The sequence below is a fragment of the Beta vulgaris genome, chromosome 3 (assembly GCF_026745355.1).
Source record: "Beta vulgaris subsp. vulgaris cultivar EL10 chromosome 3, EL10.2, whole genome shotgun sequence".
NCBI lineage: Eukaryota > Viridiplantae > Streptophyta > Magnoliopsida > Caryophyllales > Amaranthaceae > Beta > Beta vulgaris.
The window spans coordinates 17,935,821-18,002,840 of record NC_079204.1 but is presented as its reverse complement, the minus strand read 5'-3'; the positions used below and the strand labels follow the sequence as shown (position 1 = coordinate 18,002,840).

The 67,020-nt window shown below is 34.9% G+C and overlaps 2 protein-coding genes and 1 long non-coding RNA gene across 3 annotated transcripts; all 3 read left to right on the top strand.

Moving 5' to 3' along the window:
• The first annotated feature begins 10,120 nt into the window (after positions 1-10,120).
• Positions 10,121-12,472, top strand: LOC104889058 (hypothetical protein). The gene has a single exon (XM_010674197.4). It carries the CDS (start codon positions 10,206-10,208, stop codon positions 12,309-12,311), a length of 2,106 nt encoding a protein of 701 aa, XP_010672499.2. The 5' UTR covers positions 10,121-10,205; the 3' UTR covers positions 12,312-12,472.
• A 19,168-nt stretch (positions 12,473-31,640) lies between these two features.
• On the top strand, positions 31,641-35,614 carry LOC104889056 (polygalacturonase). The gene is made up of 4 exons (XM_010674196.4): positions 31,641-32,210; positions 33,479-33,768; positions 34,509-34,737; positions 35,131-35,614. Exons 1-4 carry the CDS (start codon positions 31,737-31,739, stop codon positions 35,347-35,349), a joined length of 1,212 nt encoding a protein of 403 aa, XP_010672498.2. The 5' UTR covers positions 31,641-31,736; the 3' UTR covers positions 35,350-35,614.
• A 19,478-nt stretch (positions 35,615-55,092) lies between these two features.
• LOC125495842 (uncharacterized) lies at positions 55,093-55,894 on the top strand. The gene is made up of 3 exons (XR_007272247.2): positions 55,093-55,229; positions 55,327-55,410; positions 55,804-55,894. It is a non-coding gene; the product is annotated as an uncharacterized LOC125495842 (long non-coding RNA).
• Positions 55,895-67,020: the final 11,126 nt, after the last annotated feature.

The following is a 67,020-nucleotide window of genomic DNA, read 5'->3' as shown; positions in this document are numbered from 1 at the left end:
TAATATGATTTGGCCTCTAGTCTAACACCTTTTGGTGTATGATGCATGGCAAGTGTTTGCTTTCTAGTCTTTGGTGTACCAATACAACTCATGTACATTAGATCTTTGCCATAGAAGTTGAATTTTGGGCAGTATCATACACAAACTTGAAATGTGGTTTATGCATTTCTAATTTATTCTTGTGATTCTTTCAATTAAATTGTTTATCGTGTCTTTCAATTAAAATTATTATGTTCCTTTTCCATATTATTTTCAGCATTTCTATTCTGATTTATCAATGTCTATTTTTTTGCCGGTCCTTGAATGTTACTTTCACTTGGTTTTCACATTGATTCTCCTGTTATATGGCATCATTATTGATCATTTGCTTGAATGTACATTACCGATGGCTTGAAAGTACATCACGGATGGCTTGAAAGTACATCACGATTGAAAGCATAACTACTAGGATGCATTGATCATTGTGGAATTAGTTTTACATGGATGCCTACTCTATGGGGTTGTAAAATGTTGTGACTTTTACTAAATTGAAATCGTTTATCAAAGATTTTTTATTAAGAGTTAAATGGGGTGGTTTCATCACTTAAAGAAAGAGCTTGAATCTGTAAAGGTTAGCACGCCGAATAGCTTCTTGAAGACCATGGGGTGCTGTTGCATCAGTCCTTGCTACTAAGAAAAAATCAGAATCGGCAATAGCGTCTCTTGCTATTGCGGTTTTAAGTGCATGTTCCTCTGCTGGTACAACCATTTTACCACGCATATGACCTAAGATAATAATTAAGACACACAAGATGTGAAAAATTCCTGCATTTGCAAATTTTAAATTGCTAAAATACTTACCACATTTCTTTGGCTGTACTTGATCCTGTAGAGAAGTTAATCCCAATTATTAGTATATAATTGTTAATTGTGTAATTTCTATAATTAAACCTCTTCCTTCTTATCCTTATTTTTTTCGTAAACAATATACATTTATGCCGAATTCACTTTATTAAGAATATAGTAACTTAAAAAAAGCTTTTTACCTCAAGAAAAACACCCTTGGCACCAGCTCCGGTGTCTGTCATAAATTAAGAAATTACTTTGTTAATAAACTGCTTCTTTGTATTCGAGTATATGGAAAAAGCAATTTCATATTGTGTATTACCTCCATCAACAATGACGCACAAACTTTGGAGCAGCAGCAATTATTCTACGAACAACATCTACAACTTCTGCAGTTCTGCATCATACAACCATCAAATATATTAGTTTTAGTTTTAATTTTTTATATTAGTTCATATATGTTACAACATAGTATAAGTGTCTCCGAAATATAATTTTGTAAAATTATTACTTTTAAAATAGTTAATAGTAGATACTACTTATAAAACATAGAGGATGTCTATAGATCAGTAGAGCTCAACGACTAACGAGTATGTAATATTTCTAACCTTATTAATTTTTTTTGTAAAAAAGTGACATACTGTTAGTTTACTTTTTGTTTTTGTTTTTGAGGGGTAATCAACTAGCCAAGTGGAAATCCAATGCCGTGTCCCAGGCAGGGAGAACAACCGAATGCAGAGCTTCACTTTGCCAACCTCCATCCTAGAAAACATTGACAAGATATGTAGAAACTTTTTCTGGAATATATCGTGATCCAACAACCTCTACCCCTAGTCTAATTGGATGTGATAGAATCTACAAGCCAAAAAATATCTAGGTGGTTTAGGACTCTGTAAAGCTGAAGTTAATAATAAAGCAATGCAAATGAAGTTATTTTGGAGAATTCTAATGAATTCTAATGATGTTTGACTATGTACCCTCTCAATCAAGTTCTTGGCAATGGAAGAACCTAATGAAATTAAGATCCATCTTTATCAAAGGGATTCAACGAAAGCTGGGAAACCGGAAAGCAATTCACAACTGGAAAGATAATTGGGTACTGCCATATCCTTTGTTAGACATTAGCCAAAATATCGGTAACTTCTATTGTATTTTCCTCAACTAAAAGCTAATCAGACTGACAGATCTCATAACAGAATTTGTGAAATTATCATGTGGGATCTTTTAATGGCACATAAATTTCGAAACAATTTTCCCTTCCCTGTTCCCGATCAAAAAAGCACTGAAGTGCACACATAATACATGATCATTTAAACACATTCGATGATACTTATGTATGATAAGAGGTTTTTAGTGTGTCGTTAGGGCACTAAGAACCGCATTTCAAACAATATTTATAATCCTAACAAGCAATTACTAAGAGAATAGTAAGGGCAAGTCAAGGGTCGATCCACAGGGAAAATGGGATTGATTAAAGTCTATCAAGTCCAGACTACCTAATTGAAAGGTATTTGGGGGTTTGAAAGATGTTTGGTAACAATTAAGACTAACTAACAACTAGAACAAGCAAATATACGAGTTTAAATATCAAATAAAAGACACTAGAGTTAAGGTTACTAGTATGAATAAGAACGGATGATGATGTTAATGCGATTGTGAAGCAACAAAGACGATTATGCAAGGTTTAGTTCTCCTCTAAAATACTCGAGTCCTCTCTCGAATGGTCCTCAAGAGTAATCACTTAATCAATCAACTAAATCCTCTCTCGAATGGTCTTTAGTTAATTGATTAAGAGATTCAATAAGTTTGGAAAACCCCTAATGAAGGATCCCCTTAATTTCCATCCAATATCTTGGTATAGAAATTAAGTTGATTCTTGGGGATGATAAAAGAGTTCAAAATCCGATTTAAGAACATTTGAAATCAAAATACCAAAGTATAATGTGATCAATATCTATCCTAAGGTCTCAAAACACCAAGATCAATGCATAACTTCTCCATACATCACAATCACATCAACATCATATTTAAAACCCTAATTCATACTTTCACCCTAACCCTAGATTATGAAACTACTCACTAATCATGGAGTTAAAGCAATTAAACAATGAATCTATGACTAATCTAAGGCTAAACATGATTAAATAATGATTAAACTAATGAAATCGCAATTATGGACTAAGAGAATAAAGATCTAGAATAATCAAAAGCAAGAACAAAGACGGAAAGAATGAAATAAAAACTAAAACTTTGAATTAAATTGAATAAAAGTACCTTGAATGTAATGAATCTCAAACTATGATCACAAATCTCCAATCTCAATGGAAAATAAAGTGTTTTCTCTCTAATACAAAACCCTAGAATATTTTGTGAAAACTAGAATAAAACGTAACTCTTCGAAATAAAACAAAAACTCGTTTAATGAAGCCACGAGCTCCATTTTCCGGAAACGACTGGTGCGGGCGCACCAAGATGAGGTGCGCGCGCACCAAACAGAGGTGCGGGCGCACCAAAATCAGGTACGGGTGCACCTCACCCTTCTGCCTCAAACGGGACAGTTCAACTTAAAACGAGCATAACTTCTTCGTTTTACATCCAAATCAAGCTTATGACCAGTCGTTGGAAAGATATCGAAACGAGATTTCACCTCCAACTGGAATTACCTTCATCCGATTTGTGGTTTGAAAGTTATGTCCATTTGAAGTTCTCTGTTGAAGATTTCATTGTGCAATGTGCTCCTTTGTGCGAGCGGACATGAGGAATGGTGCAAGTGCACCATTTATCAATGTGTGCTTTGTTTTCATTGCTACCTTTTCCAACTTTACAAATCGTAGCCATCTTAGTATTTTCACCTATATCAAGAACATGGCAAAAACAAGGTGAAAGCAAATGTACTAGAAATTCGGTCAAAAATGACTAAAAATCTAGCAAAATATCACTATGATCAAGTGAATGAAATAGAAGGGAAAAGAGAGAATAAAGAGGGAAGAAAGGGGAGAAAGAGGATCAAAATGAGCTAAAAGGAGTCCATAAAGTACGTTTGAAACACACTTATCAAACTCCCCCAAGCTTAGCGTTTTGCTTGTCCTCAAGTAAACCAAGAGTGAGAATGAAGGAAAGAAGAAGAAAAAGAGAATAAAAAGAAAAGGGAAACATGCAACAAACTAACCTATATGCTCTAAATGCAAGGTTACAAACATGACATGCAAGCTAAATGAGTTCATAGCAAGATTTAGGAGACCAACCAAACACAAGAGGGATGATGATTAGGAAGCACAAGAGTGACTCTAAGGCTCAATCCACCGATCAACCGAGTCTTTTTGAGAGAAGGCTTTCCAAGAGTGATTTCTCACTCTTCTCCACTTCCAAGATCCCAAGTTTGACTCCTCCCTAGGGATGCTCAACCATAATTGCTCGCCTCTACCACATTTTGATGACCCTTATCATGACTTGCACAAAATCTCGCCCGCCACTACTAAATCGACCAAGTCCAATCTAGAAGTCAAAAGGGACTTTGTTAAGGTTGTAACGGGGTAGGTTAAGGGTGTGGATGATAGTTTAGGAATGTGGTGCAAAAAGGGTAAGTGGAGTACAAACTAGGGGTAAATACTCCCCCAAGCTAGTCCTAACACCAATCTCAATTCAAGAACTCACACATAACCTTGATTTCCACTTTGACTCTTTCACCTTTTGAACTCTTTCACTTTTTGAATATTTTTCATTTTCTCATCAAATTGCTCTTTCTTTCTTTCTTTCAATAGAAATTCAAATGAAACACTAAGAGTTTCTTTCTTTCTTTTATTTCTTTTGAAATTTTTGTTAGCTTTTGCAAATACTTGCATATTAACTAACTTTCAACCAAGACTCAATATCAAAACAACTCAACTCAACACAAACTAGACATGCACTCCACTTTGGGGAAAGTTTGGCCATGACTTATTATGAGGGTTAAGCAAAAATAGGATAGAAAGGCTCAGATGGGTTGAGAAGCGGATAATTATGCCGGTATACAAGCTTTTGGCTTTGTAGCTCCTATTTCTAGCAAAAAGAAACGCCCTAAATCATTCTTCTAAAGGCTCGTCTTATGCAATCTTGGGGAGCTAAAATGCAAGTCACAAGTTAGGCGATCAATGGTGAGGGTTGGGAATGAGTCTTACGAGGTTCTTGGCCCTCCTTCGGGATTCGTCGCACAAGGGGAAAGGCAATCCATTCATCCAACTCGCCTAATTTCAAAGAGACTATACCAAAAATTATCGTTCTCAAGAGTCACTTAAAGTCACAACAGGGCTTCCAAAACCATCAAGTCTAATGTAGGGAAGGTCTTCCAATCAAGTTATGAACACTTTTAGCCACAAATCATGCATGCAACCAAGCTATCCTAAATGCAGGAAAAAAAAATATTTTTGTGTTTTTTTTTTATGCAAACCTAACATGCAAAAGCACTAAAAAGAACCTAAATGCAAAGGGAGAAAAAAATGTTGAGATGGAGAGAACACATGCTAACTAACTCCCCCAAGCTTAATACAAACTCCGTCCTCGGAGTGTACAAGCAAAGAGAAAGTAAGGGATGAGGTAAGGCAAAAAAAAAGCAAAAATCCTAACCAAGTAAGATAAGGAGAAGGGTCTCAACATACCTGGCAAAAAGAGCTCTTTTAGGATAATTAGCTAGACCTTATCACTAAATAATTTGACAAAGATCTCAATAGTTTGTCATAAGCATTAGCACACATTTCACAATGGATCAAATAGGTATGATATAGATAAAGAGCATGCACAAATTTCAATGCGTCTATATGCTTACCAAGTAATGAGTGCCGGAAATAATGAAATTTCCAAGAGAATCCTGGAAAGTATGAAGAACAAACATTAAGATTCAAATAAAAAGAAGAAAACAATGAGTTCTCCTTTTGATGATCCTTGCAAATTTTAAGCTCGGTCTATCCTCGATGACTTTCATTTGGGTCTTGTGAAGGTTTAAAGAGGTCAAAGGCTCTTCCAATGGTGAAACTTTGAGGCGAGGGAATAAGATGGGAAAGGAAGGAACTAAGTCGATTTTCCTTGAAAAAGGAATATGAAGAGAACGAGTAGAAACAAAAGTCTCATCAACTACTTTTTAACATCATTAGACTTTATAGTGTAAGCTTTCTCAACAAATGATTCCTCTACTCTGGGATTCTCATCCATATCCCACTCATCATCTTCATTAGTTATGGTCATACAAGAGTGATTTTGATTATTGATAATTTGACCCAATGTTTCAATTGATATTTTGCTAGATTCGACAATGTTGTCCATCATAGAATCACATCTCTTTAACAATGCCATATTTTCTTCAAGTGAATTAAGAATTTCAGAATAAACATGGCGTTCACAGCTAGAGACATCTTCTAAATTTGAGAAAGTGGTATTTCCATGGTCCCACTCATAAGTATCTCTAGACAACCACCCAAAGAAACTCCATGCTTCATCAAAGTGTTGGAATCGAAATTCACCATTAAACATAGACTCCACAATTTCTCTTGTATGCATATTCAAACCATCATATATCACCTCACACATCTCCCAAATCTCAAGTCTATACTTAGTTAGAAGAGTGTTCTCAAATCTCTGATAATAATTCCAAAATGGTTCATCCTCATATTGAGGAAAAAAGTTCGTCATTTTTTGGAATTCTCTTTAAAAAAAAAAAAAAAAAATTATGTACAAAACCCTAGACTCATATAAACAGCACTTACCACATAAAATAAAGACAAGAAAAAAAACCAAAAAGAAAAGTAAAAAAAAAAAAATCAATTAAGCAATTTCAAACTTAAGAAAACTTCAATCAATAGCATATTTCCCCGGCAACGGCGCCATTTTGATAAGAGGTTTTTAGTGTGTCGTTAAGGCACTAAGAACCGCTTTCCAAACAATATTTATAATCCTAACAAGCAATTACTAAGAGAATAGTAAGGGCAAGTCAAGGGTCGATCCACAGGGAAAATGGGATTGATTAAAGTCTATCAAGTCAGACTACCTAATTGAAAGGTATTTGGGGGTTTGAAAGATGTTTGGTAACAATTAAGACTAATTACAACTAGAACAAGCAATATAGAGTTTAAATATCAAATAAAAGACACTAGAGTTAAGGTTACTAGTATGAATAAGAACGGATGATGATGTTAATGCGATTGTGAAGCAAAAAGACATTATGCAAGGTTTAGTTCTCCTCTAAAATACTGAGTCCTCTCTCGAATGGTCCTCAAGAGTAATCACTTAATCAATCAACTAAATCCTCTCTCGAATGGTCTTTAGTTAATTGATTAAGAGATTCAATAAGTTTGGAAAACCCCTAATGAAGGATCCCCTTAATTTCCATCCAATATCTTGGTATAGAAATTAAGTTGATTCTTGGGGATGATAAAAGAGTTCAAAATCCGATTTAAGAACATTTGAAATCAAAATACCAAAGTATAAATGTGATCAATATCTATCCTAAGGTCTCAAAACACCAAGATCAATGCATAAACTTCTCATACATCACAATCACATCAACATCATATTTAAAACCCTAATTCATACTTTCACCCTAACCCTAGATTATGAAACTACTCACTAATCATGGAGTTAAAGCAATTAAACAATGAATCTATGACTAATCTAAGGCTAAACATGATTAAGTAATGATTAAACTAATGAAATCCAATTATGAAACTAAGAGAATGAAGATCTAAATAATCAAAACAAAACAAAACGAAAGAATGAAATAAAAACTAAACTTTGAATTAATTGAATAAAAGTACCTTGAATGTTGAATCACAAATATGATCAAATCTCAATTACAATGAAAATAAAGTGTTTTCTCTCTAATACAAAACCCTAAATATGTGTGAAAACTAGAATAAACGTAAGTCTTCGAAATAAAACAAAAACTCGTTTAATGAAGCCACGAGCTCCATTTTCCGGAAACGACTGGTGCGGGCGCACCAACAGAGGTGCGGGCGCACCTAACCCTTCTGCCTCAAACTGGACAGTTCAACTTAAAACGAGCATAACTTCTTCGTTTTATATCCAAATCAAGCTTATGACCAGTCGTTGGAAAGATATCGAAACGAGCTTTCACCTCCAACTGGAATTACCTTCATCCGATTTTTGGTTTGAAAGTTATGTCCATTTGAAGTTCTCTGTTCAAGATTTCATTGTGCAATTTGCTCCTTTGTGCGAGCGGCCATGGGGAATGGTGCAAGGCACCATTTATCAATGTGTGCTTTGTTTTCATTGCTACCTTTTCCAACTTTACAAATCGTAGCCATCTTAGTAGTTTCACCTATATCAAGAACATGGCAAAACAAGGTGAAAGCAAATGTACTAGAAATTCGGTCAAAAATGACTAAAAATCTAGCAAAATATCACTATGATCAAGTGAATGAAATAGAAGGGAAAAGGGAGAATCAAGAGGGAAGAAAGGGGAGAAAGAGGATCAAAATGAGCGTAAAGGAGTCCATAAAGTACGTTTGAAACTTCGTTTTTTTGCTCAAGTCATAGTTGTTTGTATATCTTATTTTATTTTATATGGAAAAAAAAGTTGAGTTTGCCGTCTTCTCAAGTGTGAAATATTTTTTTAAGGGAAAGTGTGAAACATTGTATAAGTGCTCTTATAAATTAATGACTTGAGTTATATAATTATTTTTAGTAATAATAATAATAATTATGATTATAGTAATTATTGTTGTTCTTATAATAATGATAATAATAATAATTATTATTAATAATAAAAGTTGTGTAAAAGTTGTAATAGAAATAAAATGATAATAATAGTAATACTATAAAGAAGATCTTATAATGTATTGCATTATAATGATTTACAAAGTAATAATATAATAGTAATAATATATTTTATAAAAGATAAGATCTTGTAAATCAGATCAGTTCAGTTCAGATCAGATCAGAAAGAATAAGTTCAGATCAGATCAGATCAGATCAGATCAGATCAGATCAGATCAAAAAGAATAAGTTCAGATCAGATCAGAAAAAATAAGTTCAGATCAGATCAGATAAGTTCAGATCAGAAAATTTCAGGTGAACTAAACATAGCCTAAGGCTCTAACTTGATTGCTTTACTAGTAGACTTAAATATACATCATGAGTTGCGTAAAAGCACATCACAAGTTGCCTAAAAGTACATCACCAATTATACATGCTTAATTTCAATGTAACAACATCAAGAAATTCATTTATAAGGAAATTGTTCGATCGAATTTCTCCTCCATGTAATTCAAGAACAAGCCCAATTTATATACTACATTTTATTACTCAAAGATGAATTCAAGAAATGAAAATTTTGCTAAAGCCACTACATTAATTTAAAAATAATTGCAAATTAACATCATCTCATAAGAATGAAACCCTAAAATCCTAGAAATAACTACAAATTTAAGCTTAAAAAATTCGAAAAATTACCACTTTAAATATTCTAGGAGCTTCAATGGGAAACTTTGAATCTTTTATGAGCTTTCATTGAGGGCGAATTGTTAAGTTTGAATGTTGTTGAAGCTTCAATGGAGGATGAAAATGTCAAAGGTAGCTTAAAAAATTCGAAAAATTACCAATTTAAATCTTCTTCGAGCTTCAATGGGGAACTTTGAATCTTGTTCGAGCTTTCATTGAGGATAAATTGATAGTTTTGAATGTTGTTGAAGTTTCAATGGAGGACGAAAATCTCGGATTTCAGTGAAGAACGAGAGGAATTGGGTTTTCCTTTGCACGAAGAAGTTGTGACGAAAATGACGATGCTTTTTTTGGGATTAATGAAACCCAATTAAAAACCAAATAAATGACAACCTTTAGATTAAAATATCCAAGGGCTGATATTTATTCTCACATAAGTAGTTTTTCTCACATAACTATGGTATTCTCACATGAGCCCAAATCTATATATATATATATATATATATATATATATATATATATATATATAAAAGTGAGTTCATATGAGAATGCATACTTACATGAGAAACGAGAATGAATTTTACACGTTATAACTCTTATGAATAAGTGATGTAACTCTAATGAAAAATTGATGTAACTCCAATAAAAGAATATGAGAAAAAAAAAAATTCAAAACAAAGAATATTGCCCATATATATATATATATTGATAGAAGTGAGTTATCATGTGAGGAATAATTAAACACACGAATAATTAAACATATCAATATTTTAAAATTATAGATCAATGAGCATAAAACTCAAAATGTCCCAACATGAGACAAACAAAAAAAAAATCTTATAAAAGAATATCTTGATATATATCTAAATTTTATAATAATATATGAGAACAATCAACTCTTATCCACTACAGTTCTACACACCCACACCTGGAAAGCTTGAAAGAGCATAGCAATGAAGCACACAAGAAACAACTATGTCATCCTTCTACAAATAATCCTACTATTATCCCTTAACTTCTACCTTTCTTCATCATCATCAACCCCAAAATCCTCCATAGTCTTCACCACACTTGGTCGTTCAAGGTACAATTTCGACATCTACACTTTACCAATCTTCACCACTAAATCCTCAGCCTCCATTTCCAATCATCATCAAGAGCTCAAAGTCACAGATGGTATCTCCGTCAACTTCAACGGCCACTTCCCCATCAATTCAACCTCCATTTTCTCTCTCCTCAATCAACCCAACTCACCACCTTCACCCACCACTAATATCCAACTCATTTACGTCACCGAAAGAAACGGGTCCTTTAATATCTACTTCGACTCGGTTCATGACTCACTGAGTCGACCCGGGTCGAGGTCTGCCCTCGAACTCCGAGTTCCGGGCCGAGTTCAAGTACCTTTGCTGGGGGTTAATGAGAATGAGAGGGTGTCGATGAAGGATCGTCCGAGTTTGGTGGGCGAACACGTCGTTTACGTGTCGACTCACCAGAACTCGGGCGTGGCTCGGACGAGTTGGGCGGCTGTGTACTCGACCCATATTTTAACCGGGTCGACTCGGAGGCTGACCCCTTTTGGGGTGGCGGATTTTAGCCCGGCAGTTTCACCGTCTGGTGTTTTTACGGCGGTTGCGTCGTATGGTGAGGAAGGATGGAGTGGGGATGTTGAGGAACTTCGTACGGACATATATGTGTTTTTGACTCGGGACGGGTCAGACCGAGTTAAGGTTGTGGAACACGGTGGGTGGCCGAGTTGGGTTGATGATAGAACGATTTACTTTCATAGGAGGGATGATGATGATGGGTGGTGGAGTGTTTACAAGGCGGTTCTTCCACGAGAAGGGCGAGTCGACACCGAGTCTGTGGTTGTTGAGCGAGTTACTCCACCGAGTTTACATGTGTTCACTCCCGCCACTTCACCGGGTAATCATGAGTTTATTGTTGTGGCTACTAGGAGACCCGGGTCTGATTATAGACATATTGAGATATTTGATCTTAAAAATAAGGAGTTTAAGGAAGTGACCCGGTTCGTTTCGCCACATTCTCATCACTTGAACCCGTTTATTTCGCCCGATGGTACTCGAGTTGGGTATCATAAGTGTAGGGGTGGGGAAAATGGGGGTAATGAAAGGGGTGGAGGTCGTATACTTCTACTTGAAAATCTCAAAATTCCCGAGCATGAAATCTCTTTATTTCGGATTGATGGGTCTTTTCCGTCTTTTTCGCCTGCGGGTAATCGGATTGCTTATTTGGCGGACTTGGATGCGGGGTACCTATATGTTGTGGACCATGATGGTTCGAATAAGAAGTTGGTTCACAAGGGAATGGCCTTTACAACGGCTTGGGATCATGTGAGGAAGGGTGTGATTTATACGACTATTGGTCCTAATTTTGCTTCGGAAAGAACTAAAGTTGATATCATCTCTATTAACGTGGATGATCCTGAGTTATCTTATAAGAAATTAACCCAAGGAGGTGAAAACAATGCGTTTCCATCACCTTCTCCGGATGGTAAATGGATCGTGTTCAGATCAGGTAGATCGGGTCATAAAAATCTATACATCATGGATGCTGAGGAAGGTGAAATAGGTGGCATTCGAAGGCTTACAGAGGGTCCATGGAGTGACACCATGTGCAACTGGTCACCCGATGGAGAATGGATTGCGTTTTCGTCTGATCGAGAGAATCCGGGTAGTGGGAGCTTTGAGATATTCATGATGCACCCGAATGGGACGGGGCTCCACAAGGTGATCCAAAGTGGAATTGGCGGGCGGGCAAATCATCCATGGTTTAGTCCAGATGGAAAGAGCATTGTGTTTACTTCGGACTATGGTGGAGTGTCAGCTGAGCCCATCTCAAACCCACACCATTACCAGCCTTATGGGGAAATCTTCATTGCAAAAATAGATGGATCGGATATTCGGAGATTGACCCATAATTCATACGAGGATGGAACTCCTACATGGGGACCCATGTTTCTGAGCCCAGTAGATGTGGCTGAACCAACTAGTGAACCTAAGTGCTTGTTTCAGGACTGCCATTGGCTCAATATATAAAGATGCATCAATTGGAGCTCAATGTTAGAAAGTTAAGTTAGTGATTTGCCTATGTAAAAAGTTTTGCACTTTGCATATATAGCCCAATAAGAAGAGCTTGTTTCTATCTCTTTTGTGTCAGTGATGTGGAAATTGCTAAATATAATATATTTTGTCTGAATGTATACTGTTCTCTCCTTCTGTTAGTGATTGTTATATTGTAAATTCTATTATAATTCAGTAAATCTTGTGTACATCATATGCACGATAAAAATTATTGTACAATCACCTCACTTTTTACCAAGGGTGTTAATAAAAAAACTAAAACCAAAAAATCATATCGAAAAACCCAATTCGATTCAAATGGAAGGTAATTATATTGAATAAAAAAAGTTTTAACTGTACGATTATCGAATCGATAAAAGTAACGTTTAAATGGTACGGTTATGATTTTTGAGTAAACGGTTAATCGAAAAACAAAAATATTTTTTCCTCTATTTGATTCTTGTGAAACATTTTCCAATAGTCACAATTAATTCTAATAATTGTTAGTAAGTAAGAATAATTAGAGAAGGTATGAGATTATTTGGAACTTTAGTACTAATATAAACATTATAATTACGAAATGTAGTAAACTCTTAGTGTTATCATGTTTTTCAATGGATCTATCATCCAATGGATTATATTAATATATATATATATATATAATATTAAAGTATATGTAAAAAAAATAGATGATATATTTTTGTAATAGCCCTGTTTTTAAGAACCTTTATTTAAAGCTAAAAATGGATAAGACCATCATCATTCTTAATGGTTAAGAAAACTTGTGGATAAGCATTATCATTCTTAATGGTTAAGAAAGCTTGTGGATAAGCATTATCATTTTTAACGGTTAAGAAAACTTGTGGATAAGTATTATCATTCTTAGTGGTTAAGAAAGGTTGTGGATAAGCACTAATATTCTTAGTGGTTAAGAAAGCTTGTGGATAAGGCATATCTTTCCTTATGGTAAGAAAGGTAAAGAGGATAAGAACCATCATTCTTATTGGCTAAGAAGGCTTTTGGAAACCAATAGGTAAGTTAGAAAAGTCCTTGAGAGCCTCAAACATTAAGATTATGAAAATCGTTTGGAGATTGTTTTATCGGGTAACGATGAACTTCCCGTTAAAGAGCCTTTCGGGGTTGAATCCGAGCTCAAAACCTAACCAAACTTTATATATGACATGCTTGGGATGTCTTAAGGTTAAAATAGTCATTTATGCCCAAGAATTACGTGGCTCAATAGGGTAAAGTGCTTACATAGTAAAAACTGGCCAATTGAAATTACAGCTCAGACCTATGCTCAAAGAAAGCTGCTTAACAGCTACTTAAGTGTCGATCTCTCAAAGCTCTTTGTATGCATGAAAGCCAACACCTAAGGCTAACACCTCAAGCAAGAATTACCCAAAAACTCCAAGAAATCGACCTTGCCCAGAAGAGGTTTCCCTCCCCTCGGGGTACCGCTAGAACAGACTATAAAAGCCTGTTCTGGATTTTCGTCTCTTTTCTCTTATTTCTTCCTCTTGGACACACACTTTTCTCTACATAGAACTCTTATAAACATCTATACAAAGTAGTACAAGCTTTGGTTCCAACGTTTAGACCATAAAATCATATAGAAAACCTTGCTGAAAGATCACATAAGTTGCTGTAAGTTCAACAGATTACACCTCTTGTATTTAAGCTTAGTTTTCATATCTATAAGCTTGTTGAAGCTAATATTTAGCATTTATATATTCAGGGGAAGCTGTAGGAGTAGTTAACCAATTAGGTTAAGAAGTTTCGTGGCCTTAAGCATCCTTAGGGAAGGTACACACTTAGTTTGGTTTTAACCTAGAGATTTCCATACCTATAGTTAGGTGATTGTTTCTTTCTAGTATAAAGCATGTTTATGAAATGAATTTACTTATGAGTGTGTATTTTATTATGTGTATATTGAGTATGTAACATGGATATAGCATGCTAAGGTTCATTAGAGATGTTTTATTTGACCTAAATAACACTTATACACTAAGTAATTACGATTATGCTTCTTAATGGAATGTGTTTGGTACATGGACTTGTAGAGTGATTGTGATGACTGAGGTGAAGTTGTTATGTTATTGTTGTTATGTTATTTAGACTAAAAAGTCATTTTTGGCTTGCCAAAGCAAAAAACAAAAAATTTCGAACCGGTCCATCCAAAAAATCTGCCCAAAACCCGCCCAAAAAGAGGGTCGGGTCGGGTCGGGTCGGGCCGGTCTGGGCTCACGAGCCGGGCCAAAATGATTAGCTCTACTACGTGACTACATAACTTAGAAATTCTAAATCAAATCTACCAAAGCCTTCATAGTACTTCGGTGAGCATCTAAATCTAAGTGTTTTCCACTCTCATATTTTTTTCCACATTTTATATTTGCATATCTTATATCTTGCTTATTTGTGCAAAATATGCGACATATGTGCAAAATATTGTGCTTGATAGCATATAGTTTGATAATTCTAGGTGCTCCCAAAAGCACCTAAGAATTTGTACAAGTATACTTCTCTCCGCTTTTTCCAATTTCTCGAGACTGAAAAGTTATGAATCAATTTTTTTTTCAAACGACTCATGACCTACGTAAATAAGTTCTTAAATATGCCAGTTTTTTATATGATTCATGAAGTTTAAAAATTATTAAGTTTAGAAGAAAAAAAACCAATGTGAACTTCAAAAAAAAAGTGTAAAATTGACTTTGAGTGCATGCCTGAACTAAATTATAAAAGTATTATTTTCCACTCAATCAAGCAACGATTGTGAGTCTCACTAGTCAAAAGAAGGAAAACGTATAACCCATGTAAAGTTCATTTTTACCATATTAATTTTCTCTAGAGTATGAAATTAGTCGTGGATGTTGTTGGTGCAGAATTAGTTCGTCGACCTTGTAAATAAGTTAATGAACACCTAATAGTTTGATATTAAATGTCTTAGCCCTTAGGAGAGTTAGTCCTTGGGAGTTACTGATTTTAATTAGATAAAACCTTAATAACGTACTTTGTTACAATTTAATTAACGATCAAACTAGAACATAAATTAACTTCAGGCAAAAAACAATAATGAGCAAACAGTAATCAAGCTTTTAATTAAAGCACAAAATTCCCATACATGCCATAAACTTTTTTTGACAAGCATACATGCCACAAACTTAGAGATGAATTTTACAACATACAAAGGATAAATGAGGATGAACAACTAAATATAATATATAATGTATGAATATATACTATTCTCTTCCTATGTTAGTGATCTTTATATTGTAAATCCTATTATAATTCAGTAAATCTTCTGTACATCATATGCAGGATAATAATCGTACAACCACCTCACCTTTTACTAGGGGTATTCATAACAACCGAAAAACCATACCGAAAGACCCAAAAATCGATTCAAATGGGCAGTATCCCTATTGATAAAAAAAATTTTAGCAGTACAATCACCGAACTGATAAAAGTAACGGTTAAATGGTACGATTATGATTATGATTTTTGAGTAAACAGTTAACTGAAAAACCTCTTTTCCCCTTATTTAATTATTGTGAACGAAACATTTTCCAACCATTAAATAATTCTAATATTTGTTACTAAGTAAGAAAAATTAGAGAATGTATGTGATTATTTGGAAAGTTTAGTACTGGCATAAACATTATAATTAGGAAATATAGTAAATTCTTAGTGTTATTATATTTTCCAATGGATATATTATCCACTTAATATAATACATTCTACATTATATGTACAAAAAAATAGATAATATATTTTTACATTAAGTAATATATAATAGTATAACTTGAATAACGGTTAATGCTAAACCGAAAAACGTACCGAAAAAAATAGTTAACTGCTTAGGCGGTAACCGACCTAAATGGTTATGGTTACGGTTCATAAAAGGAGAGAATCGAAATATTATTCGAAATAGGTTAACTACTCAGGAACACCCCAACTTTTGACCCAAATAGGGTGACTTTTTAAGTTTAAGTGGTCATTTTTTAGTTTTTAAACTAACAAAATCATTTTTTAGTTTTTAAACTAACAAAATCATTTTTTAGACAAATGGTCACATTTCACCTTAATGGTCACTGTTAATATAAATGGTCGATGTATGGTAAAAAAGTATCCATCTTATAGTACTTATTGTACATCTGATTATTTTTTATTTATTTCATCTTTATCAATTTGAGTAATGAAATCTTATGAAGTCCAATTATTTTTGTCAAAATAACAATTGAAGTCTAATGATAATTCATAGTAGTACATAATATTATAGAAATTGTAACCTCGTTTAGTAAACTAGGTTCATCTTGATCAATTTGGTTGTGCGACTACTTTAAGCTTTTATTACTAAACTAGGTTCATCTTGATCAATTTGGTTGTGCGAATACTTTAGGCTTTTATTAGTAAACTAGGTTCATCCTGGTCAATTTGGTTGTTCAACTTGTTTAGGCTCACGAAATACTTATTTGTATAGTGGAATCAACTTGTTTATATGTGAAAATTGCTACATGACTACATAACTTGGAAGTTTCAAATTTACATCAAAGCTTTCACAGTACTCGGTGAGTATTTTTTTAATTAGGAAATTAAGTCAGCCCAAAGACTAACTCCTAAAAGGCTACTAGCCTGTAGGAAACACCAACACATTAACTAGTAGCATGCTAAGAAAATACCCCAATATAACGCTTTCACGTTTTTAGAACTAAGTGTTCCATGCTTTCATGTTTTTTTTTCACATTTTATATATGCATATCTTATATCTTGCTCATTTGAGCAAAATATGTGACATATGTGCCAAATATATATATATATATATATATATATTATATATATATATATATATATATATAGGAATGAGATCTCGTGAAAACTATCTTTAGGCTGAAAACTGAAAACAAGGGTAACTTTTAACCCCTTTAGGGTAACTTTTAACACTTTTAGGATAACTTTTGCCAGTTTTGGGGTAACTTTATTATATTAAGGGTAGTTGTATATATTTGAAGGATAACTTTATTTATTATAAGACTAAATATTACCACTTTTAGGATAATTTTTACTGTTTTTAGGCTAACTTTTAGCAATTTTAGGGTAATTTCATATATATTTCAAGGGTAACTTTATGCACTTTTAGGGTAACTTTATATTGCGTGTTTATGAAATCTTATGGTTACATTACTTGGATGTTGTTGCTTTCTCTGATGTAAAACTGATAATTTTAATTTTCCTAATCTTTCGTTTCATGTGGTATTGTCTACTTTTTACTTTTGGTGTTCTCTCTGTTATTTTTATCTTGTTCATTATGGTGTAGCATACTCTGTTTTTATTAGTTTCCAAAAATTGTTATTAGTTGCTGTATTAAAGCTCTTTGTTACCCCCTCACTAACATATATTTGGCGAAATTCATACAACCTATTAGCTCAATTGGCAAAACATTGTGTAAGACACAACGATGTAGGTTCGAATCCTTCATAGGTTTAACTATAATCAAAGTTAAAATAAGTTACCCTTAAAATCTAAAAAGTTGTCCTAAAAATGGTAAAAGTTACCCTAAAATGGTAATAGTTACTCTTATAATAAATAAAGTTACCCTTGAAATATATAGAACTACAAATATAAAAAGTTACCCTAAAACTGACAAAAGTTACCCTAAAAGTGTTAAAAGTTACCCAAAAGTGTTAAAAGTTACCCCAAAGGGCTTAAAAGTTACCTTGTTTTCAGTTTTCAGATTAAGAGCTGTTTTCAGCGGATCCTACCCCTATAATAATATATATATATATATATATATATATATATATATATATATATATATATATATATATATATATATATATATATATAACTCAAGACAAAAAAAATGTCATGCTGTCACATGAATAAAAATGTGTCTTTCAAGACTCGGACCCATGACCTTTCATCTGATAAGCTAATGCACTAACCAACTGAGCTATAATACTCATGTTGGTGTTTGTGAAGGAAAAATCATTTAAAAACAAGATATTACTTCTATTTTTGAAAACTTTAAATGCATGTTGGTAAATTATACGGGGCGTATCGTCTGGGACATGAACTAATTGTGCTTAATAATACACAGTTTGATACTTCTAGGTGCTATCGAAAGCACCTATAAGAATTTGCACTAGTATAATTCTCTCCGGTTCTTCCAATTTCTTGTGACTGAAAAAGTTTTGCATCAATTTTTTTTTAAACCACTTCCGACGTATGTAAGTTAGTTCTTAAATGTGCCAATTTTTTATGATTCATGAAGTTTAAAATTACTAAGTTTAGCAAAAAAAAAAAAAAAAAAAAAACCAATGCCAACTTTAAAAAAAAAGTGTAAAATTGACTTTGTGCATGCCTGAACTAGAATATAAGAATTAAGTATTAATTTCCACTCAATTAAACAAAGAGTCAACGACTGTGAGTCTCACTAGTCAAAAGAAGGAAAACATATAATCCATGTAAAGTTTATTTTTACCATACTCATTTTCTCTAGAGTACGAAATTAGTCGTGGATGTCCACCAAAAGTTTGGGGTAGATCACTCACAGAAATTGGCCAACCACACCCAGTCAACCAAATTGGATTTCCATCCACCAAACAACAAATGTTCAAGTTTACCTAAAGAATCCTTTCAATTCTTTTTACAAGGCATTTTACATTTTGAGAAGAAATTCAGACCCTCATATTGGTACATAATGAATCTCTGATAAGAAATTTATCAAAAGTAATCTGCACTAAAAGTCTAACCTCATAAATTGTGGCGTCTATCAATGGAATGGACATAGAACAATAGTTCCTCATATGTTATTTTAGTCAACAGTTGAGTACTTATGCGAGAAAAGGAGCAAACCTGAGGCCCTAGGGATGGTCATTTCGGATATTTATATCCGAAATTTTGGATATTCAAAATTTTCGGATCAAGAAAATTACAATCCAAATATGATGCGAAAAAATTGAATTTGGAATTTCGGATCAGATCGGATCGGATATCCGATAACTATAAAATTAAATTTTCAAAGGAAAACTTCATAACATAAGTTTCGGATCGGATCGTATAATCGGATATTTTTTAATATCTAGTCATGAAATCAAATAATTTCGTATATTCGGTCTTGAAAACGAATATTTCAGATTGTATATGTAAAAAAATCTCCATGTTTACAATATTATCGGGTATTCAATATTGAAAAATTTTGATACGAGAATTTTCCGATATTCGATCCGAAATTTTCGAAAACTAAAAAGTAGGATACGGTATCCGATTTACCGTAGCGGATCGATCGAATCACGTATTTGATCGAAATGATCGGTCATTTCGAGGCAATGGAGAGGTTGGGTTTTCCTTATAGCCAAGAGTTGGCTACTGACATCATTCTGCACTCACTTCATGATGGGTTCAATCAGTTTAGGTTGAACTTTAATATGAATGGGATGACAAAGACCCTTGCTGAGTTACATGGGATGCTCATGACTGCCGAGCAAAACATCGCCGTTGCACCTAAGAAGGAAGTTCTTATGGTTCAAAAGGGAAAGGGTTTTAAGAAGGAATGGGCTAGCAAGAAAAAACAAGATAAGGGAAAGCAAGTTGCCATTAAGACTGCTGATAAGCCACACGCAAAGGCAAAGCCAAAGGTGGCCGCTAATGCCAAGTGCTTCTATTGTGATCAAATAGGTCATTGAAAGCATAACTGCCCGAAGTATATGAAGGATAAGAAGTCTGGGGCTTCTTCTTTAGGTATCTATGTCATTAACATTAATTTAGCAACATCTACTTCTTGGGAATTTGATACCGGTTGTGTTTCTGACATTACTTCGAATGTGCAGGGGCTAAGAAGGAGTAGAACCTTGGCTCAAGGAGAGGTAGAACTGCACGCTGGAAATGGTGCAAGAGTTGCGGCCGTTGCAGTTGGGACTTATAGTCTACCTTTGCCTTCTGGATTAATATTAGAGCTTAATAATTGTTATTGTGTTCCTACTATTACCAAAAACATTATTTCTATTCCTGTTTTGGATAATGAAGGGTTTTCATTTACAATTGAGAAAGGTTGTTTCTCCGTTTATTTTAATTCAATGTTTTATGCCAATGCTAAAGGTCTAATGGTCTATATTTCCTAGACTTAGATAAAGATGTCCTTAACATAGACAACAAAAAACATAGATCAAACGGTACTAATTCTACTTACTTATGGCATTGTCGTTTAACGTGAAACGCCTTCAGAAGTTACATAAAGATGGACTTCTAACATCCTTTGACTTTGAGCAATTTGATGTATGTGATACGTATTAAATGGGTAAAATGACAAAGTCGCCTTTTAATGGCCGGAAAGGGTGAAAGGGGCAGTGATCTATTGGGCCTAATACATATTGATGTGTGTGGACCAATGAACACAAAAGCAAGGCGAAGGTTTGGGTACTTCATTACTTTTACTTACGATTTAGGTAGATATGAATATGTCTATTTAATGAAGCATAAGTCGGAATCATTTGAAAAATTCAAAGAATTCCATAATGAAGTCCAAAACTAGTTTGGTAAGACAATCAATGCACTACGATCCGATCGTGGTGGTGAATATTTGAGGCAAGAGTTTAGTGATCATTTGAAGAGTTGTGGAATTCTTTCACAACTAACTCCACCTGGAACACCTTAGTTGAATGGTGTACCCGAAAGGAGGAACCGAACTCTACTTGATATGGTTCTGTCTATGATGAGTTTTGCTGATCTTCCAATATCCTTCTGGGGATATGCTCTTGAAACTGCTACTTTCACACTTAATAGAACTCCATCAAAGGCAGTAGAAAAGACACCCTATGGGATATGGAGTGGAAAAGTTCCAAGCTTGTCTTTTCTACGTATTTGAGGGTGTGAGGTTTATATAAAACGTTTACTTTCAGACAAACTCACCCCTAAGTAAGATAAGTGTTTCTTCGTGGTTTATTCCAAGGAAACCAAGGGCTATTACTTCTACAATCGAACTGAGGGCAAAGTGTTTGTTGCTTGTCGTGGTGTCTTTTTGGAAAAAGATTTTATTTCCAAAAAGGAAAATGGGAGTAATGTATTTCTCGAAGACGTTCGAGAAAAGCAACAAATGGACATAGTTCAACCTATGTCAGAGTTAGAAACACAAGTGCTAGTTGTGGAGCTAGAAGTAATTATATAATTCCTCATTTGTAGGAATCTTCTCCCATAACCGACCAAGTGTTGGAGGACGTGCATCCCGTACACAAACGTCCTACTGTCCCACTCGAATCTAATTCGTGCGAAAATTCTCAAATTGTTGAGAAGAGAATTTCTCCTATTACAGCCCTTCGTAAGTCTAGTAGAACAAGAATACCAACCAAGAGGTTTGTTGATTTCTTGTTAACGAAAATTCTGAGATAATGATTTTAGAATTTGAGGAACCTACTACTTACAAGCAAGATTTGATGAGTGAAGACTCCGAAAAATGGCTTGAAGCCATGAGGTCCGAAATGGCGTCCATGTTTGAAAATCGAGTATGGGACTTGGTGGATTTTTCCCATGGGGTTACACCTATTGGTTGCAAATGGGTTTTCAAAGTGAAAGCAGATAATGCAAGGATGGTAATGTCCAGGGTTACAAATCAAGGTTGGCTGTAAAAGGGTTCAAGCAAGTTCATGGTATAGACTATGACGAAACCTTTTTTCACCGGTAGCCATGCTTAAATCCGTTCGGATACTCCTAGCGATCGCTGCCTTTTATGATTACGGGATTTGGCAAACGGATGTCAAAACCACTTTCTAGAATGGGTTATTGAAAGAGGATGTGTATATGGCACAACCGGAAGGTTTTGTGGATCCAGAATATCCTAGGAGGCTATGTAAGCTTCAAATATACATTTATGGATTGAAGCAAGTATCCCGGAGTTGGAATCTTCATTTTGATGAGACAATCAAACAGTTTAGTTTTCTCAAAAACGGAGAAGAGTCTTGTGATTACAAGAAGGAAGTGGGAGTAACATAGTCTTCTTGGTCTTGTATGTAAATGACATACTTCTCATAGGAAATGACATTCCCATGCTTGAGTCAGTTAAGGAATGGTTGAAAAGTTATTTTTCTATGAAAGACCTTCGAAAAGCTGAGTACAGTTTGGGGATCAAGATCTATAGGGATAGGTCGAAGAGGATGATCGGACTTAGCCAACGAACTTATATAGATAAGATCGTCACTAAGTTCAACATGGAGAACTCTAAGAGAGGTTTTTTACCCATGTAACATGGTGTGTCGCTTAGCAAGACTCTACGTCCTTCTGGACCTGATGAGATAAAGCGAATGAGTAATGTTCCATTGTGTACTCCATGATTTATACTCACCCAGATGTTTCATATGCCTTGAGCATGTGTAGCAGATTCCAATCAAATCCAGGTGACGCACACTGGAGTGCAGCTAGGATATCCTAAAGTACTTAAGAAGGACTAATGATAATTTCTTAGTGTATGGAGGTGAGAGTAAGTTAATTGTTGAGGGTTACACAAATACGAGCTTCCAAAATGACAAAGATGATTTCCGATCCCAATCTGGTTTCATCTTTTGTCTAAATGGAGGGGCAGTGAGCTAGAAAAGTTCAAAGCAAAGCACTGTTGCTGATTCTACAAAAAAAGCTGAGTACATTTCTGCGGCACATGTAGCAAAGGTAAGTCGTTTGGATGAAGAAGTTCATTCGGGAGCTAAGAGTAGTGCTTAGTGTTGGAGATGATATTATTTTACATTGTGATAACAATGGTGCCATAGCTCACTCTAAGGAACCAAGATCACATAAAGGTGTAAACATGTACTTATAAAGTTTCATCTTATTCGAGAAATCGTTGAGAGAAAAGATGTAATAGTTAGCAAAGTTCATATGGATAGCAATGTTGCTGATTCTTTGACTAAACCATTGCCTCAGCCTAAGCATGAGAGTCATACTAGGGCTATAAGACTTAAGCATATAGGAGAGTGATTTTGATTGTGTACTATTTACTTTTATTAGTTCACAATTGTAGTTACTCTTATGATATGTTTGGTTATGTTTATCAATAAAAGGTTATATTCTTATTTAATCTTGATTTAGTATTAAATAAAACGTTCAAAGTATTTATAACGGTTGATAGGATTGCCAAATACGTGATTTGACAAATGAAACCCCATCTATCGAATAAGAGTTATAATATACCTTGGTCCCTAGTTCGAATCATTAAATTTGAATGTAAATGATTCAGTTTCATGGACTAGATTGCAAGTTGATTGATAGCACAATTTCAGGGGCTATGGGGACATAGAGATGTCTAGGCATTTGTATAGACATGTATAGTTGATACTTGTCTGGCAGACCTAGTGGGAGTTCTCTAAAAGGTTTATGAGAATCTCATTAATATATCTAGTGGATTCTTTTAACATGAGTATGATCTTACTTAAGGATTACTATGTTTCTAAAACTGTAAAACGTCGTGCCGTAAAAGGAAGCTATAAAGGCAGTGATCGGAACTGCTATGAATTGAGTGAGAGTATTGGTTATACAAGATGGGATAAAGTCCTCCTAAGAGTTAGGATTGGTGTCTTGGCCTCTTGAAAAGTGAGAATTGAAAATGCATGGCCATGCTCAAATGGATTAAAAAGTTAATCATTTGTTTCGACAGTTCGATCTCGGATTTCAAGAAACAACTTGAATATTGGTATGGTTTACATACGATGTTACCATGTCATCAAGTTAGACATTAAGCGACTTAAAGAGTTTGAAGGTTACACACTTGTTCTTAGACAAGTGGGAGATTGAAGGATTTTCTCCTCAATCAAGTGTATCAAACTAAATATATATGGACAAATTATAGAGATAATATATTAAATAATATTAAGTGACCGCAACGTTTTGCTAGAAGCTAATTGCGGTTTGTTAGACTAGTATAAATAGGGCCAACTACTAATATATATAGGGTCCTATGAAGTCACACAATGTGACAACCCTTGGATATTACCCAAATTCATTTGTGAAATGGGTTGGACTGTTTTTAGATGGGTGGAGTTAAATGTAACTTATGAGTTTATTAGGCTCATAATGTGTATGACATTATGAGGCAAATGAAGCCTCGTGAAGCACCTCCTTTGTAACCACCTTATATAGTAATAGGGGGTTACAAAGTGAGTACACCCACATTACATTTCTTCGAGAGAAAAATCAGTTTTTTCTCCCTGCTCTTCTTAATTCAACATTATATAGACAATTAAAACAACACAAATCCAAACTAATGGTTAAATTAACGAAAATAAGAAAATAACAAAATATATAATACATACCTCTACTCTCAAGGAGCAGCAAAGACAAACACTCCGACGTGAGCTTGGAGAATCGTCAAATCGCAACTGAAGTACAATGTAAACGAGTGGCAAAGGGAGAGAATGCATGATTATTAATGTAAATTAATACATAAAAATTTCAAAAACAACACAAAAAATACATACATTGCCGGCGAGATTGGAGAGCACCGACATGAAGAAATGTAGGATCGAGAACAATGAGAGAGAGAGCACCGGCGGCGAGAATGAGAGAGAGCACCGACTTGAAGAAATGTAGGATCGAGAACAATGAGAAAGAGAGCACTCGTGCAGTGAGTCGGCACCATCGGCGAGATGACCTGTTGCAGAAGCGAAGAGGGCACCGACAAGTGGGCGGTAAAGCAATGAGAGTGAGGACCGAGAATGAGAGAGAGAGAAAGAGAGAGAGAGAGAGAGACAGAAAGAGTGAGTGCAAGAACGAAAACCGAGGGTCCCCGGAGAAGCGAAAGTCGCCGGCGAGAGTGAGGGAGCGCCAGCGAGTGTGAGCGAGGGTGAGTTAGGGTGCGTAACAGAAGAGAGAATGAGAGTGCAGTTTTTTTTGAGTTAGGGCTCGAAAAAAGAATGCCGTTAGGAAAAGTAATACTTGGGCCCTAGGTAATTTGCGTCGGATAGGCTTAAGGGTCCGATGCAAATAGCCCTTTTGCAACGCATCCTCAATATGTGTGACTCAGATAGGCCTAAGTTTTTTCCCACCAGGATGCATCCATATGTGTCGCACCTAGGGATGGCAACGGGTTGGATCTGGACTGGGTTCATAAGGACCCGAATCTAGATCTGTTTATAAAGTCTGGATCCAAATCCGCCCGGGAACCGACGGGCATGGAAAATTAGGACCCGGATCCAGATACTGCGGATCCCACTGATTCGGGTCCAATATGGGTCCAAAACAGATCTGTTAGCTTTACATTATTTTGCCTACTTTACCACAAATTCAGCCACAAATTTGCCACCAAATTAAGAAACTTAACCACAAATTCGCCATAAAATTAAGTAATAAACCACAAATTTAACAATAGTAAGGAAAATTCAATTAAGCTAATTCAATAATAAACTGAAATAATATCTAACACAAATTTGAAACTTCGAAAACGTGGATGAACAAAATTCAGTAACAAAATATGAAAGTTAGGGTGTTGGGCCTGATGGCCATCGTGGCTGGTGGTCTTGTGTTTTTCGATGGTTGTCCTGAGTCGTGACGAGACCGCAGGTGGCAGCTGGTGGCGTGGATGATGGCTGCTCGCTGGTGGTCGAGAGAGCGAGACTGCAAGAGAGAGAATCTGACTGGTGGTCGGACTTCGGAGAGAGCATGGTCGGCTGGTGGGCTTTCGATGTTCACCGGTAGGTGTTGGGTGTTGGTTGGTGGGTGTTGGGGGTTCGATGGTGGAGTCTGGGGAGAAGGGTCACCGTGGGAATTAGCGTTTTATGGAGAGAGAGAAGAGTGTTTGTGAAAATGCTATACGTGCATTGTCTTTTAAATGGCCTTAGAGTTGGACGGTCCAACACTAGTAGAAAGAGGTCAATTTGCGTCGGACCCTGGAGCCCTATTTGCGTTGGACCTGGGTCCGACGACACAGATCTTGACGTAGATGACCTAAAACTGATCTGTGTCGTATGCGGAAACGACGTAGATTGTTAAGCTATTGCATCGCACGTTGTATACGGTGCGACGCAGATGGCTCACTGATTTGCATCGCACATAGCCCATGGTGCGACGCAAATCATCCATCTGCGACGCACATACATCAACATGCGATGCAGATTAACACAATAGCCCAGCAAGTCAGACCCATTTGCGTTGCACTTAGTCTTACATCCGACGCAAATGGGGTAATTTTTGTTAAAAATAATAATTCACGTATACATCTGAATCTACACAACATTAATCCTAAAAATAAATAACAAAACGCATACATTTTAACTGAAATTCGCGAATGGAAATTCAGCAAAACTGAAAACGCATACATAACAGTGATACATAAATTATAAATAATACATAAACAAAATTCAGCAAAACTAATAAAGGATAAATCCCAGCAAGATCTGAAGTGTGAATACAAATTTGAATGAACTTCCTTCGCTAAAAACGAATTCAACAAAACTAATAAAAACAGAAAAACAAAATCAACAAAAGCAATAAACCATAATCTATAGAAAATTAAAAACTTAAAAAACGAAATTAAAAACTTAAATATTCAGATCTAACATACAAAAAACGAAATTAAAAAAATGAACCTAAAAAAGCAAAATCAGATCTAACATACAAGAATGAAATTTCACTAAATATATTTTAAAAAAACCTAAATCACCAAAATCAGAGCGAACTTCGTTCTATCTTCAAATCTCGTTCTTCTTGAATTTTCGTTCTTGAATTTGAGAAAACAGTAGCGAGAAAATCGCCCTTCAATTTGGGGAAAAAATCGATTAAAAATACCATGTTAGCAGCGAGGAATTCGGACTTGTCGGCGAAAAGGATGAAACAGAGAATATAGATATGTTATTATCATACACACAGGCCACTGTTCCAGCATTTAAGTATGAAAATGAATCAAAGGCAAAAGGATTGAAGTGAGAAACATACTTCCAGCATTTTCATAAACTCTTCTTCCTTGGCTTTTTTGGATCGCATTTCATAAACCCAAAGATTAGAACAAAAAAAATTTGAGAACAACTTGACAATATCAAGCACCTAATTTGCTGTATGACAATGAGTACTGAAATGCAATTGCCTTTTTTGGATCGCAGTTCATGAGGGGATTAGTGATTTAGGTAACACTCATATCAAGAATACATAATCTTTCGAACACAAAAATCAATAAATTAACAGATAGCATAGAGATACAAAAAACAAACATTACAGGAACTAGAAAAAAGCATTGTCGACATAATAATACCTTGTTAAATGCTTTATTTCGCTCTCCTAACGTCTTCATAGCACCATACCTCTTGTCATTGACTATCACCCTCATTGTCTAATAATAGATTACGAAAACATGAATTCATTGGCAACCTAGCTTGATATACTCCATGTTATCATGCTATATTGTTCTATGCAAGAGAAGATCATCTACATACCTGATCCCAGGTCCAATCAGACTGAACATTTGCAGACTCAAGAAATGAACAAAATGCAGCTTTTGCTTCCTAAGAAACAGAGATAAGTCAGCGCAACTATTACGCAAAGAAAAACAACAAAGCATGCTAGAAAAAGTCATCTGAGAACATCATGATTCCTACCTGTTTGTTCGCAAAAACCAAAGGTTCGTCATCAGCTGGTTTCTCAATTAAATAACCTTTCGCAGCAGCTAACATCCTTTTGTGCGCTTCTTGCAATCCAAATAGAAAAGAAATTGGCAAAATATCAAGCTAAAATAACCATTTGTATTGACATCATTTTGGTAAACACCAAGCACAAAGGCATACAACATATAATGCACCATGTTGCAGAAGAGTGCAAGTGAGATATAAATAAACTTCAATTTACCTAACCATACCTCATGATCCTGCACAGAAGCTCCATCCAAAGGAGTTAAGGTTTCTTGAGATTGTAATTTGTCTGCAGCATTCCTATAGAGGATAGTACAGTTAGAGCCAATAAGAGATTCATATGATCTTGCAATACCTTAGAAACTTATAGGCATTGGTGCATGAGTCAAGCACTAGATATCTATTTTTGAGGTGACATTAAGACCCAAACAGCCAAATAGAGCAGATAAGTCACTTGCAAATGCCTCAAGTAACTTGGCAAACAAATTTCTCCCTGATTAATGGCTGCTTAATGGGGACTAAATTGAAAGTAATCTTGAATGATTGCCAAATGTGGATGTACAGTCACTTGTATTGGGATTGAGAGATTCATCATTGTCATCTGTTTATATACCAGTACTCCTTTTTTTTGGTAACACAAGCAAACAATCCAGGCAAAAATGACAAAGGATTGCAAATAAAAGTGGATGGTATGTGGACATTACGAGTTTAAGGGTCTTGTGGTTTGACCAACGAAAACTTATGCTCACCTATACCAATCCCAGAATCAGCATGATTAGCAGTAACACCTATATTTTTGGATCTAAGTGAAATCACGTTCTTGACTTACTGCCACGAAAGTAGTTTAATATGGCAAGAAATAAAAACAAAAAATCTAAGCAATTCAAGAAAATATTGACATATTCATACTGATAATTCAAAGGTAAACAATCGTTTATTTTACAATAAGGAAGTTTGATTCGCGAGTTAGGGCAAATAATAAAAGATATCAACCTTACCGCCGAACTCATCGCTAGCCTCACCGCGGATCTCCGGCAGCAACCCACCTCACCACCTGCCATAATTGAAAAAAAGTTAGGGAATAGCAAAAGAGGGGAATAATTGAGCATCAGTCGAATTTTCCATCATAATTAAATTAAACTCATAACCCGAGAAACGTCGAGATCCTTATAAGAAAAGTCACCTAAGAAACATGAGGTGGTTGAAAATGTCGAGAAACCTCAGAACCGTCAATTGTCGGAGTCTGATTCATGAGAAACTCAATTTTCCATCATAATTAAACTCATCAACTAAAAAAACGTCGAAGATCTCGTTGGAAGCATCAATAATTCACCGGAAAAAGAGAAAGATGAGGGCTGAGCAGAAAAGGTGTGAGTTGAGGAGGAGATGAACAGTTGAAGTCTTGAAGAAGTTCATTTCTTCAAAGAAGTTAAAGTACGTGGTTTCGTGTGAAAATTTTAAAGCGGGGTTTTTTCCCCAATTTTTTTTCAGTATGGGCAACAATACATGATTTGAACTGGCCTAATTACTGTATATGGGCAACGACATATATAGGTTTGTCGCCTAATTAAGGTAATAGGCGACCAAAACTTATCTCGTCGCCCAAATATGAACTTAGGGCGACAATAATACATTTAGTCGCCCATATTTTAACTACAGGCGACAAATTCAACTCGTCGCCCTTGCTTTTAACTATGGGCCACAAAATTCAGTTTTGTCGCCCTTGATTTTCAAATTCGTCGCCCAAAATCTATTTTCTTGTAGTGGGTTGAGTGACGCGGCGTGGTTTTTGAAATAAAAAGAAGTGGGGCTTGGTGTCTGTGTTGCACGTTGAATACGGTGCGACGCAAATTGGGCTGGGTATCTGCGTCGCATGTTGATTGAGGTGCAACGCAAATTGATCTTTTGCAACGCACTTAAGGCACGTGCGACACATATAGCTCGTATCTGGTACTTATGTTCCCATGTTACACGTCGCACTTCTCTTTACGTGCGACGCAAATCACTTTATTGCGTCGTTTTGCCTTTCATGCGACGCAAATTGTCTTTTTTCTACTAGTGCAGCCTAGCTTCTTTTTTTAAAAACGGATCTGCGGACCCGAGCCCGGATCTTGAGTCAGATCCAGACCCGAATCCGTAATCTGGTGGCAGGACCCAGATCCGACCCAAATCCAACGGGTCTGAAATTTCAGGATCCAGATCCGAAAAAACGGATCCGGGGCCACGGATCCGGGCCGGGTCCGGGATCCATTGCCATCTGTAGTCGCATCCTAATGATGTATGACGCAAATGGCCCATATGCGTCGCACATTAAAAGGGTGCGATGCATATTGCTCGTACCTGGTACTTATTTGTTGTTGTTTTGCGTCGTACATTGGTAAGCATGCAATGCAAATATGGTTTTTGTGTCGTTTCCCTTGCTGTGCGACGCAAATAAGGGGACGCAAATCGTCCTTTTTTCTACTAATGTCAGTTTTTCTCCCTACTCTTCATCTCCCCATTCGATTGCCATACACCTAAAAAGAAAGAGAGTTTTACTCTCTTCAGTACTAGCATACGTGGTGAACCAATGGTTGTTCGTGGACCAACATTTGAGGAACGACGTTTGACGTTCTAAAGGATCTCCACTAGAAGGTTTGTGGTGTAAGAGGAAATCATGCATTAAGAGGTATTATTCTATATACTCTTATTAGATTTATGTTAATTTATACAAAGATCTTGGGTTTGATGTTTGAGTATGTGATACTTCTTTTCCGCATTAAGCATCTAAAGTCCTACAACATTTGATTGTCTTCTTTTCTTTCATGCGAAAATCATTATATAACAAGTGCCAATTTTTCATTAGTATATGAAGTACATTGAGGTGATTGTCATTTATTTATAATGATATTATTGTTTAATCCTACATTCCAACAAAAGTTCAATTGGAAGTGTACATGTGATAATGGTCATATTGATTGATGTATCTTACACTTAACACTCCAACGACAGTCCAATTGCCTAAAGTTTTTTTAAAAGCTTTTGGGAAGAAATTCTTTGATTTGGTTCTCTCTAAGTTGCAAATTTATACTCTACATGTTCCCACTTGAGGGGACCTATACTGTATATATTTTTTCTATTATTTGTTTTTGTCTTTCCTTTAGCTAATTAGATCAAGAAAATATGATGTTATAGTTTTAATAGTTGTATTAATTTAAAAGTTGTTTCCTGATTTATTATCCTGAGTTGTTTATACACTCCAAGTTAATCAATGAATTATATTTGAGCCTTTTCTAATAAATTATCACATTTTTTTTCTTCTTTTTAAGTACAATTGGACAATTGGTGCTATTTCTCCAAGTTGATCAATGATTGAAATTTTTCAGGAGATAGAGTAGTGATGAACAAAAAGAAGACTCCATTTCGTGCGTGGTGAAGTGAAAAAGGTATCACACTTTTGATTTTGACGCTATATCAGCCCCACAGTAACGTTTAAAGATATCAAAAAAAGTATTAAACATTATTAGTTTACGAAAGACTTATATTCGTTGTATGTGGTTCTTTCCCCCTATGGTGTGTCCCTGCTGGTTGTGGAAATAATTTATGTCAACTCTCGCTTGTCAAATAAATGATGCCTGTTATGTACATTTAGTTATATTTGGGTCTAAAGTCCATATATTAATACGTAACATTTACGGTAAAGTAGAAGCCTATAAGTACCCCTTTTAAACCTTTTGGTTTAGTAGAGCTTCAAACACCATTTTTCCCTCCATCTCTTTCTCTTTGTCTTTCTCCACTCTTGGAAAATCACCTAAGAAAGAAAATAATAATGAATATGAATAGCATAATTATGACATTGTCATTAATCCTAATGATCCTCAACCTAACCAAAGTTACAAGTGGAGAAAGTAGAATTGAAAGAAGCAGCAACTACTACAATGTTGTAACCCTTGGGGCTAAACCCGACTCGATGACAGACTCGTCAAGGGCTTTAAAGGTGGCTTGGAACTCGGCCTGTGGTTCGACAGGCCGATCCACCATTTTTATTCCTCAAGGACGGTTCTTGATCCGTTCAGCCCTAAAATTTTCAGGGAAGGGTTGTAAAAGTGGTGGGATCACGTTCATGATTAAGGGGACTCTAGTGGCTCCAACTGATTTTCGTGTGCTTGGGAAATCGAAGACTTGGGTGGCGTTCGAGGACGTATATGGTGTTACGATCTCCGGTGGAGTGTTCGACGGTGAAGGAGCTGGGTTGTGGGCGTGTAAGCGGTCTGGGAATGGCGGTTGCCCTCAAGGTATCACGGTACGTAAATTCCATTCTACTTGCCAATTGCCATGCTTAGCGTGGTTCATACTTTATAGTATTATGCTACTATATGTCTATATATATGTATATAGATGTCCTTGTTTAAGTACTACTAACCGAAGGTGACGAGAGATATTTGCAAGGTAAATGTAGGATAATTAAATAATCGGCGTGGTAACTAGTAATTAAGGAAATCTAGATAAGAGGGATATATATATAGGTCACTCGGACAAGAATTTGGCTATATCTTCTTGTTAGTTGGCTAATGATCATCTCTATTTGACTAAAGTAGAGGTAGATTGGTAACTTCACTTGTATAATAAAATTAGCCAAATGGAGTTTTTCTTACGCATAATTCGAATATATTTATTTGTATTAGTTCTGACAACTTGTTAATATATACTTTATATGTTTATTTTTAAGCGTAACATTTTGACTTTTGCACTATACATACACCTCATTTCGACCGAATCTTTTTACGAGTATATATATAAAAAATGATTATATAAAATATTATTGGGTTTGTTTTAATGAATATTTTCATAATATCAACTTTTTATAACTTTTACAAATAAATAATTAGAGATATTATGGTCAAAGTCGTTGTGTGTTAGCGAATGTAAAAGTCAAACTGTTGCATTTTTTAGAAACGGAGGCTAATATTTTGGACTCCTTGCCTTTCTTTTTAATCTATATTATTTCTATTTTGATCTGTTTCTTTTTTAATCTGCACACTATTGACTTTTCTATTTTTGATAACATATTTCATCTAATTTCTCTTTTTTTTTTTACTCACATGGTCAACTGTTTCATATAATAACCACCTTATAATTTCTCTCTCTATCTTTTAAGTTTCATGCTCACTTTTCAGTTTCGTTCTCTTTCTCACTTTTGGATTTCCTCAAAGTGAGGCCTATAAATTATAAAGAAATGGAAAGAGTTTGTATTTGGGTTACCGGCCAGTTAAGTATTTTTGACTTTAATGCCATGAAATTAATTAGAAATTAGAAATTACCAGTTAAGAATTTCTGTTATCTTTTTCCCCTACTTTCGAAGACTCCAATATGTTAAGCTAAGACTAGCTCTCCAATTTGTTAAGCTAGACTAGCTCACCACTGAAACTGTGAAAGGTATTTACAAGACATTCCTCCTTAATTACCCAAAACAATAATCTAGTGTTATCTTGTAATCTATCATATGGGTTTTGTAGGTTAGTTTTATATTATGCTTTAATATATGACTATAACTTTGTTTCTAAAATGCAGACTTTACGCTTCTCAAACTCAATGAACGTTGTAATAAATGGTGTAACTTCACTAAATAGTCAATTATACCACATGGTTTTCAATGGGTGTAAGAACGTGAAAGTACAAGGAGTTAAGATCTCTGCTTCAGGTGATAGCCCTAACACCGATGGCATTCATGTACAAAAGTCAACTGGTGTCACAATTTTGAGTTCACACATTGCTACTGGTGATGATTGTATCTCGATTGGTGATGGAACTACTAATTTGTGGATTCAAGAAATTGCTTGTGGCCCAGGCCATGGAATTAGGTATATGTTTTATTTAATCTCCAAAAGCTATACTCCTATTTTTTAAAGACTAGCATAAACTTTTTCAATTAACATTCTCGTCCTATTTTAACTCTCACATTATTAATCAGAAGTTGTTCTATTATTGTAAATAAAATCTCATAATCCGAATTAATTTCTCATAATTACGTATTTTATTGGTCTTTTTTTAATTGTTACATTTGTTTTTTCACGATCTTGAAAATCAACTTTTAACCATTATCATTTTAATTACAGATTATTAACAAGCTATGCAAATTCTATATGATGAATGTATGTCAAATCCAAGAGTATCTCACAATAGAAAACTTTTTTCCTTATATATTTATGAAAAATGATCCAAATTCATAAATGTTTTTTTTTTTGGTACGTAAGTATATTAAGCACACACAATGTCCAACCTAAAGCAATTGACATCACCAAGGCAACCAAATTCATAAATATTGACTCTCAAAAGGCGGATCTATCAAGTAAAAAGAGATCTATGGATTTTTTTATTTCACTATACTCATCAATTCTCATTTTCAACCCATTATGATCATTAAAGTCGGAGTCTTTTTAGAATTTAGATAAAAAAACTTTAATTCAACTTTTGGTTTCAAAATATGTGAACTTTTTTAGATCATCTCATCAAAGTACGTAGTAAATCTAAACAGAAGGAATATAATTATATAACAATTCACTGATCAATTTTCTAATTTATGAATGTGTTCCTTTTGCAGTATTGGAAGCTTAGGAAAAGATTTACACGAGGCAGGAGTTCAAAATGTAACAGTTAAAACGGCCACTTTTACTAATACGCAAAATGGAGTGAGAATAAAATCTTGGGGAAGACCAAGTAGTGGGTTTGTTAGAAATGTTAACTTCCAACACCTCACAATGGTGAATGCTCAGAATCCTATCATCATTGACCAAAAATATTGCCCTAATCATAAAGGTTGTCCTGGACAGGTATATATTATGTTCATTTGTGACATTTTTCTAAAGGAACATAATAGTTATGACTCTAGTTTTCATTTTCATATGACAAAATTGTATTGGAGTATAACAAAATTGCTAAAGAATTACACTAATTTTATAGAAATACATATAATATACACCAGCAATTCGTGTTATATATGAGTGAAATTCTGTATGTAAAAAATTTCTAAAAACTCAAAACTGATAAAAAAAACTTATGATTTTGCACATTTAACATACTTATTGAAAAAAGTATCAATGGCGGATGAAAATGTGAAACTTTATGATACTAATAGAAATACTTCCAATGAAGTATTGTATGGATTTTCTAATTGATAGCAACTTGAGATTATATTTGCCCTGATCATTAAAAATTATAAACAGGCTTCAGGAGTGAGAATCAATGATGTGACATACAAAGATATCCGGGGATCATCAGCTACACCAGTTGCAGTGAACTTTGATTGTAGCTCCAAGAATCATTGTTCGGGCATAAAAATGGAGGATATAAGCCTCACTTACAACAACAAATCAGCGTCTTCATCTTGCACCAATACAGCTGGGTCAACTTTTGGTGTAGTTCAGCCTAAAAGTTGCTTGTGAGACTATCAAAATTGTTGACCGACATTTTGTCAAACTTCTCTTAAAGTTTTAAAGTAGCAGTTTTCACACACAATTGAATTACAGTTTTACACAATGTTTTTTCCTTTTTTGGGAGGAAGAGGGTATTTATAATGTGCATGGTGCCAAACCCTTTAGTGCGTGTTTGGGTGCATGCTATAGAGAAATTAGGTACAATTCAGTAGTATATTTGTTTATTGGATCCCTCGTCCCCTTTCTTTTTGTTCTATATGCTTCTTTGTTATTAGCTTTCGGACATTGCTACTGCCTACATCTACACGATGGGTAATCTACCCACAATCAATAAAAGCATTAAAGTATTATTAATTATATGAGTTGGATTTCACTATCATCACTTATCATTACTCTCTATTAGTGGTGGGTATATTACTCGGTGGGTAGACTAATTATTCTCCTTAGCTTTCTGGTTGTATGTGTACTAGGATCCCACCCTTTCTTTTTGTTCTATCTGTTTTTTTCCCTTTCCGATTAATTGTTTTCTTTTGGCAATTTTGAACACAAATTTAACCAGTAATTTTTTATTTTTTATGTATTCATAATTTTATGGGAAAATTCCTCGGGTAATCTTAAAGTTTGATGTAATTCTTAAATTACCCCTCATATTTGAGAAATTTCTCATATACCCCTGAACTTTAACTTCGTGCTCAAAGTATCCTTAATTACTACTGACAACTTGTTGATCGACGTTAGGTGGAATTTGTATAAACCTGGAGGATCTTTAGTACCAACAGAGGTTGGAGAATATACTTGGGATTTATTGCAAATTGTCGTGTGACATAAATGCTAAAAACCTAAATTTTATCAACAATATGTCTTTAATGAGGGTATTTTGATCACAAAATCAAAGTTCAGGGGTATCTGAGGAATTTTCCAAATATGAGGTGCAATTTGAGAATTATGGCAAACTTCAAGGATACCTGAGCAATTTTTCCTAATTTTATTAAATATACACATAGAAAGTAGAAGCTAATCTCATAAAATTTCACATGACAATAATTATATATTGTTTATATGTTGGTGAAATTTTATTGTATAAGATTATATTTGGCTCTATACTCATGATATTATAATATTTAGAAAAAACATACAAGAATGTAATGGAGAAGTACTTATATTCTTATATATAAATAGCGCTTATGTATACATACTACTTCGTACGTTTCAAATTAAATGTGACACTTTGGCATTTTATACTATTCATAAATTTCACTTTGACCATTGTTTGTGATTAAAAATGTTAAAAACTAACTATTGCAATGGCGAGGAAGAAACTGATTTCATTCAAGGTTGTGCCGTGGTGGGAGACCACTAACTTGAAAGCAATAACGACCCGACAATGGTGGTAATCAACACTGGCCGAAAAGCTCCCCAAGGTTTATACAATAACCTAAACTGTCACCACTAACAGAGTAGGCTATGGAGAGTAGCACGTACCGAGGAAGAAAGGGAAGAGAAGTACAGAATAGAATGAGTTTTTGTGTGTATTCGACTGAGAAGGGAGGCACTGATTTTATAGGAAGAAATCAGACCAAAAACGAAAGAGAGAAATCCGGGGAGGATATCAAGGAATTGCCATAAAAACTGTAACGTTCAAAACCATTACATAAATACTATAACGTTTAAAACCGTTACACATGCACTCAACCTGGGTCCAAAAAGATAGCTAAAATTAAGTTTATTCCCTAAGGCCCAGGCTCGTGTGTGTGTTAGCAAGCCAAGTCCAAACACGATAACCAGCCACAAAAGCATCGTCTCAAGTACCAACTCAATAAGAATAAGAAGGGAGGGAATATATAAACAAGGGAGCGAGTATTTTCTTTCACAAGCAATGTGGGACTTTCAAGAAAGGAGATTTTTCAAGCCTTGATTCCATTAATCCCACACAAAGGCTCTAGAAAGAAAAAGAAATTCTTGGGTAAGGAAAGGAGAGGGCTTAAGCATCAATATCTTTCGATTTGAATTGATACATAGTGAAATGAGGCAACAACTTACTTTCGAGTGAGTGAATTTCTCTTGAACTCTTCTCTGGAATTCACCATAGTTCCATTGAGACCCCCACAACACATACCTACCTTAAGATCGTGCATTCTCCGTGATAGATCACAAGCGCTTTATAGCCATGTGCATTCCTTGGGTCTCATAAGTGCTCTAGAAAGATAGCACAATATTTCATAGAAGGCGGCTTAACCTCTACACTTATGTAGGTAGTCCATCAAGTGTTTCTCAACAACACCACCTCGAAGGGATATGGAACCATTAAGAGCAAACACTCAACATCACCATATAAATCCATCAATTGCGTCTCAATAGCACCACAATAGGCTATGGATTTAAAGGCACTATCATGCGCCATAGTGATGATAAATGTAGTGCAAGTTAAGATTCAATGGCTTCGTTTGACCACAAAGTGGGTATCCCCTCGACGACTCTAGGACAACTCTCCTAGATAACCCCTTAGTGAAGGGATCACAAAGATTTCTTTCGGACCTCACATAGTCCAAAGGAATCACCCTATTAGGAGTTGTTTAACAACTCCATGTCTGATCTGTATGTGTCTCTTCTTACCATTGTAGACACTATTCTTAGCAAAACCAATGCACTAGTAGAATAAATGCTTATTGTATGTTGCGGTAAAAAAGTGGCCTATTGCTACGTTTAGGGGGCGCAACAATTAAGGGGGTAACAATACGTATTAATTATATTGCTGCGGTTTTAAACCGCAACAATATCTACAAATATTGTTGCGGTTTCTAGGCCAAAACCACAGCAATATATGTTTTTTTGAATCAGATTCATAAAGTATATTGCTGCGGTTTCTAGGAAAAACCGCAGCAATATGCTATATTTAATAATTAAAAATAGACATATTGCTGCGGTTTGTTGAGAAAACCGCATCAATAGGTACAGGTGTGCGTAAATTTTTTTTTTTTTGCCATTTTGCCATTAAATTTGAAGATAAAAAAATCAGAAAAATAGTAAAAGATCAGAAACCTCCACCAAGAAATAAAATGAAACTAACAAAGTAAAAACAACAATAAAAAAATTGTACAAAAAAACGAAAATGAAATTAATGAAAAAAAATTTGAGATACAGAAGAGTTACAACTTACAAGAAACAAAAATTACAATTACACTACATGAACATACAAAAAATATAAAAAAAAAAATCAAAAATTAACAAAAAAATAGAAACCTCCAATAAATTATTGATTCCAAAAAATAAAAAAATCAGGTTCCTTCAACTAACATACTATTGATTCTAAAAAATAAAAAAATCAGAAAAATAAAACTCCCACTCCTCGACGGCGACCGACCAACGGCGGCAACGCCTCTTACTAGTTGCTTGTAACACCCCGATAATTCTCTTTTTCTAGAAAACACCTTTATAATAACCTTAGAGAATTACCCAGGCATTATCGCCCGTGTGATAACGTTTCGGCTTACTCAGTAATTTTGCAGCGGAAAACAACTTATAAAAATCAACTTTATTAAAACTTATGAACCAAAAACAATTGTCAAAACTAAACACACCAACTTAAACTATTGTCTGAAAACATAGCTTCTATGAAAACAACTTAAATGGTCTACTAATACAAGAGCCTCTCCATTCCAGATTCCCCAATGATATGCATCTTCGAACCTGTAATGTCAATGCCGTCTCAACTCTGCTCCCCCGAAGGATCACCACAGGATCAATAGGCAAAGCCATGATCACAAACACAGACAAGCACGTAATCAGCAAAGCTGAGTACTACATATCAGACATACAAAATCCTAAACATGATACTACAAAAATAACTTGTAGGAATAAATAATAATAAAAACAAATAATAATCTGCAGACAACTTCTACTGAACTAAACTTAAACTAACTTTTTAACACTTAAATGGAATATTATTAGGACGATTGTCTTGCCTACTAAGATGAAATGGGGCGCGACTCCGCATTTCAGAGTGACCTGCGATATCGAGGAACCTTTGAAATAAAAGAGGGATGGTGATCAACCCATTCCTAGAAAAGCTATGGCACGCTCACCATAACCCCAACCCTTATGTCCAACTCTAGACGTGCACCAGTCTAAAGTCTATACTCTATTCTCGTTTCACTTTACGTTGAATATATTTTATTACTTGTGTTGACACCACAACAAGCAAATAACACACAATTCATAATCACACAATCATAACAAAATTCCTTTTTATCTTTGGATTAACAAGTGATCACAACTTATCAACCAAGACTCCTTTATTCTTTTTAATCCTTTACCAACTTACTGTTGAACCTAGCCAACAATAAACTTTACCTTTATATAGGTATAACTTGTACTTACCAAATAAGATCCACGGTTCTTATAAGATAAATAAATAATACTCAGAGAATCCATGTAACACATGATTCAATCTTACTTACATTAATTCACTCACGAATTAATACATAAACTGACTTATCTGCTTGCATCAAACTTCCATACAAACATCAATACTCATAAACTACTTCTAGTTTACATGTAGCACACAGGCAAATAACATGTAAAACAATTCCAGAAATCATATATATGAACAACAGAGTCCTATACATGATACTAAAAATAAAACATCCTTAAAGCATGTTTCTAAATCATATAGCACGTAGACAATGTACGTACCTTGTATAAACAAATCTGTAGGCCACTTTTACGCTCTAAAAGTCTCCTACTACGAATTCTCCGCCTAGAAAATAAAATAATGAAATAAATACTTGAACTAAAAATTTACAGCAACTTTAAAAACGACCCAAACCCCTTAAACGTGTTTTAAAATCGTTTTTACGTATCAAACTTTCGTTATTTTTAATCCCTAGTATAGTACAACTATTCTAGTGATTAAAAACATTTAAAACCCTTAAAAACACTTATTTTCTGAAATTACAGCATTATAAAATTTTATAAATCTTCTGAAAATATATTTAATACATATAAAATTATATGCTAACCAAATCTCATGATTTATATTTTATAAATATAGTTTCTAGTGATTAAAAACCCTAAAAACTATAACTTTCATAATAAAAACTGAAAATAACTTAATATAATAAATCTGGAATTTATTATAAATATGCATATGATAGCCGAAATATTTTTAAGCATATAAACAATAATTTAAATCATAAACATGCTAATAAATAATAAAATAATATAAAAACTAATACTTTAATGGAATCTTAGAGAAGAAGAAAAGAAAAATAACCACAACAATGGAGAAGGAAGGAAGGTCGGCGGCAATAGCAGCAGCACAGGACCGGCGGCGGCGGTTTCTTGGCTCAATCAAAGTTTTGTGACGTTTCTTGTTCAACAAGAAACGTTACTTGAAGAAGAAGAAATAATTTTTTGAGAGAGAATGAAAGATGGCGCACAAGAGAAGAAGAAGAGAAGGCGAGTGAGAGAGAAGGAAGTCACGTGAAGAGGAGAGAGAAAAAAGTGTAGGGTAAAATTTTGGGTTTTAGGATATTTAAATAGGTTTCCTTTTGGGCTTAGGAAAAGAGATTTAATAATAAAATTTGATGACTAATAAGATGGGCTCATTAGGACTTTAGTCATCAAATATCCTTTCCCTTTTTATCACTTTTGGCTTTCGATTCCATTAAGCTTTCTTTTCAAATATGCTTTTAATAATTAAACTCTTATTAAAACATGCTTAATTAAAAATTACAAATTTTATTAAGCTATGAAAAATATTTTTAGTTGACTTTTAAAATAGTCAACCCTTTTTAAAAGTCAAATCATTTTCCAAACTCATTTGGATTTAAATATAACTACATAAATACTTTAATATATTTATGAAAATCCTTTAAAATGTGGGGGATTACAGTCTACCCCCCTTAAAAGAAGTTTCGTTCCGAAACTTAACACAAAACCCTCGTACTTTCAAAATTTGAACTCAACATTTCGAAAACTTTTGAAGAAAGGTAGTGCTCTCGTGCACTTTCCCATTTTTAAAACACTTGTGTTACTTATGAACACTTTTCTTATGCGGAGACTCTACTTCTTTTGCACTAACATGTGCAAATTGCCCAACATAGGCATACATATGCATGAAAATCTCATAAAAATAGACAAAAGCGCAAATTCGCATGCTACCCCCCCTTAAAGAAAACGAGTTACGCCCTCGCAACTCACCTCAAGGAATAGGTTCTGGATATTTTTCTTCATATCCTCTTCGGCTTCCCACGTTGCCTCTTCTGACTCGTGGTTAGACCAAAGAACTTTGACAATATGAACATCCTTGTTGCGCGTACTACGCACTTTCCTGTCGAGAATCTTGACAGGTCTTTCCTCATATGTGAGGCTACTATCTATCTGAACTCGTTCAGGCTCTAACACATGGCGCTCTCAGGGATATAGCGCTTAAGTTGGGAATTGAATACATCATGCATCTTTTCAAACTCCATTGGCAAGCCAATCTATAAGCTACTTTCCCAATGCGCTCCAAAATTTCATATGGGCCTACATATTTAGCACTTAGCTTGCCCTTTTTCCCAAATCTCATAACGCCTTTAGTGGGTGATACTTTCAGAAATACTTTATCACCTACAACAAACTCATCTTCGCGACGTTTTAAATCTGCATAACTTTCTGCCTATCTTGCGCAGCTTGAATTCGAGCCTGAATCAATTGACATTCTTGACGGTCTCCTCAATAAATTCAGTCCCCAAAACTATATTTTCCTAAAGTCATTCCAGCAAATGGGACTTCTACACTTCCGTCCATATAATGCCTCAAAGGTGCCATTTTATACTCGCATGGTAACTATTGTTGTAAGAAAACTCAATCAAATCTAATTGGTCCTCCCAACTTCCTTGAAAATCATTGCACAAGCTCTCAACATATCCTCCATAGTTTGATTAGTCCTCTCAGTCTGACCATCGGTCGCAGGGTGAAAGGCGGTACTCATTTTCAATGTTGTCCCAAGGTTTAATTGGACCTTTTTCCAAAACTTAGATAGAAATCTAGAGTCACGATCCGAGATAATGTCCTTTGGAACTCCATGCAATCTCACTACATGCTTGATATAGGTCTTAGCGAGTTGTTTCTTTTTCCATGTCTCCTTAATAGGTATGAAACACGCGGACTTGGTCAGTCTATCCACAATAACCCAAATGGTATCATTTCCACTCCTCGTTGGGTAAGGCAGTCACAAAGTCCATAGAAATAGAATCCCACTTCCATCCAGGAACCTCTAACGATTGAACTTTCCCCATGGGTCTCTTATGGTCTATCTTCACTTTCTGACAGGTTAGACACTTAGACACATATCCAGCTACTTCTCGCTTCATGTTCGGCCACCAATAGATCACCTTAAGGTCTTTATCAGCTTGTCACCCCCAGGGTGCACAGAATATGGAGTATTGTGCCCCTCGTCCATAAGACGTCTCTTAAGGTCATTCACTTCTGTGGTATACACACCATCCCCTTTAAACCTTAGACTCCCATCATCATGAATCTTGAAGTCTACTTCCTTACCTTGCTTCATTTTCTCCTTGATCTTTTCTAGCTCAATGATCTTATCGAAAACTGACACTCCCAAAGAAAGATTGCTAAGTCTTGCCTCACTTTCCCCATGATTTAAAATTTCTAGGTTCAACCTTTGCATATCTCTACACAACTCCTCAGGGACTATCAAAGTGTTCAAACTATGACTCGATTTCCTACTCAAGGCGTCAGCCACCACATTGGCTTTCCCCTCATGATACTGGATGTCTAATCGTAATCCTTAATCAACTCAGCCATCTTCTTGCCTCATATTCAAGTCTTTTTGGTAAATATGTACTTCAAACTCTTATGGTCTGTAAATATCTTCAAGTTGCTCCATAAAGATAATGTCTCCAAATTTCAATGCAAACACTATGGCAGCTAACTCTAGATCATGGGTAGGGTAATTAGCCTCATAAGGTTTCAATTGACGCGATGCATAAGCTATTACCTTACCATTCTGTTGCAACACACAACCCAAACCATTTTTCGAAGCATCACTATAAACCTCAAATCCCTCATTCCCATCAGGTAGGGTTAAAACAGGTGCAGTGGTTAAACGATCCTTCAAGATCTGAAAAGCTTCCTCACACTTCTCATTCCACTCAAACTTGGACTCCTTTTTCATCAAATTAGTCATAGGTCTTTATCTTCGAGAAATCTCCACAAATCTCCTATAATAGCCAGCTAAACCCAAGAAACTCCTCATGTCAGACACACTCTTTGGAGTTGGCCACTCACTCACAGCTTGAATTTTGGCATGATCTACTGAGACTCCTTCCTTAGACACAAAATGACCAAAAAATGCTACTTTCTCCAAACGAAACTCACACTTAGAGAACTTGGCATATATTGGTTCTTCCTCAAGTTCCCAAATAATCCTCAAATGTTCATCATGCTCGTTTCATTCCTCGAATATATCAAAATGTCATCAATGAAAACCACTACGAACTTATCAAAAACTCATGAAAGATCTATTCATCAATCCATAAATATAGCAGGAGCATTGGTTAACCCAAATGGCATTACAGTGAACTCGTAGTGACCATAACGCGTTCTAAAGGCAGTCTTAGGTACATCCTTATCGACTACCCTCAATTGATGATATCCTGAACGTAAGTCAATTTCGAGAACACACTCAGCTCCATTCAGTTGATCGAATAGGTCATCTATTCTAGGAAAGGGTACTTGTTCTTGATGGTAACATTGTTCAACTCCCTATAGTCGATACATAACCTCATACTCCCATCCTTTTTCTTCACGAACAATACAGGAGCTCCCCAAGGTGACGCACTAGGTCTGATATAACCTTTATCTAAAAGTTCTTGCAATTGCGTCTTTAACTCACTCATCTCAGGAGGTGCCATTCTATAAGGTGCCTTAGATATAGGTGCAGTTCCAGGAACTAAGTCTATGGTAAACTCAACGTCTTGCAGGCGGCATACCTGAAATTTCACTCGAAATACATCCATAAACTCATTCACTATTGAACATCCTCAAGTTTTGTTCAGCTTCCATACCCATGTCTTGCACGCTACAGAAAAATAGCTCACACCCCTTTCTCATCAACTTCTGCACTTGCATAGCAGAGATCACTCCAAACTTTTTAGGTTTCCCAAATCGTCTATATGAGGTAAATTTTCCCGAAGGGTTTCTCAACACTACCTTTTGAACTTCACAATCAATGTTAGCCTTGTAAAGTCATAACCAATTCATCCCAAGAATCACATCTAGGTATCCTAAATTGAATTCTATTAAGTCAGACGGAAATACAAAGTCTCGTATCTTTAAAGGCAATTTCTAAACAACTCGGTATACCTTATGATTTCTCCAATAGGTATGCTAATAGGCAAATCAAGCACTTCAAAATCTACTAAACCCCAATTGAATTTTCCTCAGTCAAGCCTTGCTCAAATAACCGAGCCTTTAACTCCTCAATGGCTATTACCTCAAGTGCAAATCTAGACAATGCTATAAATTTGCTATAATACTTAGAGATGCTCATACTTCTCCTCCTAAGGTTGATGAACTCTTGAGCTTTTAGTTTCCTCATAAAAGCAGGGTAAAACTTTTCTCTTAAATAAGCAGCAATAAAGGATTCCCAAATAAACTCTTTCATAATACCGAGTCTAGTCTCATTCTCTTTCTACTATAAGTCAGTCTCATCTTTCAGATACAATATAACTTGACCTACTTTCACACTCTCAGGACAGTTCACAGCCCCAAAAATCTTTTCAAATGCCTTAATCCGACTCTCTAAGAGGATAGGGTCAGCTTACCCCTTAAGGTACGACAGTTTATTCTTAGCTAGTCTCTCCAACATGCCCCAGCAGAATCGGGACACTCAACTTTTTCGAGTGCAATTATCTGCCAATAGGCGAATAACAGAAGCTAAGGCATCATTGTCGTTTGACACTCTACTTCGCGACTGAAACTCAACGTAACTTTACTTTGGGTTCCAGCATAACTTACATGTCTATCTAATAAGGCAACACTTGATTTGATCATTAAAGATCGCATCAACATACAATTCCACTAAGTTTCAACAAGAAGTGTTCTCTAATAATCACATAATCAACCATGTAAAATATATTCGCATCAACGTGCAAATAGAAACAAGCAAGCAAGAATATAATCACATAATGAAAATTTAAATAATAAAAATTTTCCCATCACGTGCCCAGAATAAATTCTTACTCACTCATATAAAGAAATAATAACTTCTATTCCTCAATCGATAATAAGAATATTCTCCCAATCCAAAATAACCAACTTATTCCTCAACAATATCAGAATAAGGAAATTTAAACCATTATAGCTTGACTACTTTCCAACAACTAATCTCAAACCATAAATAAATACTCTATGGAATTACACCATCATTCTCATCCTTGTTTCCTTTATATTGCTCAGGTATGAAGGTGTCATCACTAGCTTCATCCTCTTCTTCATCCTCATAGTAATCAATGAACTTCCTCTGAATTTTAGATCTTCTAATAGGTATGGTGTCTTCGTCCTCTTCAGGGTCGGATTCAATCCTCATACATGCATCATAAATATCACCCCTAGTAGTACCTCTAGCACGGTCCATCTCTATGATGACTTCATCATCCCTAGCAAATTCTTTCCTCAAAATACGCATTATCCAATGCAGTTCTTCATACTCCCTATGGTCAATGGGTGGATGACGGTCGTCGGCTTCATCGTCAGTCAGAACGATGGGGTTAAAATAGTTTCCTAGATTAGCAGCCATATTCGTAGAGCTACAACATAATAAACCAGAAGGTTTAGCACTCTTCCTGACGTGTTCCCACAAATAACAAGAGGTAAACAACAACAAAGGCATGTAAATATATACTTTGCAGGCAAGAATTATAAACAGTTAGCAGGGAAGAAAAAATAATATTCATGCATCAATAGCAGGGAAGTATAATAATAATGCACTTATTTGCAGGGAAGAAAATAATAATGCACTTATTTGCAGGGAAGAAAATAATAATGATGCTGAACTAACTTCCTGATGCAGACATATAATATTTCTATCCTATATGCCCTTCTTATACTACCCATTCTCATAATGCAATACTATAAACCTTAAAGGCATGAAAAATAATGCAGACACTTTTATAAATAATATTACTCCAGTGCCTGAAAATAACTTTTCGAAATAAAAAATTTTTTCGAACCACCTGGTCACTCGAAAAAAAAATCTTCACTCGAAAAATTTTTTTTTTTTTTTTCAGACGCAGCACTTTTTCGAAAAAAAATATATATATATATATTTTTTTTTTCGCCGAAAACTCAAAAAAAATTTCGAACCCCTAATTTTTCCGAAAAAATTTCGGTGTTTATAAAAAGTTTCTGAAATAAAAACGTAGGAGCAATACTAAGGTTTCATTTCAAATAACCAATAAGCTAGGTAACTTAATAAAACTAAAGTCACTTAATAAGCTAGTTAGTTAGGCGCCTATAAGTCTTAAACTAACCTAAAGCTCCCAGATACCGCTTTGTAACACCCGATAATTCTCTTTTTCTAGAAAACACTTTTATAATAACCTTAGAGAATTACCCAGGCATTATCGCCCATGTGATAACGTTTCGGCTTACTCAGAATTTTGCAGCGGAAAACAACTTATTAAAAATCAACTTTATTAAAACTTATGAAGGCAAAAACAATTGTCAGAACTAAACACACCAACTTAAACTATTGTCTGAAAACATAGCTTCTAGGAAAACAACTTAAATGGTTCTAGTAATACAAGAGCCTCTCCATTCCAGATTCCTCAATGATATGCATCTTCGAACCTGTAATGTCAATGTCGTCTCAACTCTGCTCCCCCGAAGGATCACCACAAGATCAATAAGCAAAGCCATGATCACAAACACAGACAAGCACGTAATCAGCAAAGCTGAGTACTACATATCAGACATACATAATCCTAAACATGATACTACAAAAATAACTTGCAGGAATAAATAATAATAAAAGTAAATAATAATCTGCAGACAACTTCTACTGAACTAAACTTAAACTAACTTTTTAACACTTAAATGGAATAGTTACGAGTTGTCTTACCTACTAAGATGAAATGGGGGCACGACTACGCATTTCAGAGTGACCTGCGATATCGAGGAACCTTTGAAATAAAAGAGGGATGGTGATCAACCATTCCTAGAAAAGCTATGGCACGCTCACCATAACCCCAACCCTTATGTCCAACTCTAGACGTGCACCAGTCTAAAGTCTATACTCTATTCTCGTTTCACTTTATGTTGAATATATTTTATTACTTGTTTTGACACCACAACAAGCGAATAACACACAATTCATAATCACACAATCATAACAAAATTCCTTTTTATCTTTGGATTAACAAGTGATCACAACTTATCAACCAAGACTCTTTTACTTCTTTTTTAATCCTTTACCAACTTACTTGTTGAACCTAGCCAACAATAAACTTTACCTTTATATAGGTATAACTTGTACTTACCAAATAAGATCCACGGTTCTTATAAGATAAATAAATAATACTCAGGAATCCATGTAACACATGATTCAATCTTACTTACATTAATTCACTCACGAATTAATACATAAACTGAACTTATCTGCTTGCATCAAACTTCCATACAAACATCAATACTCATAACTACTTCTAGTTTACATGTAGCACACAGTCAAATAACATGTAAAACAATTCCAGTAAATCATATATATGAACAACAGAGTCCTATACATGACACTAAGAAATAAAACATCCTTAAAGCATGTTTCTAAATCATATAGCACGTAGATAATATACGTACCTTGTATAAACAAATCTGTAGGCCACTTTTACGCTTTAAAAGTCTCCCACTACGAATTCTCCGCCTAGAAAATAAAATAATGAAATAAATACCTTGAACTAAAAATTTACAGCAACTTTAAAAACGACCCAAACACCTTAAACGTGTTTTGAAATCGTTTTTACGTATCAAACTTTCGTTATTTTTAATCCCCTAGTATAGTACAACTATTCTAGTGATTAAAAATCATTTAAAATCCTTAAAATACTTATTTTCTGAAATTACAGCATTCATAAAATTTTATAAATCTTCTGAAAATATATTTAATACATATAAAATTATATGCTAACCAAATCTCATGATTTATATTTTATAAATATAGTTTCTAGTGATTAAAAACCCTAAAAACTATAACTTTCATAATAAAAACTGAAAATAACTTAATATAATAAAATCTGGAATTTATTATAAATATGCATATGATAGCCGAAATATTTTTAAGCATATAAACAATAATTTAGATCATAAACATGCTAATAAATAATAAAATAATATAAAAACTAATACTTTAATGGAATCTTAGAGAAGAAGAAAAGAAAAATAACCACAACAATGGAGAAGGAAGGAAGGTCGGCGGCAATAGCAGCAGCACAGGACCGGCGGCAGCGGTTTCTTGGGTCAATCAAAGTTTTGTGACGTTTCTTGTTCAACAAGAAACGTTACTTGAAGAAGAAGAAACAATTTTTTGAGAGAGAATGAAAGATGGCGCACAAGGAGAAGAGAGAGAGGGAAGGGCGCTGAGTGAGAGAGAAAAAGAGAGAGAGTCACGTGGAAGAGGAGAGAGAAATAAAGTGTAGGGTAAAATTTTGGGTTCTTAGGATATTTAAATAGAGGCTTTTCCTTTTGGGCTTAGGAAAAGAGATTTTAATAAATAAAAGTTTGATGACTAATAAGATGGGCTTATTAGGACTTTAGTCATCAAACAATCCTTTCCCTTTTTATCACTTTTGGATTTTCGATTCCATTAAGCTTTCTTTTCAAATATGCTTTTAATAATTAAAACTCTTATTAAAACATGCTTAATTAAAACATTACAAATTTTATTAAGCTATGAAAAATATTTTTAGTTGACTTTTAAAATAGTCAACCCTTTTTAAAAGTCAAATCATTTTCCAAACTCATTTGGATTTAAATTAACTACATAAATACTTTAATAGATTTATGAAAATCCTTTAAAATTGCTAGTGAAAATAACATAATAATGAAAAAAACCGGTTGCTGCGTTTGCTGGTGGATCACTGACGACGACCAATGCCTCTCACTCCTCGAGATGCCGGCAAGCCGATGCTGGCGGGTTTTGGCCCGACCAGGCGGTTTGGCTCGGTCAACCGGGTGAGTTTGTTTCTTATACGTAATTCTACACGGGTTTTCAGTTAGGGTCTTTTGCACGGCGTCTAATCTAGGGTTCTTTATGTTATAAAAGGAACCCCTTGGTGGTCATTGTTGGACACACACTTTTAGCCTCTACTATTTTAGGACTCTCTTGTAATTTCTCTCTCTGTTTTTTTCCTCCATTATAGTGAAGAAGCTCGAATTCCCCACCTGTGGACGTAGGTCTATTTTGATCAAACCACGTAAATCTTTGTGTTCTTTCTGCTTAATTTCTTTATTGCTTTTCTCATCCTTATTACTGCATTAATTTGTTCCAACATTAATCAAATACTACAACACCCATTCCTAACATTTTCTAACTTTTCCTACAAAAGTCAAATATTGAGAAAAAAAACCGTGGCAATAAGTATAGATAATTAAGCTAAGTGGTAGAAATTAAACTTGCTTAGGGTCCTAGTACTTCATTAAGTTACTATGATTCAAAAAGGTCATGATCACTATACCGTTTTCTATGCTTGAAGTTTGACTATTATTATCTTAAATTGGATTAAGAAAGACTATTCGTATCTAAAAATATGGATAAAATATATTTGAAATTATATTTTGAAATAAAGTAAAATTATAATGCAAATATAATTATGTTTTTTATTTTGATAACATATTATAAATGGGATGGCCAAATATTCAAATTTTGATCTTAAACAACGATCTGACGTTTTAATAGGAGAAAAGCATCACTATAAAAATTTCCTTTTTTATGAAGGAATACCTTATTTTGAGTTGAGGCTTTCTGGTTTTCGAGTTTTAATGAAATTGAATTTCAATTATCAAAAAGAAAAAGAAGAGAAAAGCATGTTGGAGTAATTATATTAACACCTATACGTACCCTATACCAAAATACACGTCTAGCTCCTAAGCAACTCCATGTTGGAGTAGATATAGTACTACTATATTGTAGTAAGTAGTCTAGTACATGAAAAGCATACGAAGTTAAGATCTCCTTTAGAAGAATCAGTCAAAAATAGGAGTAGTTATTAAGTCATAATAAAAAAAAATCTTATACATACAATTTATTATTCCAAATTGCATACATCATAATTCCAAAGTTAAGATCTCATTTTATTAATAGAGTTTAAGAAACGTGATCGAAAGCAAGTTTCTCAAGGTTTCTATTGTGTGCAGTGCACGACTAAATGTAGCCAATGATGCCTTTTCACCCAAGAAAAAGTAACTCAGTGATCTGCTTGGCCATTATACTAACGATTTAATATAAAATCTCCTATAATCAAGGTGTTTATATTTTATTGGGATCGGAAACTTTTCGTCCTAAATTCTTTTTGCTCCCTTGACCTATTTCTTTCATATCTTCAAAAATCTGTGAAAAATTGTATTATTATCAAAACGAAGCACCCTCCCTTTTGTAGTATTATTCCTAAGTGAACAAGTATCAATTTTGTTATTCAAATTACATTATACTTCCTCCGTTTCTTTCTACTTGCAACCATTTGACATTCACGTCTGTCAATGCATAACTCCAACGGTTAACATATTTAATTATCGATAATTAAAAATTATAAGAAGTACATATTCGAAAAATATACATGGAGACAAACTAACACTGCAAAATCACACATGAATATGTTCTTTCTTAACTATAAATAATCACTAAAGATAAACTGTGTAGAATTAATAAATAGTGTAAAAGTCAATCCGTCACATGTAAAAAGAACACAAACTCTTGTAAAAGACGATCTCACGTTAGTCTTAACGTGAAACCTGTTCAAGTCGATCAAAATATAGCAACAGAGCCCAAGAAGTGTGCACTGACCCAAAGCTTAATTCGCACTGGCAAAGCGTTTTTTCAAACAACTTTCTTCTTCATTCCTCATGTTTGTAGAATCTGGACATTTCTCTCTCTAACTTTCTCATTTTCGACCATTTTCAACCCATATTTTTTCCATTTTTTACTTTTCTATATTATTCTCCCCCTTCCTTCTACTCTTGCTTTGTTGTTTCTTCTTATATTCGAGTTTTATAGTTGTCGTCACACTCTATCCTCATTTCCCACCTAATATGAGACTAGCAGCTACTCTTTTTCCAAAAAATACCCTTTTAATTTATGTTTTTTTTAAGATCTCAACACAACTCCTAGAAATTCGCAAAAGTTCTACTGCATTATTATCCCCTTTCAAGATGTATTCTTGGTTGAAGAAAATGAAACTCATAAACAAACTATGAGAATTAAGGTCGTGAAATTAAAAGTATGAAAAGGTAATTAACCTACATCTCAATTTCAAATCTTCTTTTATGTTAGAGTTTTAGTTACTAGATGATGGTGTGTTTTCTTGTGGTGTGGTGGGTTGGTTTTATTGTGTTCAGGTGGTGGTTTCTATGTCATATGGATTGATTTTCATGTGAGTGGTAGGGTTGGTAGTGGGGTTCAGTGGTGGAATTTTTGGATGGGTGAATTAATTTTCGTGTTAATGGTGAATTTGTGGGGTTGATTTTGTCATTTCAAGTTATAGTTACAATTTCCAATTAATTATGGAATTTTAATAACTAGTTATATATTTTTGGCTCTTAGTTATGGTTTTGTAATTCATACTTAGCTTTTTATTAATAGTTATTAAATTTGAATAGATAGTTATGATGTTTAGGTTAATAGTTATAAGTTGTGGTTAATTATTATGATTTTATAGCTGATAGTTATGATTCTGGCTATTAGTTATTGTTATCTAGATAAATAATTCCGATATTTGGGTAATTAGTTAATATTGTATTTTACATTATTGATGACTTTTTGGTTTTAAGTTCCGATTTTTTAGGCTAATAGTTTTGGTTTGGAAAATAACTGAAAGATTATAATTATTGCATATGAGTAATTATTTATTAATTTCATGATTAACAATTATGCATGATTTTATGGTTATAGTTTTGATATTTAGTTAACAATTATGATTTGAGAGTTGATAGTTATGGGCGGTCAATAGTTATGATTTTAAGGTCATTAGTTTTATCTGCTGTATGCATTAGTAAACATTGTTTTTGCATTGGTTATTTGAGGTCAGCATAACTAATGCAAAAATACGTTAGTTATTTAAGAAAGAGAGAATTAGTGTGTTAATCAGTTATTAAGAAAGAGAGAATTATATATACATGATACTGAAATTAGAATAAAATGTGTTATATAGTCTGGTTTCTATAATATAACTAATATACTTCACCGCTTAACTAATATACCTCAACGGTTAACTAATATACCTAATCAGTGCTCAATTAATTCATTCAGAAGCAATATAAGGCTAGCAAAACAAATAGGTTAAAGCACTTAACTAATTCTGTTGCTAGTTGATGCACATGCATGATGTCAGCATAACATCAGTTGGTCTCATGTTAACTCTAACGTGAGACCCTCTCTTTAAAAACGCATTCCAAAAAGAAACAGGAAAAGTATAATTTACATAATTATGTACTATTTAGTGATTAGAATCCAGTCCTCAACTAATCAAGTAAGGTAGTTTAAGTTACTTTAGAGGACTAATCAAGTAAGGTAGTTTAAGTTACTTTTAATAAATTTTGGTGAAGCAAAATTTATTCTCAAATAAATAATAAATTTTTTAAAATACTAGTTTAAATGTGACCTTGATTTCAAATATGTCCAAGAATTTTAATATCAAACTATATTTCACTTCACTAAATACAAATCTGATCTTAAATAACATGCAATGAGGCTAGATATCATCGTAGAAATAACTAGTTATTAGCACTAAATAAAGTGTGATCTGGTCATTACTTTTCTAGGCTTTTTATACGCATAGCAAAAAAAACATAAACTCAGACTTTTTTTAGGGAAAACCCAAAAGAGGGCACTACTTTGATAAATTATGAGCCGCAAAACTAACAATCATATCCGAATAGTGTCCAGCCAACACCGACAGCCAAATTCCACAAGTTGGAAATGTGCTAACATAAGAGCAACCTTGTTACTGGAACGTTTAACAAAAGACCAAAACACAACATCAAAGTAAGAAACATAAGTTAAAATATCATCTATGATTGAATGGAAATCACTAGCCCCGACCTCCTTAAGCTTGAGACCGTTGATAACTTGCAAACAGTCACTTTCCACCACGAGCTGTCGAAACACTAAGCCTCCTAGCCAAACAAACCCCTTCCAAAACAGCTGGAGCCTCGGCCACGGGATCTCCCACCCCCAAACGCTATTGCAGCACTTTACAACCTTACACCTCCCCTTTTTCATCCCTTCAGACCACCCCTACACCCATACCATCAGCTCTCGCTAATCCCGCGTCCACATTACACTTCCACAGCCCAGCAGACGTCACACTACAACACTCAGGGTGGGGCTGCAGCAGCCTCACACATGCCTTTTGGCTCTTCTCCTCAACCTCCACCTCCTCCTTGCACGTTTTTAGTGAATACCCAACATTGCGGACGAAGGAGAAAATTCCTGCTCCATCACTACGCTACACCGAGCATCCCAAACTGCAAACAAACCATGAGAAACCTTGCTACACCTTGAGAAAGACTACAAGCATGTATAGCATGAAACGCAGATTCTTCAACAAACCCACAAATGCTACATTGAGGAGAGATGTGCTTCAAGCGATGATGTAATGCAAGGTGAGTTGGTAGTGCATCCAAACAACCCCCCCCCCCATGCACACACTTAAACTCTAGGTAACACTAAGGCCCTCCAAATATATTTCCACACATCATCAATTGAGGAGGAGGTTTCTTCATGCAACCACCACGCATCATTCACTATAGCATGATAAGAAGATTTTATAGAGTAATTTCCATTCTTTTCCAAATCCCAACAAATAGTATCTCGTGGGAGTCGATGACTCAATGCAATACTCAGAATTCTATCAACTTCAAAGGGAATAAATAAATTGAGAAATAAGTGCATCACTCCAATATCTAGAAATAGGATCAATCAAAGCGCCAACATCAAGATTCGAGCATGCATCCCCACGCGGAGAATAAGAATTTGCGCTACTGGGAACCTGGAATCTAAGCCTCATGCCACACCTTAATAATATTTTCTCCATCCCCCACTCTCCACCTCATTCCCTTCTTCAACAACCATCGAGCCTCCCAAATTCCTCTCCAAGTATAGCTTGGATTAGATCCTAGTTCTGCATCTAAGAAAGAAGTGGTCGGGTAATAACAAGTCTTATAAATTTGTTCAAGCAAACTACCCGGGTTCATAACAAGGCGCGACCCTTGCTTCCCCAACATAACCCAATTAGACATTTTCATATTCCGAAACCAATCCCACCTTCACTTTTAGGCCTACACAATTTCTCACTACTAGAAATAGAGTACTTTCTCAACGCAATTGTCTCAACACTTTACTTAAGTGTTAAATATAATTAATAAATTGCGATTTTCTCAACGCTTTTTTGGGTTGCAGTATTTCTCATCACATAAAAGCGTCGAGAATTACCTATCACGTGCCCACCACATGTCAACCTAAACCGCACTAATTTTTTTGATGAAAAAATTCTCTCACTTAACCGCGTATTAGGCGGTAACCACTACCCACCTAAGTAGGGGAATACTCGCTCGAGTTTGAGCAAATTCTCAACCGTATCTCACGGTTTGCACCGTGCTTGAATTTGCTAGGGGTGAGCAAATTGATCTTCATATTCAAGGTTAACGCTTTTTGAGCAAATTCTTCATAGTCAAGGTTAATGTTTTTTGGGCAAATTCTGCAAATTACAGGTGACACAATTCTGGAATTTCAAGCTGCTAATTGACGCAAACTCCATACTCGATCGGTTGATTTTCTTCTGCAAATTACTCAAGGTCAGTGCTTTTGACCAAATTCTTCATATTTTGTTGTTTATGAAATGAAAAAGTTCCAGATTATTTCCAACTCTCATTCAATTAGTTCCGACGAAGTGATAAACTCCCTAATTTCCATATCTTCTTTTGTCCACGCAACACCTAAGTGATATTTTTGGGAATTTTGTTGAAATTCAATGGGCTTTCTAGGTTGTATTTGCACTAGATTTGTGTGATGCGGGTAGTTCATTGATTAGGTATTCGGCCTTTTGCCTGCAAGAAATCATTCCCTATATTTTTAGTTATGGGCATATGTCAGTTCTTAAGAAATACTATTGTAACATCTACAAATTATATTCTCTCCCTTTATCTTTTTTCATATTGGCAAGAAGTTCATATCCTTTTTGGTTGCAGACTGCATAAGCAAGGAAGGGGAGCAGGGGAGCAAAGCATAGCAATGGTTGCAGAGCCTTGATTACTCTAAAATTCTTAACGGGGAATCATGTAAGTAGCATAGCAATGTTTTTTTTTTTTACTCTAGACCCTTTATTACATGAACAAGGATAAGACAGAAGCAGCAATTTGTGATCTTTTGGTGGTCTAATCAGCAAAATGGTCGCTTAGATTGTGCTAGTAGTTTTAAATTTCGTGATGTTCGTAGCAGATTGAATGTGAGCTGATTGGCTTCGTCAAAGCTCTATCTTTTTCTTTTACTTTTTCCTTCACATCCCTATCCTCGTCCTTATAGCTATGGCTATCAGTTGTGTCCATAGCTTCATCATTTGTTTCCTCTTCTTGTGAACTCATACCAATTCCTTGGGCCATAGGAAGGAACTATAATGTGATGTTGTAACCCCTTTCACTTGCATCATCTCTATTAACTGATTCTAGTCTTGTCTATTTTTTTATTTTAACCTTCAACAGCACATGAGAACTGAGAATATCTTACGATTGATTTCCAGTTTGTAGCTCTTGTTTGATTTTGTAATGTTTTGATAGGTAAGGAAAATAGAACTTCAAGTTTAAAGCATCAAGATATATAATGGTCCTCTCTTATATCATCATACTTAGAGCAATCATAATGTTATCGATTTAAGCTTCTCATCATCAACATGTTTCAGTGACTTTTAAGTTGTTGAAGTATGAGTGTGAGATGCTAGCTCACTGTTTTTGTGCATTAAAAGAATCCATTACTTGATTTGAATTGTTTCCTGCTGCTATGTTCTCGGGGTATTATCTGCTTGATTTGAATTGTTTCCTGCTTATTTAGTTAAGTTGATCCATGCTTAACTCTAAGTACTAATTAAACAGAATATGTCATCTAAATCTTTCCATAATAATCTTAATCATTTGTTTGTCGTTTAAAGCCTCTACATTCTCCTGAGAAGATTTATTTGTCTTTGCTAATTACTAGTGTAATGATGATATTTCCACCCTGTATTGACTAATCATAGTCTTTTGTTTTACTCTTTCACCCCACTTTAGCAATTTTTGCTTCTTTTTTAATGATCAGCTGCAATGGAATACCATTGTCAATAGTCAAATTAAATTACTTAGATTATGTGTCATCTTCAACTCCTACTTTGATATTTTTGTAAGTGATCTTCTGAGTGTTTAATGGGGAATGAGCATCCACTGTAATTATTGATTCCAAAAAATAAAAAAATCAGGTTCCTTCAACTAACATACTATTGATTCTAAAAAATAAAAAAATCAGAAAAATAAAACTCCCACTCCTCGACGGCGACCGACCAACGGCGGCAACGCCTCTTACTAGTTGCTTGTAACACCCCGATAATTCTCTTTTTCTAGAAAACACCTTTATAATAACCTTAGAGAATTACCCAGGCATTATCGCCCGTGTGATAACGTTTCGGCTTACTCAGTATTTTGCAGCGGAAAACAACTTATAAAAAATCAACTTTATTAAAACTTATGAAGCCAAAAACAATTGTCAAAACTAAACACACCAACTTAAACTATTGTCTGAAAACATAGCTTCTATGAAAACAACTTAAATGGTTCTACTAATACAAGAGCCTCTCCATTCCAGATTCCCCAATGATATGCATCTTCGAACCTGTAATGTCAATGCCGTCTCAACTCTGCTCCCCCGAAGGATCACCACAGGATCAATAGGCAAAGCCATGATCACAAACACAGACAAGCACGTAATCAGCGAAGCTGAGTACTACATATCAGACATACAAAATCCTAAACATGATACTACAAAAATAACTTGTAGGAATAAATAATAATAAAAACAAATAATAATCTGCAGACAACTTCTACTGAACTAAACTTAAACTAACTTTTTAACACTTAAATGGAATAGTTATTAGGACGAATTGTCTTGCCTACTAAGATGAAATGGGGGCGCGACTCCGCATTTCAGAGTGACCTGCGATATCGAGGAACCTTTGAAATAAAAGGGGATGGTGATCAACCCATTCCTAGAAAAGCTATGGCACGCTCACCATAACCCCAACCCTTATGTCCAACTCTAGACGTGCACCAGTCTAAAGTCTATACTCTATTCTCGTTTCACTTTACGTTGAATATATTTTATTACTTGTGTTGACACCACAACAAGCAAATAACACACAATTCATAATCACACAATCATAACAAAATTCCTTTTTATCTTTGGATTAACAAGTGATCACAACTTATCAACCAAGACTCTTTTACTTCTTTTTTAATCCTTTACCAACTTACCTGTTGAACCTAGCCAACAATAAACTTTACCTTTATATAGGTATAACTTGTACTTACCAAATAAGATCCACGGTTCTTATAAGATAAATAAATAATACTCAGGAATCCATGTAACACATGATTCAATCTTACTTACATTAATTCACTCACGAATTAATACATAAACTGAACTTATCTGCTTGCATCAAACTTCCATACAAACATCAATACTCATAACTACTTCTAGTTTACATGTAGCACACAGGCAAATAACATGTAAAACAATTCCAGCAAATCATATATATGAACAACAGAGTCCTATACATGACACTAAGAAATAAAACATCCTTAAAGCATGTTTCTAAATCATATAGCACGTAGACAATGTACGTACCTTGTATAAACAAATCTGTAGGCCACTTTTACGCTCTAAAAGTCTCCTACTACGAATTCTCCGCCTAGAAAATAAAATAATGAAATAAATACCTTGAACTAAAAATTTACAGCAACTTTAAAAACGACCCAAACCCCTTAAACGTGTTTTAAAATCGTTTTTACGTATCAAACTTTCGTTATTTTTAATCCCCTAGTATAGTACAACTATTCTAGTGATTAAAAAACATTTAAAACCCTTAAAACACTTATTTTCTGAAATTACAGCATTCATAAAATTTTATAAATCTTCTGAAAATATATTTAATACATATAAAATTATATGCTAACCAAATCTCATGATTTATATTTTATAAATATAGTTTCTAGTGATTAAAAACCCTAAAAACTATAACTTTCATAATAAAAACTGAAAATAACTTAATATAATAAAATCTGGAATTTATTATAAATATGCATTTGATAGCCAAATATTTTTAAGCATATAAACAATAATTTAGATCATAAACATGCTAATAAATAATAAAATATATAAAAACTAATACTTTAATGGAATCTTAGAGAAGAAGAAAAGAAAAAATAACCCAACAATGGAGAAGGAAGGAAGGTCGCGGCAATAGCAGCAGCACAGGACCGGCGGCGGCGGTTTCTTGGCTCAATCAAAGTTTTGTGACGTTTCTTGTTCAACAAGAAACGTTACTTGAAGAAGAAGAAATAATTTTTTGAGAGAGAATGAAAGATGGCGCACAAGGAGAAGAGAGAGAGGGAAGGGCGCCGAGTGAGAGAGAAAAAGAGAGAGAGAGTCACGTGGAAGAGGAGAGAGAAACAAAGTGTAGGGTAAAATTTTGGGTTCTTAGGATATTTAAATAGAGGTTTTTCCTTTTGGGCTTAGGAAAAGAGATTTTAATAAATAAAAGTTTGATGACTAATAAGATGGGCTCATTAGGACTTTAGTCATCAAATAATCCTTTCCCTTTTTATCACTTTTGGACTTTCGATTCCATTAAGCTTTCTTTTCAAATATGCTTTTAATAATTAAAACTCTTATTAAAACATGCTTAATTAAAACATTACAAATTTTATTAAGCTATGAAAAATATTTTTAGTTGACTTTTAAAATAGTCAACCTTTTTTAAAAGTCAAATCATTTTCCAAAGTCATTTGGATTTAAATATAACTACATAAATACTTTAATATATTTATGAAAATCCTTTAAAATTGTGGGGGAATTACAGCCTACCCCCCTTAAAAGAAGTTTCGTCCCGAAACTTAACACAAAACCCTCGTACTTTCGAAAATTTGAACTCAACATTTCGAAAACTCTTGAAGAAAGGTAGTGGCTCTCGTGCACTTTCCCATTTTTAAAACACTTGTGTTACTTATGAACACCTTTCTTATGCGGAGACTCTACTTCTTTTGCACTAACATGTGCAAATTGTCCGACATAGGCATACATATGCATGAAAATCTCATAAAAATAGACAAAAGCGCAAAATTTATCGCATTCTACCCCCCTTAAAGAAAACGAGTTACGCCCTCGTAACTCACCTCAAGGAATAGGTCTGGATATTTTTTCTTCATATCCTCTTCGGCTTCCCACGTTGCCTCTTCTGACTCATGGTTAGACCAAAGAACTTTGACAATATGAACATCCTTGTTGCGCGTACTACGCACTTTCCTGTCGAGGATCTTGACAGGTCTTTCCTCATATGTGAGGCTACTATCTATCTGAACTCGTTCAGGTTCTAACACATGGCGCTCGTTAGGGATATAGCGCTTAAGTTGGGAGATGTGGAATACATCATGCATCTTTTCAAACTCCATTGGCAAAGCCAATCTATAAGCTACTTTTCCAATGCGCTCCAAAATCTCATATGGGCCTACATATTTAGCACTTAGCTTGCCCTTTTTCCCAAATCTCATAACGCCTTTAGTGGGTGATACATTCAAGAATACTTTATCACCTACAGCAAACTCATCTTCGCGACGTTTTAAATCTGCATAACTTTTCTGCCTATCTTGCGCAGCTTGAATTCGAGCCTGAATCAATTTGACATTCTTGACGGTCTCCTCAATAAATTCAGTCCCCAAAACTATATTTTCGCTAAAGTCATTCCAGCAAATGGGACTTCTACACTTCCATCCATATAATGCCTCAAATGGTGCCATTTTTATACTCGCATGGTAACTATTGTTGTAAGAAAACTCAATCAAATCTAATTAGTCCTCCCAACTTCCTTGAAAATCGATTGCACAAGCTCTCAACATATCCTCCATAGTCTGATTAGTCCTCTCAGTCTGACCATCGGTCGCAGGGTGAAAGCAGCGGTACTCATTTTCAGTGTTGTCCCAAGGTTTAATTGGACCTTTTTCCAAAACTTAGATAGAAATCTCGAGTCACGATCCGAGATAATGTCCTTTGGAACCCCATGCAATCTCACTACATACTTGATATAGGTCTTAGCGAGTTGTTTCTTTTTCCATGTCTCCTTAATAGGTATGAACACGGCGGACTTGGTCAGTCTATCCACAATAACCCAAATGGTATCATTTTCACTCCTCGTTTAGGGTAAGGTAGTCACAAAGTCCATAGAAATAGAATCTCACTTCCATCCAGGGACCTCTAACGATTGAACTTTCCCCATGGGTCTCTTATGGTCTATCTTCACTTTCTGACAGGTTAGACACTTAGACACATATTCAGCTACTTCTCGCTTCATGTTTGGCCACCAATAGATCATCTTAAGGTCTTTATACAGCTTGTCACCCCAGGGTGCACAGAATATGGAGTATTGTGCCCTCGTCCATAAGACGTCTCTTAAGGTCATTGCACTTCTGTGGTACACACCATCTCCCTTTAAACCTTAGACTCCCATCATCATGAATCTTGAAGTCTACTTCCTTACCTTGCTTCATTTTCTCCTTGATCTTTTCTAGCTCAATGATCTTATCGAAAACTGACACCCAAAGAAAGATTGCTAGCTTGCCTCACTTTCCCCTGATTTAAAATTTCTAGTTCTATACCTTATATCTCTACACAACTCCTCAGGGACTATCAAAGTATTCAAACTATGACTCGATTTCCTACTCAAGGCGTCAGCCACCACATTGGCTTTCCCCTCATGATACTGGATGTCTAAATCGTAGTCTTTAATCAACTCCAACCATCTTCTCTGCCTCATATTCAAGTCTTTTTGAGTAAATATGTACTTCAAACTCTTATGATCCGTAAATATCTTACAAGTTGCTCCATAAAGATAATGTCTCCAAATTTTCAAGGCAAACACTATGGCAGCTAACTCTAAATCATGGGTAGGGTAATTAGCCTCATAAGGTTTCAATTGACGCGATGCATAAGCTATTACCTTACCATTCTGTTGCAACACACAACCCAAACCATTTTTCGAAGCATCACTATATACCTCAAATCCCTCATTCCCATCAGGTAGGGTCAAAACAGGTGCAGTGGTTAAACGATCCTTCAAGATCTGAAAAGCTTCCTCACACTTCTCATTCCACTCAAACTTGGACTCCTTCTTCATCAAATTAGTCATAGGTCTTGTTATCTTCGAGAAATCTCGCACGAATCTCCTATAATAGCCAGCTAAACCCAAGAAACTCCTCATGTCAGACACACTCTTTGGAGTTGGCCACTCACTCACAGCTTGAATTTTGGCATGATCTACTGAGACTCCTTCCTTAGACACAAAATGACCAAAAAATGCTACTTTCTCCAAACGAAACTCACACTTAGAGAACTTGGCATATAATTTGTTCTTCCTCAAAGTCCCCAAAATAATTCTCAAATGTTCATCATGCTCAGTTTCATTCCTCGAATATATCAAGATGTCATCAATGAAAACCACTACGAACTTATCCAAAAACTCATGAAAGATCCTATTCATCAACTCCATAAATATCACAGGAGCATTGGTTAACCCAAATGACATTACAGTGAACTCATAGTGACCATAACGCGTTCTAAAGGCAGTCTTAGGTACATCCTTATCTGCTACCCTCAATTGATGATATCCTGAACGTAAGTCAATTTTCGAGAACACACTCACTCCATTCAGTTGATCGAATAGGTCATCTATTCTAGGTAAAGGGTACTTGTTCTTGATGGTAACATTGTTCAACTCCCTATAGTCGATACATAACCTCATACTCCCATCCTTTTTCTTCACGAACAATACAGGAGCTCCCCAAGGTGACGCACTAGGTCTGATGAACCTTATCTAAAATTCTTGCAATTGCGTCTTTAACTCACTCATCTCAGGAGGTGCCATTTCTATAAGGTGCCTTAGAATAGGTGCAGTTCCAGGAACTAAGTCTATGGTAAACTCAACGGTTCTTGCAGGCGGCATACCTGAAATTTCACTCAGAAATACATCCATAAACTCATTCACTATTTGAACATCCTCAAGTTTTAGTTCAGCTTCCATACCCATGTCTTGCACGCTACAGAAAAATAGCTCACACCCCTTTCTCATCAACTTCTGCACTTGCATAGCAGAGATCACTCCAAACTTTTTAGGTTTCCCAAATCGTCTACGAGGTAAATTTTCCCGAAGGGTTTCTCAACACTACCTTTTGAACTTCACAATCAATGTTAGCCTTGTAAAGTCATAACCAATTCATCCCAAGAATCACATCTAGGTATCCTAAATTGAATTCTATTAAGTCAGACGGAAATACAAAGTCTCGTATCTTTAAAGGCAATTTCTAAACAACTCGGTATACCTTATGATTTCTCCAATAGGTATGCTAATAGGCAAATCCAACACTTCAAAATCTACTAAACCCCAATTGAATTTTCCTCAGTCAAGCCTTCCTCAAATAACCGAGCCTTTAACTCCTCAATGGCTATTACCTCAAGTGCAAATCTAGACAATGCTATAAACTTCCTATAATACTTAGAGATGCTCATACTTCTCCTCCTAAGGTTGATGAACTCTTGAGCTTTTAGTTTCCTCATAAAAGCAGGGTAAAACTTTTCTCTTAAATAAGCAGCAATAAAGGATTCCCAAATAAACTCTCTTCATAATTACCGAGTTAGTCTCATTCTCTTTCTACTATAAGTCAGTTCTCATCTTTCAGATACAATATAACTTACCTACTTTCACACTCTCAGGACAGTTCACAGCCCCAAAAATCTTTTCAATGCCTTAATCCGACTCTCTAAAGGATAGGGTCAGCTTACCCTTAAGGTACGACAGTTTATTCTTAGCTAGTCTCTCCAACATGCCCCAGCAGAATCGGGACACTCAACTTTTTCGAGTGCAATTATCTGCCAATAGGCGAATAACAGAAGCTAAGGCATCATTGTCGTTTGACACTCTACTTCGCGACTGAAACTCAACGTAACTTTACTTTGGGTTCCAGCATAACTTACATGTCTATCTAATAAGGCAACACTTGATTTGATCATTAAAGATCGCATCAACATACAATTCCACTAAGTTTCAACAAGAAGTGTTCTCTAATAATCACATAATCAACCATGTAAAATATATTCGCATCAACGTGCAAATAGAAACAAGCAAGCAAGAATATAATCACATAATGAAAAATAATTAAATAATAAAAATTTTCCCATCACGTGCCCAGAATAAATTCTTACTCACTCATATAAAGAAATAATAACTTCTATTCCTCAATCGATAATAAGAATATTCTCCCAATCCAAAATAACCAACTTATTCCTCAACAATATCAGAATAAGGAAATTTAAACCATTATAGCTTGACTACTTTCCAACAACTAATCTCAAACCATAAATAAATACTCTATGGAATTACACCATCATTCTCATCCTTGTTTCCTTTATATTGCTCAGGTATGAAGGTGTCATCACTAGCTTCATCCTCTTCTTCATCCTCATAGTAATCAATGAACTTCCTCTGAATTTTAGATCTTCTAATAGGTATGGTGTCTTCGTCCTCTTCAGGGTCGGATTCAATCCTCATACATGCATCATAAATATCACCCCTAGTAGTACCTCTAGCACGGTCCATCTCTATGATGACTTCATCATCCCTAGCAAATTCTTTCCTCAAAATACGCATTATCCAATGCAGTTCTTCATACTCCCTATGGTCAATGGGTGGATGACGGTCGTCGGCTTCATCGTCAGTCAGAACGATGGGGTTAAAATAGTTTCCTAGATTAGCAGCCATATTCGTAGAGCTACAACATAATAAACCAGAAGGTTTAGCACTCTTCCTGACGTGTTCCCACAAATAACAAGAGGTAAACAACAACAAAGGCATGTAAATATATACTTTGCAGGCAAGAATTATAAACAGTTAGCAGGGAAGAAAAAATAATATTCATGCATCAATAGCAGGGAAGTATAATAATAATGCACTTATTTGCAGGGAAGAAAATAATAATGCACTTATTTGCAGGGAAGAAAATAATAATGATGCTGAACTAACTTCCTGATGCAGACATATAATATTTCTATCCTATATGCCCTTCTTATACTACCCATTCTCATAATGCAATACTATAAACCTTAAAGGCATGAAAAATAATGCAGACACTTTTATAAATAATATTACTCCAGTGCCTGAAAATAACTTTTCGAAATAAAAAAATTTTTCGAACCACCTGGTCACTCGAAAAAAAAATCTTCACTCGAAAATTTTTTTTTTTTTTTTCAGACGCAGCACTTTTTCGAAAAAAAATATATATATATATATATTTTTTTTCGCCGAAAACTCAAAAAAAATTTCGAACCCCTAATTTTTCCGAAAAAATTTCGGTGTTTATAAAAAGTTTCTGAAATAAAAACGTAGGAGCAATACTAAGGTTTCATTTCAAATAACCAATAAGCTAGGTAACTTAATAAAACTAAAGTCACTTAATAAGCTAGTTAGTTAGGCGCCTATAAGTCTTAAACTAACCTAAAGCTCCCAGATACCACTTTGTAACACCCCGATAATTCTCTTTTTCTAGAAAACACTTTTATAATAACCTTAGAGAATTACCCAGGCATTATCGCCCATGTGATAACGTTTCGGCTTACTCAGAATTTTGCAGCGGAAAACAACTTATTAAAAATCAACTTTATTAAAACTTATGAAGGCAAAAACAATTGTCAGAACTAAACACACCAACTTAAACTATTGTCTGAAAACATAGCTTCTAGGAAAACAACTTAAATGGTTCTAGTAATACAAGAGCCTCTCCATTCCAGATTCCCCAATGATATGCATCTTCGAACCTGTAATGTCAATGTCGTCTCAACTCTGCTCCCCCGAAGGATCACCACAAGATCAATAAGCAAAGCCATGATCACAAACACAAACAAGCACGTAATCAGCAAAGCTGAGTACTACATATCAGACATACATAATCCTAAACATGATACTACAAAAATAACTTGCAGGAATAAATAATAATAAAAGTAAATAATAATCTGCAGACAACTTCTACTGAACTAAACTTAAACTAACTTTTTAACACTTAAATGGAATAGTTACGAGTTGTCTTACCTACTAAGATGAAATGGGGGCGCGACTACGCATTTCAGAGTGACCTGCGATATCGAGGAACCTTTGAAATAAAAGAGGGATGGTGATCAACCCATTCCTAGAAAAGCTATGGCACGCTCACCATAACCCCAACCCTTATGTCCAACTCTAGACGTGCACCAGTCTAAAGTCTATACTCTATTCTCGTTTCACTTTATGTTGAATATATTTTATTACTTGTTTTGACACCACAACAAGCGAATAACACACAATTCATAATCACACAATCATAACAAAATTCCTTTTTATCTTTGGATTAACAAGTGATCACAACTTATCAACCAAGACTCTTTTACTTCTTTTTTAATCCTTTACCAACTTACTTGTTGAACCTAGCCAACAATAAACTTTACCTTTATATAGGTATAACTTGTACTTACCAAATAAGATCCACGGTTCTTATAAGATAAATAAATAATACTCAGGAATCCATGTAACACATGATTCAATCTTACTTACATTAATTCACTCACGAATTAATACATAAACTGAACTTATCTGCTTGCATCAAACTTCCATACAAACATCAATACTCATAACTACTTCTAGTTTACATGTAGCACACAGTCAAATAACATGTAAAACAATTCCAGTAAATCATATATATGAACAACAGAGTCCTATACATGACACTAAGAAATAAAACATCCTTAAAGCATGTTTCTAAATCATATAGCACGTAGATAATATACGTACCTTGTATAAACAAATCTGTAGGCCACTTTTACGCTTTAAAAGTCTCCCACTACGAATTCTCCGCCTAGAAAATAAAATAATGAAATAAATACCTTGAACTAAAAATTTACAGCAACTTTAAAAACGACCCAAACACCTTAAACGTGTTTTGAAATCTTTTTACGTATCAAACTTTCGTTATTTTTAATCCCCTAGTATAGTACAACTATTCTAGTGATTAAAAATCATTTGAAATCCTTAAAATACTTATTTTCTGAAATTACAGCATTCATAAAATTTTATAAATCTTCTGAAAATATATTTA

Coding starts and splice junctions, on each gene's coding strand:
- LOC104889058 (XM_010674197.4), top strand. CDS start 10,206: ATGAAGCACACAAGAAACAACTATGTCATCCTTCTACAAATAATCCTA.
- LOC104889056 (XM_010674196.4), top strand. CDS start 31,737: ATGAATATGAATAGCATAATTATGACATTGTCATTAATCCTAATGATC. Junction 33,769..34,508: donor GGCCCAGGCCATGGAATTAG/GTATATGTTTTA, acceptor TTCCTTTTGCAG/TATTGGAAGCTTAGGAAAAG. Junction 34,738..35,130: donor ATAAAGGTTGTCCTGGACAG/GTATATATTATG, acceptor AATTATAAACAG/GCTTCAGGAGTGAGAATCAA.